A 72,089-nucleotide genomic window follows, 5' to 3' on the forward strand; every position below is an offset into this window, starting at 1 on the left:
CCCAAGTGATCTTGGAAACCTTGGAAAGTCAATGTTGGGATAATATTTGAAAAGGTTAGATGGGATAACCTGGGTAAATATAGGCAACCTACTCTAACAAAATAATGGAACGACTGATAGGAGACTCAATCAATAAATAGTGGCATTATAATTAATGTCAATCAACATGGTTTCATGGAAAATAGGTCATCAGACACACAAAATTCTCTGATGAGATTGCAGACTTGGTTGATAGTATATTTAGACTTCTGTATGCAGTTTGACTTAGTACTAATTAAAACATTAGCACTATGCAAATTCAATATGGCACATAATAAATGGATTTAAACTGGCTAACAGCCTTTATCACATATTGGCTAATGGGGATTCATCAAGTGGAGATGTTTCTAGCAAGGTTTTGCAGGGGTCCAATGCTATTCAATAATCTTACTGGAAAAAAAAAATCACTGCTGAAAGTTTGCAGATGACACAGTGATTAATGGGATACTAAATAATGAGAAGGACAGATCTTTTGTACCACTTATCTGGATCACTGGCAAGATGGTTGAGTTTTAATACAACCGAACATAAGTATGTCTAGGAACAAAAAAATGTAGTCCATATATACAGGATGGTGCACTTTATCCTGAAAAGCTGTGACTGTCAATCTATGGGGTCATAGTAGATAATTAGCTGACCATGAGTTCCCAATGAAATGCTGTGGTAAAAAGGGCTAACACAATCCTTGGATGTTGTAGCACTCTGTACCTCAAAGCAGCACCCTGGAACCCCATGTTCGCCCTGGCATATAATTATGATATATTTCATACAAAGCATGCCATGTAAGATATCATATGAAAAGTCATGATCTACTGAAACCCACTGATCTGTCCAAATACGTATATCCATTAGTGTGTATGAAGTTATGAAATTTTGCAGTATGGTTGTTACTGAAATATTTTCCAAGTTTGAGAATCTCTGTTGCTAGTTCCCCACTGACAACAAGGGTGGTGATCCACCTCAGTAGGATGTTAAGCAATCATCAATCAGCAGGGTAGTTGTAAACAAGGGATTTACAATTCTGTAAGTAAAGCACCACACACTGGGGGATTGCTCAACTCGGTTACTCAGCAAAGCTCAGCAGGACATATCTGGGCTAGTGTTTTCCAGGCACATGCACTGAGGATATAAAATAGGGGACAGTGGCATCATGCGTTTGCCTTTCTTCTTCCCCACCTGTGCTGGAAGCAACAAGGATGCTAGGAAAACAAAGACTTGAACTGAGGAGACTGGTCCCAGGCTTAAAGGGGAAGCCTGTGTATTAAGAACTGTAACCTACCTACAAAATCCAGTAAGGTAAGAAAAATTGCTTGATCTAAATACGGCCTAGTCTAATAAGGTTTAAAATTAGACTGCATGCTTACCTTTTATTTTCTTTGGTGACTATCTCTAGCCTTTTGTGCCTACCACTTATAAGCACTTTAAATCTATCTTTCTGTAGTTAATAAATCTGTTTTATATCTTACCAAAAACAGTGTGGTCTGGTTGAAGTGCTTGGGAAATCTCAGCTCAGTTTACAAAGGCTCATGTGTGTCCTCTCCACATCGAGGGAGGGATGGACTGGGTAATTAACTTACCAGGTTTCTGACGAAGACAGACGGTACAGTTCTAGGTTGCAAGGCTAGGGGCTTGGGAGATTTGTGAGTGCCTTTCTCTGTATGATTTGTGAGTGGCTCATGGAGCATTCACACAATTTAGCTGGGTGTGGGGCTCCACATGCTGTTGTACTGAGTGATAACAGTGCCGGAGGGGTTTGCTGCTTTTCACTAGCAAAGTGCTGGAGAGTGAAGGGGGTACAGGGCATCCCAGTTCCAGGTTGTACCCCGGGGATCCCATCACAAATGTATAAACACTGTGCCAGGGTACAGAGGTGATATTACCTCAAAATATGGCATTTTTGAGACCTCTACAGGAATTCTGTGCCTTGTTCTAGGGTCCACATGTTGCAAAATTGAAGAGAACACAGAGAAGAGTTGAAAGAATGATTCAAATTCTGGAAAATATCTTACCATGAGAGATTTAAGGAGATCAATCTATTTAGCTTATCAAAGGGAACACTAATGTGAGATTTGATAATGGTCTAAATACATATCTGTTAGCAGACAGCTCTTTAATCTATCAAAGGCATAACAAGATCCAATAGCTGAAAGTTGAAGCTAAAAAGAGTTCAAACTGGAAACAATGCTTTTTTAAAAAAAACAAAAAAAAAGAAACAAGAAGAGTAATTAACCATTGGAACAGCTTACCAAGGGATGTGTTAGATGCTCCATCACTTGAAGTTGTTAAATCAGGATTGGAAATCTTTCTTTAAAATATGCTTTAGTTCAATCAAAATATTGAGCCAAAGGCAGGAATTAGTGGGTGAAATTCAATAACCTATGTTATGTAGGGGTTCAGACTAGATGATCAGAATGGTCCCATCTGGCCTGAATCTATTAATCAAAATCATCTGAACCAGACATACAAAAGATCTATTAAAAGTCATCTTGTCCATCCCAGAGCCAATATCCTGCAGTATCCTTCAAAGAGAGAGCTTCTGGCATAAGACATAGCAATTCAATAGAGATCTATCTGAATGTTTAGGAACATCTTCCCTTAATATTTTGATTCTATCAAGTGATATTTAGTAAAGTTATTTTGTGCAAGAATAATTGAAGATTACAATTGGTGACCTGGTTCAGAAACAGTAATTTGTATTTATATACTACCTTGCAACTGGAGATCTCAGAAAGACTCACAGCAACTCTGTGATAGATAAATATTACCCCCATTTTAGAGAAGAGGGAATCAAAGCAAAGAGAGGTTAAGGGATGTGCCCACAACCTCACAGGAAGCTCTGCAGCAGAGCAAGGAATATAAATTTCTTCACTCTTAATCCTTCTTTGTCTAAACCTAAACCCTTTCCCTCAAAACTGTTTTAAGGTTTGGATCAGTTCAGCTGAACACCCCACCACCACCACCCGTCTCTACTGTGTTCCTGTAAAAATATTCCCTCCTGAGACCCAGCACATACATTCTCCCTCCCTGAGAACTCCAACAAACCCTTCCCCTAAGGCACTTGCAAACTAGTCTCTGAGCTCATAGACTTTAAGGTCAGAAGGGACCTTCATGATCATCTAGTCTGACCTCCTACACATTGCAAGCCACAGGACCTCACCCACCCACTGTAGCTAGACAGGGTTTCTCAAAAGTCTTTTCATCGTGACCCCCTTCTGACAACAAAAATTACTACACAACCGTGGGAAGGGGGACTTAAACCTGAACCCCCCGGGGAGGGGGGGAGCCAAAGCCAAGCCCTGCTGAAGCTTGAGGGCTTCGACTTTGGCTTCATCCCCAAGCCCCAGCAGGTGTAATGCCAGCCCTGGCAACCCAATTAAAACGGGGCTGTGACCCATTTTGGGGTCCCAACCCACAGTTTGAGAACCGCTGAGCTAGTACATTCAATGATCTCACTGTGGAGTCCAGCATATCCCTTTAGATATCCCTCCAGCATATCCCAGCATAGTCTTTGCTTTAGAGGTATATACTATCTGTTAACCCAGGCCAGATTAATCTCTTGCTAATTCTGGTGCTTTCCTGTCAGAAAATAGCAATGTACTCAGGCACAGAAGCTAACACCATGCACAACAGAAACCTGAGATGGGCTGAGCCCTATGATGGGAATATCAAAGGTAGTAAAGTCATAGCTTGCTCAAGGTGCAGGGTGGTCATAGGGATGTGAAAGTGTGAAAAAAAATTACTTGAACTCTGGAGGTTAGGCACGGAGAGTGATTCAGTGCCTGTCACAAATTGTAGGGAGTAGATGATGTACTAGCTGGAGGAGACAGATTTATGACCAGGGAAGAGAAAAAGAGAAGGCTCTCTGTGCAGAGAGTGCGGGGAGGGAGAAGAGAAGGTTTAGATAAACATTCAAATGTTGGGGTGCTCACCTGACCTCCTCCAATCATCCCTTACACTTTGAAATTCACCAGCCTCTACCCCAATGTAGTATCTTTGCAAAGTCATGTTTCAACTTATAAATGGTACATTTACATTTTCCAGTCTCCTATAAGGGTACAATGCTTGGGGCCTGGAAATTGAGACCAATGCAGGGCTTGTTTTTGTGGCAAAGTTTCAAAAATTCTATAAAACAGATCTACTGATCTTTTAATTAAAATGATAGTACTATCGACCACACAGAGTAAAACTAATTGTCTGCAGTTCCTCTAAGGGAACCTGCTTCTCTAACTGACTAATAACTGCTTTATATTCATTTGAGTTGGAAAGTCTGTAGGCATGGCCAATCTGCTGCCTATAGAATTTTGGTGGACTGGCAGGGAGAACAAAAAGAAATGAAATCGTAACAGCAGTTTCTTCACTGCAGTACCAAAAGGATGTAAAAATTATCACAAGTGACAGGGTTGATGTCATGTACCTTAACACTAAGCACAGAATTACTCAGTCTGCTAAACAATTAAGTCTGTGACAAGATCCAACATGAGATATCCACCAATCACTAAAGGCAGTTTTGAGCTTTGGGTCTATGCCATCAACCAATCAAACAGCAATGAACTGCTCTGGAGTGAAGAAGAGATAGGGCTTCTAAAGAGTTTCTTTAAATACATATTTTATAAATGTAATTACTTTTAATAAGAGTCCTGCTACCACCCTCCTCCCTTTTTACCATTTTAGCTGTCAGTTGCTGCTTTTCTAAGAGGGTTTCAAATTATATTCAAAATATAATGGTGACATTTCAAATTTTTCAACATTAGCTCTCTCTGTGCACTCGCATGCTCTACCCCCGTCCAAGTACTGATCTGACTTCTCATATACACTTCCTCTTGGTCTGACAGAATTATTTTTGACTCCCTATTTGTCCACTTTAGTTGCACAACATACAAAGCCAGCAATTTGTCTTTTCCCCCTCTCTGTATATATTTGTCTCCACTTGACAGGCTCCTTTTGCTTTCAAACTAGAGGTACTGTAATGGAGGCAAAACACCGAAATTACAGTTAAGATATTTTTAGAAACACAAAATACTTGGGAGAACTAGGCTTTAATACTGGTATTATGACTGAAGTTAGGAATTATGGTTATTAGAAGCTTTACAGTTTATGCTTGCCATAAATCTAATTGCCTATTACATTATTCCCTCTTTCAGCAATACTGTTGCTATATTTACTACAGACATCTATGATGACAGACAGTACCTTTGAGGAGAGCCAGATAAACAAAATATTTTACATACTCAAGCTTCTCAGTGTCTAATGGATTCATATCATGGAGAGAAAAAGGCTTCATTAGAGGCAATGCACCAGGTGCTTGAAAGCAGATTTACCACAGAGATTTGGTTTGAGTTATCTGCTACAGTTTAATGGGAATGCTGGTGTTCAACTCATGGAATCCTGAGCACAAAAACAGACAACTACAAAATACTGGGAGCTTGACAACTCTGGACACAAACCTTTGCCTGGCAACAATGATATTGTCTGGAATAAAACATTCTATAAACTCGTAAGGACACTATCTCAGAGAGGCCTGTGCAAAGGTCATTATTATTGCAAGATGTTTGCCACTTGGCACAGCTTCAACAATGTTCTGTTTTGTCATAAGGAAGCAGGGGATCAAGCCCCTGGGTGAATGGCTGCATACAGAGGTAATTATCCAGGCATTAGAACCTGAGGGCCAAAACAAACTCTTCCAATTTACTGCACATCAAAATATTTGATGCAATTCTAGTGGTGTGCAGTAAGTAACTTGATTGTCATTGAAAGTACAGTGCAGTAACAATGGACAAAACGACAAAGTACTGTTACCGATTTGAATAACCCATTCATCAACAATTAATAAATCTTGGACCTTGTCTGACGTGGCAAAGCGATGAAACAAGAGGAAACTCTCTTTTTGTACTAGTGCCGTTAAATAAGAGGTGTTTAGCACAGAGGGATTGGCTTATGATGCGTTGTCTGTGATACTCCAAATATCAAGGGTCAAACACTGTACTTTTGTAGATGTGTTGTGCATGGGAGATTCTTGTAGGGATGAAGATTTAAATTAATTCTCACCCTCTCTTGGTCCAAGAATATGGAGCTTCACACTTCCACAGCATCAGGTCACAGTAGCCAGATTACAGTTTACTCTGCCCTCCTATATCTGGGTGTTTGTCTCCTGGATGCACATAGTTCTGTTTTGCAAGTGTTTGTAGAATCAATACTACCTACGTTTGTTAATTGGTCTTGAATTTCATTTCCTCCATATACTACTGCTAATAGTATTAAAATGTGAAGATATAGTGGAAAAGGTGTAATTATAGGTAATCAATTGGCCAGTGTCTGCTCTTGAATTCACATGCATGCACACAGATACACACATTCCCAAGCACAGAGTTGAGCCCCAAATTCTTATCCAGTCACTGGTATTATGAAATAAAATGACAAGCAACATAGCATCACCAAGTTAGTTCTTGGGGGATTAGGGGTGGTAAGAGGGAGAATAAGACATATTCCTTGAATGATACCTGTATTCCCAATTCTTGTATATTTGTCCTGAATATTATGACTTTTGGTGTTTTTCTTAAAAGTCCCAGGCTCTGGAATTTTATGAGAACCTTAGTTTATTATTAATTATAATTATGATAAGTTTCTAGTCCTCCTGGTTGTGGAGGAAAACTTGAAAACGTGACCCAAGTGCAACCTAAGATGCAAGACAAAGAGCAAAGAAAAGGAACTCCAAAATATATCTTCTTTGAAAATGTCATCATTTGAAGACAGTCTCATGTTTTTGAAGGCCTGACCCTTGACATTTAAACTCTGGGGGTTAGCAATACCATACTAGGACTTCTGCTCAATTCTGCTGTCTCAGAACCTTTGAGTATTCAAGCATTTTACACAGCTTTGAAACTGGTCTACACAATTTGGTCAACAGAAGTGTTCAACATCAAATACATACTCAGTCAAATCTGACACTGAGCATATATGTTTGATCCACTGGTGTCTTGGGTAACCATTTTAAAGTTTGGATACCAACATCAGATACTTCATGAATAATCCATAAACTGCTCTATGTACTTGTGACTTTAGAATACTGAATGGGCTTGAAAGATAATGTGGCTAGTTCATGAATGCTTCATAAAGCCAAATTTACCAACCTGTATATTCTGCAAATCCTATTTGACCAGCTCTACTTCCAATTATTTAGCAAAAGCATGTTCTTCCATTAGTGTCTTTGGGGGAGCAGGAGAAATAGTGACTCAAATATGAGAGGTCACAAAAAATACAGTTGCAAAGTTTCTTCAATAATTCTAAGCTGCTTGCTCCAAGGCTCTGATACCTACTCCAGTGAAGTTAACAGACCCCCACTGACATCAGTGAACTTTGTGTCAGGCCCCTAGTACAGACACACCAGCAGTGGTGAGACTGCTCAATATATTCGCAAAAAGAAAAGGAGGACTTGTGGCACCTTAGAGACTAACCAATTTATTTGAGCATAAGCTTTCGTGAGCTCATCTGTAAGAAAAGGAGGACTTGTGGCACCTTAGAGACTAACCAATTTATTTGAGCATAAGCTTTCGTGAGCTCATCTGTAGCTCACGAACGCTTATGCTCAAATAAATTGGTTAGTCTCTAAGGTGCCACAAGTACTCCTTTTCTTTTTGCGAATACAGACTAACACGGCTGTTACTCTGAAACCTGCTCAATATATTGTGAGGTCAAATCAACTGGAATTTTGTTGCTGTCACTGAACTAAACTGATATACTGTTAATTTTTTTTAAAACAGTTAACTCCTTTACAATCCCCATCTTTATAGTTGAATCAAATCATCACTAGAATACACCCAAATTCATATAACAGCAAACTTCCCAAATCAGACAGGTAGGGAGCATAGAAGCAAAATGTCTACTTTACAGAGACAGGCTCTAATTGGCTGTTTCAAGCTGCAGCACCCAGAAAGGTGTGATATTCTTCTTTCCTGATTTAGAACACATCAGATGACAGCAACCACAATCTGATTCCTAAAACTCAAGGTCTACGCACCAGTATAAGCGAGAAGCATGTACATCAGGGGCAGTGAAAAATGACTTTTGGTTTGGAAAATAATGTGTGATCCATATAACCAAGTGGTAATCAGTAACAGCTAATTCCACTTTAAATTAAATCCTACCAACTGGCAAAATACCCACTAGAGCTACATTAAAAGTCTTCTAAGCATCCATCTATCCAATTTTTTTAAGCATCATTACAATAGTAGAGAGAAATTCTGCTCAAAGCTCCACAGAGCAGATCTCAGCTCTGTTACTGTGATCGCCCTATAAGTGCGGAACTCTGGGAGATTATTAGAGTCAAGATCTGTCATTCAGAGCTGAAAATAGAATTTTGCTCTAAGTATGGTGTGCTGTGTGTTATATTACATTCCTTGCAAACAAATTGTACTGAGCGCAGTAAAAAATAATTTTTCCTAATCTTGTAGGATTCCAGAAACAGAAGGATAGATAGCAGGCCAAAAGCATGAATTATGCATACAATACCAGCAAACTCTTACCCCAATATATAGCTGCAGCAGGTTTTGCATGGAAAAAGAAATGAGGAAGAAACAGATATTGAACAATTTTCTCCATAACTGGTTCTTACTCACTCTAAATGTAAAATTTTATTTAGCTGATTTCATAGGGAAACATCATCATTAAAGTAGCACATTTACATGGGTCTCTTTGAAAAGATTTAATGCAAACAAAGCCTGAAATAATTGAAGAAAAAACATCCTCTAACTGTTCTCAGAAGAGCTTAGCACGGAGGGGGATGGCAGGAAAGAATTACTTTATTATATTGATTTTCTTGGGAAAATCAAAGTGGGATAAGCCAAATAGACCAATTCTCTTTTGCAAAACTCGATGGAAGCATACTGAATGGCATTGCATTTACATGTCAGAAACTGTTTGTAGTCATCCTGTTGTAACTGCAAAACCTACACATCATTACTCCACTAGAACAGCTAATCCACGAGGATATCTTGATTCATTACTGCACATTCCTATTTTTAAAATTGATCAAGGTATAAAGTGTATAAGTTTTATATTTAAAAATGTAAACAAGCAAATCATTAACCTGAAACAAGAGAGTAATATAAACCAGACATGCAATAACAGATATGTTGAATAGCAACAAATGTAATTGGCCAGCAGTTTTCTAAAAGCTAAAACGTATCTTGGTTCACAAAATGAAAAATGTTTTCACACGTAAGCAGACAGTTCTCTTCACCGTGTTAAGTCTTGATTATTGTTTATTTCTGAATAATCTATTAGCCTTTCATATAATTTGTACATTATTGTTTCTTGAGCAGTGAATTGAAACAATCAAATACATTTTCAAACCAAATATCTGAAAAATCAGTTCCTTCTGATCTCATTAGGATTTAGGATTGAGTAGTCTCATTCATTTGAAGTTGTAGCATTTGGTGGTCTGGAACTCAACTTCATATCTGTCTGTAAAGGCACCTTGTAGACCTAGCATGATACAAGTGATAGATTATGATAATATTTATGTGAATGAGGGCTGCAGGACTTAGCTCTGAATTACTGGCTAAGTCCTGAATTTAGGGTACTGTATTTTCTTTGCTATATCATAATTGATGAACAAACAAACTCTTGTGGTTATAGGGCTGGACTGGAAATCAGGAGATTCAGGTTTAATTCCTGACTCTGCCACAGACTTCCTGTGGGACCCTGGGCATTTCACTTAATATTTCTGTAAATCAGCTTCTCACATATGAAATGTAGATACAGTAATACCACTTCCTTTCTCCCACTGCTTATTGCCTCATCTGTTGAGGCTGCAAATTCTTCAGAGTGAGGATGTCTCTTACTTTAGAACTTAGAGGCCACATTCCGCTAGGCACAGTGCATACATACAGTAATACAAATAGTTAACAATAAACGAAAGTGACCAAGGGTCCAATCATGCATTTCTGAAGGCAATTGCAAAACTCTCACTGACTTTGATTGGAGTAGGAGCTGGCAGTAAAGGAGTGTAAGGTTTGCAAGGAAATCTTTCCTCTCTCCTCTAGGTGATGGTGTCACCAACTGTGGCAGAAAAAGCTAAGAACTCTGAACTGAAAGTCTTAGCAGATCAGAAGCTTTTCAGCATACTTTCAAATTCAGATTAAGAGCTTGATCCTGTACTTCTAACTGCTAAATAAGCTATGAGGCTTTGAAGACTCAAACATTTTTCTTTCTTTACCCACTTGTCCCAATAGTCAAAGAGCTGCTTTAGAAGAGCTGATCAGAAATGATCACCTATATAATCCTCTCTACTACTGGATCAGATGATCTATAAATCAGTGCTTTCCTTTATGGCAGTGGTCCCCAACCTTTCTTGTGGGAATAGCATATTGCTATATATATAGCATATACTGTGGCGGGCGCCTGACAGCCCACTGCCGAAATGCCGCAGAGAAACGGCAACACTTCTTGGCGGCATTTCGGCGACGGGGTATCCTGCAGGCACACAAAAATTCCCCGGCGGGTGCCATGGCATCCACAGGCACCGCATTGGGGACGCCTGCTTTGTGGCCTTTATTAGTAATATCAAATATTCCTCACATCTCCAATAAATGCAATTTATGAAAATAAGAATCAATGGTCTATCTATCCCAGTGCCAGATGCTTCACAGGAAATGAACAGAACTGGGCAATTTTGAGTGATTCATAACTTGTCATATGGTACACCTGGAGCATGGGGTTGCATCCCTGACTATCCTGGCTAATAGCCATTGATGGTCCTATCCTCCATGAGCTTATCTAATTCTTTCCCCCCCCCCCCCCCCAAATCATACTTTTGGTCTTCACGACATCCCATGGCAACAAGTTCCATAGATTGACTGTGTGTTGTGTGAAGCAGTACTTCCTTTTGTTTGTTTTAACCTGGTGCCTAGTAATTTCATTGGGTGACCCCTAGTTCTTGGGTTATGTGAAGGGGTAAATAACACTTCCCTATTCACTTTCTCTGCACCATTCCTGATTTTAGAGACCTCGATCATACTCCCCCTTAGTCATCTCTTTTCTAAGCTGAACAGTCCCTGTCTTTTTAAACTCTTCTCAGATGGAAGCTGTTCCATACCCCTCATTTTTGTTCTCCCTCTATGTGCCTTTTCCAATTCCAATATGTCTTTTATGAGATGGGGCAACCAAAACTGCATGTAGTATTCAAGAGGTGGTATACCTTCTTTTCCTACTTCTAGCAAAGAGCAGGATAATCAAAGACTTGAATAGACCAAGCTGAAAATGATCTAAAACAATAAGATGATCCACTTTTTACAGCATCCTTCACAAAATTCAGAGGGATGTTTTTAAATAATGCTTTGATTAATATTATAGAGAAAAAATTACATTTTGATGAGAAACCTTTTGTTTAACTATTTATAAATAGCCATTTACTGACCTATTTTTGATACATCAAAAATCAAAATATCTTTACTCCCCTTCAAAACAGAAACAGAAAAATTGTGATAATGCAATGACAAAGGCCAACTCATAGTGTTGGGCCCCTGTGCAAGCCCATCACCCACTTACACCAAGTCATTCACCATTAGGGCCCTAGGGTTTTTTCCCCCCATTGTAGCAAGCTTCTATCGGAAAGGACACATTTTGACCTGATCTCATTAGAAGCCCTCACTCACTCACACTCACATTCTCTGGTCCCAGTAGTAAGTGAGATTACATAAAATAGGTTCAGGAACCCAATCTTGTGGCCACTAAAAATTCCACTGCAAAACTCCAAATCATTTCAGTGACAGCAAAAAGAAACCACAGATCCATCCTTCCGGGACCAGGATCTTAGGATCAGTCCTGAAGAAATCAAAACTTTGGCAAACATAGCATATTTATCAATTCCTTTTTCTATTTATAATGAGAAACAGCTTCTCTTTCCTGCTGATTCCTCACTCCGACTCTTTCAGCTAGGTCATTTTCAACTTCAGTCCAGTTCTCTCCTCATCACTTCCCATTTCTCTCCCTCCTCTCTAACTCCCCACCCCCTTGATATTTTTTCTCCACTGAAAAGATCATGGGAACAACTTGCTCTTAACTGAAAACACAAAAGCAATCAGTTTTATTTTGCAAGGTTGTGCTTTTTAGTTTGGTCTTGTTTTTTTGTATATAGACACCAACCATGAAACTCTGATATTTTAATAACTGAACAGTAAATATAAGAAGATTCTAAGTGCATTTGTAACATCTGTCAGGATTGAACCTGGAACCTCTGGAACTTAGTGCATGAGCCTTCACTGCATGAGCTAAAAGCCAACTCCTTCTTAGCTAAGGCTGTAGAGCAGACTCATTTAAAACACAAACACACATTCTCTCTTTCTCTCCTCTCCTCTCCCCCCCTCATACCCAAAAAGTATGTGGGTTACACATTCATGACTTGTCAACTTCAAAATGGCTCCAAATTAGATTTCTTGTTCTTTCTGCAGCACAGAAACTATATAAATACACCAAAACATGTAAGAATTCAGAGGATACTACTTACCTTAGAAGTTAACCCCAGATACTCACAGATGAGAGTTTCATAGTGCTCAGCGAGTCCTTCTTCACATCTTTGTCAACTAGTAATAAGAAACCAGCAAAAATCAGATGACTGAATATTCAAAATACCCAAACCAGTTGGGATCAAAACAAAAGAACCAACAAGGCTTTTTGTCTGCATAAAGAACATTTGAAATTTCCTCTTCTAAGATACATTACTACATAAAATGTGACAAAATTTAGGCCTCATCTACATTGGGAATTTCTCCCTATACCAACAATTAGCAGCCAGTTACTGACATAACTGCAAACCCCACCTGAGGATAAAGAAAGCAGCAGTTTGTAGCAGTGGCGCTCACTCAATTCCTGCTTGAAATCATATTAAACTCCATCCGTGCAAAGTGCTGCTTTTCTTGTCTACACTGGTTGGCAAGGATGCTATTTCATCAGAGGCTGGGGCACAACCTAGACAAGACCACAGAGACAGACTCAGATCTCAGTCAGGAGTAAATCCAGAGATGTTAGATGATGGAAAACAAGTGTAAAGAAAGGAAAAATCAAGCCCCTCTATTCAGCAGGACACATATGGAGTTGTACTTCTTTTACAATTATCGGCACTTAAATATGATGCAATTTTCCATTTACACATCATTTTATTTGTACACTCTAAAGGTTGTTTATTGATTTTAAAGACATCTTGTACAAAATATACTGTGTAAGAGTCAGAGTATTTTGCATACCTATACTTTGGAACCAGTCTCATCAACACAGCATAAGGTAATGCAGAGGAAGCCACTTTCAATAAGCCTCCACCTATAGCAAAGTTCCCAGTTGTTTCAATGCATTTTAATCCTTCTTGCAGCAAAGCTTGACTACACTATTGTATGTAGGTTTCACTGTGCTAATCCTCTTGGAATGTAGAATTTATCACCTTCCCCACAGCGTTAAAAGCTGCATTACAAGGTAATAATCACTTCCGCTTCCTTCTCTGCTCAGGACAGAAGAGGAAGGGGGAGCAGTACTAAGGAGAAAGCACTGGTTCCTACTCTTCCTCCAGCTGCTCCGAGCAAAGATTGGAGACCAAAGCCCTGAGAGGATTGGAGGATGTGAAGAGATGCTCTGTCACCACTTCCAGAATGAAAAGGAGAGGCAGAGGCCCTTACCAGACAGCCCCTCTCCAGTTACAGGGGAACTCTGTACATAGTGCCCATTCTGAAGCCTCAATTTCTAATGAGTTTGACTGGAATAAGGACTTGAGAAGTAGTCTCTGTGACAACAAGGGTCTGATATGAATGAATAACCAACTGGGTGGGGGTGGGAGGCAGACCAATAAATACTCCTGTCTGGGAGCACACACACTAATCTTCTGAGAGGAACTTAGCCTTTTCCATTCCCTGAGGAGGGTAATGAGCTCTGCCTGCTCCAACGGACATTCAGAAGCACAGCTGACTTCCTCATCCCAATCAAGCTAGCACAGGGGGAAAGCAGTTGTGCCTCTAATTATTGCTGGTGATTTAGGGCCAAATCCACAAAGGATTAAGGCACTACTGTGATCTACAAAACCCCTGCCTAGCTGCCTCCTAGCCCTGTAGCTACCTAAACTCACTGGGTGCCTATATTTCTCTGTAAAGTTTCCCTAGGCACCTACATTTTTGGCTCTGATGCTGGTGCCTCGGGCAAGTCTCCAGGTGTCTATTTCCTGCCTAAGCCCCAGTGCAATCCTCAAGCCAGAAAACGGAAGATAGGCAGAGGAATACCTGTGGGACCTAATCCTATAGGCATCCTCAGAGCATGCCTGACTAACTCCACATAAACTTTTGCCCAGGAGTTAGGTTACTCATCTAGGATGTGGGAGATCTCTGTTCAGTCAGCCCCCTGCATCCCCCATTGGGAGGAGAAGGTATGTGAACAGGGGTTCCCCAGTTCTCAGGTGAGTGCCCTAACTACCAGGCTAGTCTGATGTGGCTTTCTCAAGCTCCTTTTTTAAAGCTGTTCCACATTCCATATATATAGGGATAGAGACAGAGAATTAGTCTAGTGGTTAGGGAGCTCACCTCAAGCTGGGAGAGTGCTGTTTAAATTCCTTCATCTCATCCAACTTGGTCCTGTAAGATGCTGAATGCCTAGCTCCAAGAAGGGACTGAGTGTCTTCAGAGCCCAGTGAAGACAGATGCTCAATGCCTCACAGAATAGGGTCCCTTTGTTGAAAATTTCATGTTGTCTTGCAATATTTTGGCACTCCCACTCCTGGCTACAGCTAGGAAGTACAGAGGCTTATGAATATTGAACTTCTTAAAGAAGTCAACTAAACTATTTGAAGTCTTAACAGAAAAAAAAAGTGTTTGGCTTGTGCTGAGTGAAAACTGGGAGTGTTGGGGGTGAAGTGCTCTGGATTGATTTGCTTATTACTAATTCACCCAGCAGGGGCAGAGGGATCAAACACAGAACACCTGGCATTTTAACAACTTGATATAAACACATTCTTCTGGCCGGCGTTTGGTGAAGCCTGAGTAGAAGTACCCATGCTGGGTCTTAGTACTGAAAATGGGGCTATTTGGCTCATGTATACAGGAAAAAAACTATGTTCAAGTCACAGGGTTAGGTGTAACAGCTGCTATCTGTTTAGAGAAACTGTGTTTTTAATCTCACTCTGCTAACAACTGTTTTATTTACATTGACAATACCGGAAAAAAAAAAAAAAGTGTGGGTGTGAGAGAGAGAAACCCACTGGTCCAGACTATTATACTGTCAGTCACAATTACCAGCTTGGCAATTTATTTCCTGCAAAAGCCCAACTTGTTTTCTGCTTTCCTTTAGCTAACAGAAGGAGGAGTTTGCCACTCTTGGAAATCAGGATTGCAAATAATCCAACCCTGGAGTTAGTAGGTATCTACCATACCATTTTTAATCTCCTCACATTTCAGAGTATTCTTGGCCCTCCCAGTTCCTCCCCTTACATCTGGACTCTCCTTAACTGTTCCAGTGGATGCTGTCCTATTGTTGAGCCACTACAGACCAGCAGTTCTCAAACTGTGCATCGCAAAAAGCCACAGCCAGGAACCCCAGTGCAGCTGAAGCCCAGAGCCCCATCCCCCGAGTGGGGCTGAAACCTGGAGCCCTGTGCCCCATGCCCAGCGGGGCTGAAGCTCCCTGCCTGAGTGGGGTTGAAGCTCTGAGGCCCTGAAGGTAGGAGGTTGCAATTTTTTTTAATGGGGGTCATGATTTTTTTTTATGTCTAAATGGGGTCACTAGCACAAAGAGTTTGAGAAACATTGCTAGACTGTACAGTGAAGGGCAACTGGATGTTTTTCTCTTTCGTAATATTGTCCTGAGACCATAATTAGAACCGAACATCCATAATGATTGTATCTGCAGTGCTGGCCCCGAGGGAATTCTCTGCAGCTGATCCTGGGGCTTTTAGAGCCGTATTACACGGTGCTGGCCCCTTTTGTCAGGGTAAAGGCACCATGGTAGAGGTGAGAATTTCACCCCAGGTGTTCTAAATAAAATGAGTATGTACTTTTTCTCATTAGAAGCCTTTTAAATGGCTCCTTTTTAAAAGTGTTCCCGTAGCTAACCAACAAAACCTCATTACAGCGTATATTTGAAACTTAGATTCTGATATTTGATTGTGCAACTTTCACTTTTCAGGTCCAGGAATGATAAAATAATATTTAAATTGCCATTATTTGAAAACTATACAGTGATCTCCATCCATGAAGGTGACAGAGAAGAGGGAAAAAAGCTGACACTGTATTTTGGGAGGTTCCCATCACTGACCAATATTTTCAGTGACCGAGCCAAAGAACATTTCTTGCACACAGTGCACTCTGACAACTGCTCTCCCGCATGTGTACAAAGAAACGGGTGCTGTGATACGTGTAGGCCGTCTCTTTTGTTTGACAGACTCGCTCACCAGCAATTTCAGCGATACAGTACTAGAGGAATATGATCTGGGTGTCCAGCCATGTTTGGTTTTGGCTGTATGGCATATTCATTTACTTTATTAAGCTGGTGCCTCTATCCTAGTTATTGAAACACTGCATTTTCATGTACCTACACGAAAGAAGAAAGATATAAATACTTTTTCAAAAACTAAGAACAACCCAAATGTAAGTTCTTCATTTAACCCCCTTCCTTCTCCCCCCCCCCCCCCAAAAAAAAACCCCCAAACAAAACAAAACCCCACTTACACTGCAATTAAATACCTGTAGCTGGCCTGGGTTGGCTGGCTCAAGTCAGCTGACTTTGGCTCAGGCTGTGGAGTTGTAAAACTGCTGTGTAGACCTAAAACTGCTGTGTAGACATTCAAGTCCCTGTGAATTTTGCTGTTCTCAAAGCTTAGTATGTGTATGTTGCAATCTGATGATGCTTTTTGCAATTGCAATATTGTTACTGTCAGAAACAATCTGTTTACTTTGCATATTTCCACATTTTTCCGAGCTGCCTGGATTTGATCTTCTGCAATTGGAATGGAGATTTACTAATTTATTTTATTTTGCAAGATGAAAGGCCTTGCAAAGGGTGTGGAAAGGTCCCACCATTCAGAATCTGGCAAAATTCAGATTTGGGGCATAATCATTTTAATGAGAATTCAGATTCAGCTGTCCCTACCTGCTGAATCTGGGTCCCAAGGGCAAGATAACCCAATATCCTTAGGATCCAGGCTCCATAGGAAACAAGAGCCTCAGAAATAGTTGCATCAGAGCAGGAGTGAAACATGCTTCTTTCAGCCTACTATAGGCAAATAATGCAGAGCAAAGACCAGTCAGTACATCTGGGATTGAATGGATGAGACATTACTACAGAGTACCCAATATATGAATTCATTAGCAGGGATTACTGATGTAATAAACTGGCATCTGGGGACTTTTGAAGGGCTGTGAGCACAGTCTGAGGCAATAACTGATACAGGTTACAGCTTAACCCCTTCACTGCTGACATCTGTGCAGTGGCGATGCATATCTTACATTCATCTTTGTGTGCCAAGGATGAAACCCAGTGTAACGGCTGCACACTTGCTCAGCGCAGGCAGGCATCATTTGCTTAAAATATAGAAGTCATAGTAGGATCCAGGAAAACCTAGACACAATTGTAAACAGCAATTTAGTCACATACAAATACATCACATTCATGGAGTGTGCGTGTTTCCTGTTGGCAATATACTCTAGCCTAAGAGCTGTCAGGTGCACAGAGTCCCATGCTCTATGCCTAGCAGTGATGAAAAGTAGGCAGTCTAATAGAGTTTCCTCCATTATCTCTATTAAGTCATCCTTGTTCTTTGGGAAGATTAGCTACTCAGTTGCACGCCTCACCCTATCACTGAAGTAGCCAGCTAGGCAGAGGCAGCTGATTGGCTGATGCCAATGGTGATCCCTCTGGTCCATTAAAAGGATGCAGTGGGTAGTGTGCTAGACATGGTGGTGGCTGACTCAGACGGAAAGGGTGTAGCTAGTGCTGTAGCCAAACTGATTTTCACTTCCAGGAAAAATTCTAATCCCCAATGGGGACAAAAATCCTAAACCTTGAAATTGTTTATGGAAGTGAAATTCCATAATATTTTGTTTTGGAAACACCAAAATGTTCCCACAGTGGGAATATTTTGGTGTTTCCAAATCAAATATCCTTCTTGGGGTTCCAGAGCCTGGGAGCCCACTTGCTACTACTCTGGTCCTACCCGACTGCTCTTGCCAATATATGTGCATGTGTGTCACCCATATCCCTGTTGTGCCTTGGGTTTTTTAACGTTTGGCACTGTGTTTCCGGGTCTGTGATGTGTAGAGCAACCAATGATCACCTTGCTCACTGGGGTGTGACTTTGATGGGTTCGGAGGCAAAAGGCTGTCCCCTCATGTGTGTGGGAAGGCAGGAGGGGGACATGAAGATCACCAAGCAGGAGTGGTTGGGGCAATACTGCATTTGCTCTTTTACTCCTCCCCCGCACTCTTCCACAGTGTGTGTGAATAGGGCAGGAGGAGGGTGCTGCTCCTTTTTGGTTCCTTTCCCACCTCAGGTGGCAGGCTAGCCCAAGGTAACAGAGCTTGACTTGCCTACTGCTGCTGCTGCCCTCAGACAGTGGCGCAATGAGGGACTGGCTGATTGGCTCTTGCCTGCCAGGAGAGGTTGAGGGGGGTGAATTCTGCCTGTGTTTATTGCTGGGATTGGCCATTTTGAACTCTTTTGCTTTCTGCTGGCAAGTCACCAGCCCCAGCCTTACCTAATGAGCCAGATGTCTTACAATTCTGGGAGCTAGGAGGATCACCAGACTTTCCTTCTAGACCCAAACAATGTTCCCAGCTGGTGAATCTGGCAAACTTCTGGGTGGCTTTTTTTTAACCTTCCATCCAACACTCTGGGGGTCCAGTTTGGAGGATTTAAATTACATTGTCACAACTTAAGTGGGTTTCAATGCAGTTGATGGGTTTAAAAATGGTACAAGGTGAGGTCCCTGCACCTCAGTGGACTGCTTGGACATGGCCAAGAGCACAACATTGCAGGGTGAGAGATTTGCCTCCCTGTCTTGTGGAGCACATGGCTCATCTCATTTCATCTCTCCTGTCTCCTGTGTGGAAAAGGGGAATGGGCTGGGACTTTGCTTTCCAGCCAGGGTCCCTGGGCGGGCTTGAGGGTGTAGAGGGAGCATTGCCCATATAGCTGCCTTCAGGTTTGCAGAACCCAGAGCTATTGGTTTCTAATTGAAATCTGCACCGGAAAAGCCCTGCCAGGTAGTTGACGGAAATGGTTCCTATTGGTTAAGGGTTTTAATAAAGATGCAACCTCCATGTTTAACCCTACTATTGCATACATGTCTCACTGTTTCCATGTCCACATCAAGGCAAGGCTGGTGCCTGAGTGGCTTAATCTGTGCTTGCTGGCTCAGTTGTGCCACTGACATGACAAAGTCATGAAGTACCCAGATGAGTGTCTGGGGGCCTCTGAGCACTTTTGAAAATCCCATTTGGGCAGCCAGATCCTTAACAAAAGTCCGAGCCCCACTCTTCTTGGCGTTTTCTCTCAGAGTTAGAGCACACGCATTTAAGTTTTTGAAAATTTTATCATGTCTAAGGCGGAAGGTCAAGCCTGAGTAACTATCCTTTAGTAAACTTGTCCCCATACAGAGTCATAGTGTGTTCCATAAACAATTTCTGTAAAAAGTTACATTGGCTCCACAAAGACATATGTATCAAACACAAATAATTTACCAGTTTGAAACTAATGGTGTACCGTAAAAAAGAAAAAGTATTTCTGAGTTAGCAGCATGTGAAAAATTCACTTTTAGAGGGTTCTCCACACTGAGTTCTAATAAATAGATTTTTGTTATAAGGACATGCAAATGAGATGTACTGTTAGAAATAGTACTTGGACAGACACTATGCATCAGCCCTTTTAGCAAAATACTATTCAAAAAGTTTTTTTCCAAAAATATAAATATATTGTGTATATCATCAACTTTTGAGACATTCAAGCCTGATATCTTTGTCATTTAAAGAAATTATATTATTTCATGTCATGGTTTGAGACAGAAACAAGAGCCCCAAGTGAATAAACCTCCTAGGTGTCCGTGTTGCTCTTATGCACTTCTTCAAAGGGCAAGTTCAAAGGTTTTTCAAAGAGCAAGTTCCTTTTAACTGATGCAACACATTGCTAATTAAAGCCTGTTACCGTAGCCAGCATGTATATATACCTTCCTCTTGCAGAACATTTGTAAATCTCTTTCACATTACAGGGAATTATACAAGTGCATCAAGAGAAGAATAAGTCCCTTGGGACCTTGACATTGGAAGTGCCTCAGAATTGGTGCCAATACACAATGCCTGGTTTGATTCTATTAAAAATCATTTTACTGTAGCTGTTAGAACATTAATAGTGAGCTTCATGGAATATAATTCTCCCAGAGGTGGTTTGCATTATCTAGCCAGTACTGTATATGTGACAAAAATGAATTACAACTTCCATTAAAGAGTGTGGTGAAAGGACTTAATTGTGTGTGTGTGTGTGTGTGTGTGTGTGTGTGTGTGTGTGTGTGTATATATATACACACACACACACATTGCAAGTTAATATATACAAGATAGAGAAAGCAATATATTGGGGCAGAGTTTAAGTGTAGCTGGCCTGTCCAGAACCTGGCATTTAGGCAGATCAGTTGGTTTTCAGCTCCACATGCTAGGAGTTAGCTGCATTCCAAGGAAAGTGTAATTTATATTAATTTGATCCTGTGGAATATTAGTTAAAGATATGAAAAGGAGGCTAATGCTAGTGTTTTCCAACCTTAACTACAGCAATCTGCTATTGGCATGACTGCTACAACACAGCATTTTACAAACTATGGGCCAGATCCCAAGCTGGTGTAAATTAACATAGCTCCGTTGAAGTCAGTTTAAATCAACTGAGGATCTGCCCATTGTCTGCTCACTTAAAATGTCATTCATTTATATTTTCAACACTCCAGGAAGTTAAATACTTCTAGCTGCCATTTTACAGATGGTTAAATGACTTGCTCAAGGTCGCATTGCAAGTCATTGTAAGAGCTTCAATTAGAACTCAGGACTTCCTTACTTCCAGTCATATGCTTGTTACTCTAGATCATGCTGCCTCCCATGAAAGCAGATATGCTGAATTCATAAACTGAAATCTGAATTCAGTTTCACCCATGCTTCCTTGAAGAAGCCCATGGGAGTTAAGGACATGAAGCATTTCACAAAACTGAGTCCTTAATAAGCTAAATCGTCCAAAAATGGCAAGTAAAACTGGCCAAAAAGTTTTCTAACAGAACTGAAATTTTGGTGTGAAAATGTCAATTTATGCAGAAAGTGTTTGGGTTCTTGTTGAAACCCCATAAATTCTTTCAACAACCATAAAAATAAAAATTATATTTTGAAAACTGAAAAAAATCAAGTTTTCAGCGTTTCTGAAAATTTCTGTGAAAAAACTAGGTGAATATGAACTGTTTTTGTCTCCATTTGTCATGGAAAATAAAGTACATTTCCCAACCAGCTCTAGTGATGAATAAGTCAGCTTGGTTGACTGGTTTGCATTTCAGAAGTGAAATAAAGCAAGTAGGGCTGTATTTGAAAAGCAGAAAGGGAGTGCTATAGATTTTTGCTGGTCAAACAGACAAGGCATAATCTGTGTGATAGTATTTTTGGATAAGTCTAAGGATTTGTAGTGGCAAATTTTAATCACATATTCTCTAATCCATTAATCATGTGCTCCTGATAAGGAAGTCACTAGCGTATCTAGAAAATCCCTGACTTCAGGAACAGTTAAGAGCACTCACCACTTTGCTGGATGTACTTCACTGCTTGCAGGATGGGACCCACACGTCTTGACCTGCCTGAAAGAATTATGAAAGCAAAGCAATTCCAGAGTGCTGGATTCTGTTTTCACTTTTTTCCCCAAGGCTTTCAGAGTTTCTGATCTAAGATTCTTAAATATATGATATAGTTTGCTTTATTTACTTCCAAACTGATTTAAATTCCAAGTGAGTATTTCCTATTTTTAGATGTCAATAATAATAAACTAAGTAGATGCAGCTTTTCAAAATATAATCTAATGAAAGTAAAATTAGCCAACAAAGTCAATTTGGGACTTATTTTCATATATTTTGGACTTAAAATAGTCTAAAATCAAGCTTACAAAGTACCTTGGGTCCCTAGAAAGCGCACGTATTCACAACTGTTTGCTTAATTTAAGCTTTTTATATGTTTTGCATCTAAATAAGCCTTATCAAACATTTCTTGCTCCACTGGCAATTTTCTGACCTCCTAGTTGAAGATCTGAGCCCCTGACTTTGGCTCATGGATGAGTAATCACAGCAGGTCCACAACAGAACTTATCCTAGAACTACAAATATATCATCTGCAGCATTGTAAATCAAAGCCTCAAAGAGCATCATTTAGCCTGCAGCTAAAATTGCTTGTTTATCAGATGGTGCCTAGTTTAGCATGGAGCAGTTCCTTGTAAATCTCAGGGACCTTTTACAGCATATACTTAAGCAAGCATATTGGCTCCTGGGAGACTTTCTGAGAGCTTTAATGACTGCAGACTGCTAAAAGATCCAGGCCTTGGTTTAGTTAAAGTGGTTACTTGTATAGTTTGGCTCCATTTTGTAAACTCACAAAGATAAGGTGTCTGCTTTATCTAAAGCAAGAACAAGCATTAGTTTCTGAGGAAATCTTTATATCCTAAGTGTTAATGTTCTTGTGGCTTTTGGTATTTTGACCTTTGTCTGTTCACTTTTGATTTACTGTGGGAGCACAGTCTTCTCCCCCTAAGCCCTTCTTATGTTTTATAGCTACTTTGAAAAGCACAATGAAATACTTTCAGCTTAAAGGCTAAAAGCTATACCATTTTTGATTCATAAATATGTGCTATGCAAAATTAAAACCCTCCAATAATAAAGAAGCACAAAGACCACCCATTTTATTAATCCTGTGAAGGTAAACTGTGACCACAACCACCCAATAGGACTATTAATGACCCTCTCTCAATACCCCATTCCTAGTCCCAGCCTCCCTGTTCAAGTCAGCACTTTGTTCCTGTGTGACAGAAAAGTTTATGGATTCTGGCCTCACGGTTGTAGTAGCAATGGGAAATTGTTCACAAAATTCCTATTGGTTTAAAAGTGTAAGCACTTCCTAGAGTCATGAACAGTGTACTGACAGAAACTACCACCAAGGACACTAGTGCCTGATAACTACTTTCTGATAAAAGAAAAGGAATACCTGTGGCACCTTAGAGACTAACAAATTTATCTGAGCATAAGCTTTCGTGAGCTACAGCTCACTTCATTGGAAGCATGATACTCCCATAGAGAATGTAATTCACTAATTATAGAGCTCATGATCGACATCTCTCTTTTTGATATGAGTCAATTACAGTTCACCTCAATATAATCACCCGCTGTACGACAACATCTTTTATCAGCATACAGGGGTACAACGAGAACAAAGTATTTTAATAGGTTTATTGGAGCAAAATCTGCTCTAAATTAAACTGAGGCAACTCTGTGAATACCGCTCCCAGTTATACCAGAATGGAAACCTCATTTATTTCAGGGGGGTAACTGCAGTGTAAATGAGAGCAGAATTTGGCCCATTGTTTATAGGCAGTGGAGGTAACATTTCCAAATCCCATCTAAATCTGTTAGATTTGCATAACTTAATGCTTTAAACCTTCCCCACTTTTGCAGATTTAGGGAGAAAGTGCTTTTTTCTATGTTAAGGGCAAAGAGATCTGTCATTTTCTGTGGGTTTTACATTTCTTAAACCAAGAATTCTACCTTGTCTATTAAATACAGCTCCTGCTGGCACCAATCCAAGGCCTTACACTCAAGCCAAGGACTCCTGAGGATAAGCACACACTGCTTGTCGTGAAGCTAAAAATATGTTCACCTGTTGCATATTTTCCAAACAGAAACAAGCCCCATAATACACAGTAAACAAAAAATTAAATAACTTTTAAGCTTAATGGAAATTGCTATATTTTAAAGCTACTCTTTTCCAGTTAGAGTGGGCTAAATACTCAAAGAGATTCACCGGCACATTGTGCCTAAAACTGATGAGGGCACACTTAATGGGGATACAATTGCACTTGTTTGCACTATTACTTTTTTTAAAAAAGAGCATTGAAAGCTCAAATCCCTTCTTCTTAAGCAAAGCCCAAGTCAAGGGGATTTGTACAGGAGATGTCTGCTAAGGCTAGGTAAAGAAATCTTTCTTGTCCACATCTTGAGCTGTTGTTCAGTCACTGCTATTGCCCAGGATCTATTATAGTCTCTGAGGTTTCTAAGCCCTGCAAATGCTCTGCCCCACCTCAAAACCTCACTTTCATACTGTCATGGAACACAACTCATCACTATTGACGGTCCATTGTGGATCCAGATGTTCTGTTAAAGATGTCAAGGTTTGAACACGGAGCCCTGTATTTCTCTCAGAAGATGCTTCGCACTGTATTTCAGAGGTAGCATGCATATAGTCAGTTACGGCAGTTGCCAGAACTTTTTATTTTTATTGAAAAACAATGTGAAAATCTAAGTAAAACATGAATAATTATTATAGGAATTAAATCTACTTCCAAACAGCTTTAGCTTTTTTTAAACAAACACTTGTATTTTACTTATTAGACCAGTGTCTTTTCTTTTACCAGTACTATCCATAGCAGTGGTGGACAATCTGCGGCCCATCAGGGTAATCTGATTGCAGGCCGTGAGACATTTTGTTGATGTTGACCATCCGCAGGCACCGCTCCCTGCAGCTCCCAGTGACTGCGGTTCTCTGTTCCTGGCCAATGGGAGCTGTGGGAAGCGGCAGCCAGCACATCCCTGTGGCCCCTATGCCTGCAGGCGGCACTTCCCACAGCTCCTGTTGGCTGGGAACAGAGAACCGTGGCCACTGGGAGCTGTGGGGGGCGGTGCCTGTGGACGGTCAACGTCAGCAAAATGTCTCGCAGCCTGCAGTCAGATTACCCTGATGAGCCACATGCGGCCCGCAGGCCGCAAGTTGCCCACCACTGATCCATGGTTACCCTCTTGGGTGCTTAAATGTAATCTGCCATTTGCATAAAAGGACAAAGGTTGCCATGATAACAGAAGCATGTGTTTTATGAGTACAAACTGCTACTTACACTTGGCATATTATAGCCCTGTATATATTAAAAGCACCATACATATATTAAGTAATCCTCACAACACCTCTATGAGGTAGGGTCAGCGTTATCATCTGACAGCTGGGGAAAATGGAGACAGAACGGCAAAATGAACTGCCCAAGGTCACCCAGGGTAGGACGGACAGCGCTGCAGCAGCACAGCTGTGCCCCAATAACGCTTAGTGAAGATGGTACCTACACCAACAGGACAGCTTCTCCCATCGGCGTAGATACTCCACCTCCTCGAGAGGCAGCAGCTATGTCGACGGGAGATTTTCCACACCCCTGAGAGACGTAGTTGTACTGATAGGTTTGTAGTGTAGACCAGGCAGATGTCTACACTGCACACTAAGCCGGGGTTTGTGGTACCCAGGCTTGTGGACGTAGTGTTTCCAGGCCTGTGCTGGAGCTTCCAACTGTATTGTAAACCTGGATTTACAATTGCTGGATCTGGGTTTCGCAGCTGTGCTAATGCATCCATACTGCACTATGCAGACCTTCTATCTCAGGTCTGTGGCTTGAGCTGCGTTCACACTGCAAAATGACAAGGCTAGGACTTAAGCCACAGTGAGAGTTGGGCTCTGACACACACACCCCCACCCCCCGCCCCAGCCAGCAGGTCCTGGGGCCAACGTCCTGAGTGACTGCTGAGCTGAGTCAGACTGATATATGGATGGAAGGGGAGCTTGGGCTCAAACCTGAGTCAGAGCCTGGGCTTAATGTGCAGTGTAGACATATCCACAATGAATTAGTGGCAGAGTCAGGATTAAATCTCAGAACTTCCTGTCTTCAAACCCTGTGCTCTTTCAGCCTTACAAACTATTACATATTTTTCTGAGTAAAATGTATGTACAGTGCCACACCAATAAGGTTTTAGATTAATTTTCATTATTTCAAACATACCTTTCAGAAAAACAATGACAATATATTAAATGGAAGAAAAGCACATTCAACACAAATACTGCAACAACAAAGAAATCACACTCAGGAAAAGGTGACTAAAAGAAAAAACATGCAGGATTAAATTAAATGAAATACATCAGTTGTGAAGGGCTATTCTTTTTAGACAGCATGGAATAGACTGGTTGGATTGGGTAAAAGGTGGAGTAAGTCAAAGAACCTTGTATCATGTTGAATATATACCATAATTTCAGTCAGTCTTGAAAGCAAAGAACTGCAAAAGGAGAACACTCCATTTAATGTAGAGTGTCTCCAGCTATTGATCCTAATCTACACTGAACTCAAGGGAAAAAATCCATACCAAAAGCATGCTGAGGTTTGAGCCATCTATGCATCCATCCTTCAGCAATCACCTGCTCTTTTAAAGTCACTCCAAGCCTTTCTTCAATGATGTCCTCATGCCAGGCCATCAGATTTACCAATGTCTGACCCTACTGTCACAGGCTCTCTCTCTACATTTAAGCTGCCATGTTAATGATAAAATCTTTATTAAATGCAACATGAAATATAATATCTTAACAAATCCAGCCCCTACAATAGGAATTTGTGATTCAAAGATAACAGTCAGAAAAAAAGAATCACAGATAGCCCACAAACAGATCATCAATGCCTATAAACAAAAGCCACAGATAAAATTCTGACCCCATAGAAGTCAGTGGCAAAACTCCCTTTGACTTTAACAGGGCCAGGATTTTACCCAAAGACCTCAAAATAATCATGCCAGCTCACAGCCCCCAAATGTATGTGCCCATTTTTTTAAAGAACTATTGGCTTCTAAATGGGCTAAAATTACTACAAATTACAGAGCTATGTTTTGAAATGTATTAAAATAAAGACGTCTGCAACTATATATGTTTATTGTATCCTATTGTACTCTATTAAGAACTAGGCAAAGGCCCCAGACAAATTCAAATTAGAAACAAGGCACCAATTTTTAACAGTGACGGTGATTAACCACTGGAACAGGCAAGTAGTGGATTCTCCATTTCTTGATGTCTTCAGACCAAGATTCGATGCCTTTCTGGAAGATGTGCTTTCGTAAAATGTAATCACTGGGCTCAATAGCGCGTAACTGGGTGAAATTCTATGGCCTGTGTTATACAGGCCAGCACTAGGTGATCTAATGGTCCCTTCTGGCCTTAAGAAAAAAAAATGTATGAATCACAAAGCTCATTGTAACAGAGTGGCTTGCTCTTAAGGGGTGAATGGCCTATAGCTAGCCAGCCCTGATTAAGAAGGGGCCACATGTGGGCTGGATCAGGTAGTTCCACTATAAGAGTGGCAGGCAGCTATAATGAAGAAGAAGCTGGAGAGAGAGAGAAGATGCAGTGTAGGGGAGTCGTGAGTTAGAAAAGGTGAAAACGGTGTGGTTATATGTGCAGTTTTTCTCCTCTTGTGAGAAGTGATTATTCTCTTCTGTCTCATCACAATGAGAAATCCGGCTCTGAATACTGTGAGACTTGGCCTCAGCATGATTTCTTCAAGTCAGAGTGCTCTATAGTCTAGGGACCTCTGCAAGGGGCTCTCAGCCTCCATATGCTGACAGCTTCATCCTGGGTCTTGACAGTTCCATTGTCCCTGATGAATATAGCTCTCTTGATGGGATGCGTGTGCAGAGGCAGTCTGTGAGATTCCCTGGCCACAATCAGTTTAGTCATGTAGGCTGATGCCAGGGCCTTGAACTGGATCTGGAATCAAACAAGGAGCCTATGAGGTTCATGGGGTGCACTTTAGCAATGTAGCATGCCAGTGTAGCACAGCCAGGCCCCTTCCATCCATCTCAGATAGAGTAAGTCACTATACTTCAACCAGGAGCTGATAAAGGCATGCATCATAGTTGCCCGATTGCCCTCTGATAGGAATTGATGGAGATTCTTGGCTAGCCAGAGATGATCAAATCAATTTCTCCTCCTATTGTTCTTTGAGCATCCCTACAGATTCCCACGCTTGAAGTGTTGGTGGTGCAACTCTGACAGTGGAACACTTCACAGCAGTGTTGTTGGAGCAATCTCACATACCCCCTCTGGTCCTATAAAAGGGGATGTGGTGTTTTGGCTGCCTCAGTTCTTTCTAACTATGGTTGCAGACAGACTGGAACCTGTCTGGATCAAGCCTAGATCCACTTCTTCAATTAGCAGTGATATAGCTACTTTTAGATGTTCTTAGTTAGAAGTTTAGTTCTTTCTTTCTTTCATTTTATTCAGATTATTTTATTTGTTGAGGCTCCTTTAGATTCTGCACCCTGATACGGTCTCATGGGTCCTATGATACATCTGGAGGAAGGGCCAGACTTAGGGAAAAATCGCAGCCTGGGTGAACTTTTAGCACCCTTTCTTTGAGTCCAGACGCATGGGGGTTGGGCAGACACGGGGAGGGAAGGCAGCTCCACCCATGCAATGACAGCTCCCACTGTGGCTGGGAAGCAAAGGGAGCAGGAAACAGCGGGAGGGGTGGTGCAGAGCTTCCTGCAGCCAGGGGATGTGGGAACCACCTATTCTTAAGGTTGCTTGACACTTCCCATTATAAGACCATGTTTTCAGGTGCTTATAAACTTGACAAACTTGAACTGTTTAGCTGATATTTTCTGAGAATGAGGCTAGCAAAATAATACATTGTTTTGCTCCTGTCAAAAAGCTCTCGAGCAGTCTCCACTTTTTTGTTGTTGTTTTGTTTTTGGAATAGCATGCAGTACAGGCTTAGACCCACACATTAAACAATTAAGAGAAAACAAAATTTTGAATAGCTTCTCAATAAGAGAACACTATCCATCCTGTGCACTGACTGGGGTAGAGGTCCCTGTGGAAAAAATAATATGTGACCATGTAATTAAAAAGACTATCATAATGAAAACACACAAAGGTGCCACATTAAGATTGCACTGGCATAGGCAACCTTAATTCTGGTATTCCCTAACTTTTGAGTGTTTCGCTCTTCAATTTTAATAAGAGTGAGAAAGAGTGTGTCAGTGAGAAAGAGAGGAGAGAAGATAGATCTATCCTATGTGGGACAAAAAGGAGAATTTTTGAAGAGGATAACCAGTTGCACATTCCAACTCCCTGGGATCTGAAGAACAGGAATATTTCTGGAGTGTTTCCTTACCCATTTCTGCTGGTGTTTGAGAGTGAGTCAGTACTTGTGAGAATAGTTTTCTAGGGAACATGTTAAATTACATTATTAATTCATATTGGAGAGTTTGCAGTGCTCTGTGTGGATACTTTGGTTTGCCGTAATACCATGTAACACAGTGTTGCTCGTCTTCAAATAGCTATTCATGCTGCAAGGGAACTCTAGTTTATATGTGGGTGTGTATGTTTCACAATGTTCTCATTCTGAGACGTTCTACAAAGTAGAGAAACTTGGGGGGGGACGGGACTCAGATAATCCAAGAGGATTTAAAAATAGTGTCTTATATGCCTGTTACTCCTCTTCACTAGAGCCACCCATGCTCTTTGTTTTTGTGGACTTGTCCCATTAGAGCTGGTGTTTCCTTTCTAAAATGTCATTTAAGCAGTGACATCCCTAGATATCCATCCTGCTTTCATCAATTGTCTAATGTGCCTCAGATAGTGCGAGTGACACAGAATGTATTTTCAGGATCAATGTAAAACAAACCATAAGACTGCAGCCCACCCTACCTTCCTGCTGACTCTCTGCTGTTGCCCCTGGTGGCACTAATGGATGCTTAGCGAGACAGACGTTGCCTGAAACCTGAAAATAATGCAGGTTGAAAAACTTTGAAGTATACACCCTTTTACTTTCCTTACTGGCATGTTTTGTGCCATCCCAGTACCCTCTTACTCCTTAGAAGAAACACTGTGAATATTAGGAGTCTCAGTCAATATTATTGCCTCCTTCTCTCTGCTAGACTCAGTGACTGACTCCTCAGTCTAAGACAACCAGATTCTTTGCCCTCCTCCGTGTCTTGAAAGAAATGTAGAGAGGCACAGATATTGTCACAGCCAAGAACTCCACATATAGCGCTTGGTAATCATTTACTGTTTGGCTCCTGTTCAACAAGATCTGCTTAGTTTGTCTGGCTGTGGAGGAGGGAGGGGAAGATCCAGTGGCCTTTGTTTCTGTACAACAGCACTAGTCATTGTCTCAGAATGGCGGTGTCGCAGACACAGTGTATTTCAGAGGGTGTATATTTGATGGATTATACCCAGTGAAACTAGCTAAAACAGCAGCCACCGCTCCCTTCATGTTGCTGAACGTGAAGTGGCATAGTCAATCTCACCACGTTAGACAAGAATTTTGTGGCAGTGCACTGACGTGACAAACCTTTGCTAAAATGGAGAGAATGCTAACCTGTCAGAGGAAAGGGGTTACGAAGATTTCATGATTTGGAGATAGGCCTCCAAAATTTGGGTTGTCCCCTGAGGATACCCAAGTACAGACAAAAAATCAATCATTCATTCATTCAGGGATGGTATTATTTATTTTAATGCCCCAAAAGTGCTAGATGCTCTGCAGACAAATATGGAGACCAGATGTCTGCTTCCTAAAGATCTTATAAATAAAAATGTGCTTCCTACAGCCTGTCAGCAGACAGAAGTGACATACGAGTACTCCCTGGCTTTAAATTAACTAGCCCGACTTGTTTACCACCCTGTTCCCTAATTTGTGTTTGGTGCTGATGTTCACTATATTCCTTTTAAAAGCATCAGATATAATATCTTTAAAGTCTCTCCATCAATTAAGTTATATCTGAATTAGAGGTTGCTCTAATTTTGCATAGATTTCTTAAGTCCAGACCTATAAAATACTCTTGTTATGAAACATTTGGGTGATGATCATTAAAAATATTATTTTCTGGACGTGAAATCCCAGCTCCATTCAAAACAATGGCAGAACTCTCATTGATGTTAGTCAGGATTTCAGAGTTCCATTACTAAAAATATACTTACAAATTATCCTTCTCCAGCAGGCATCAAGATACCCAGCCCTCCCCCACTCCTCCTGCCATTTACAAATATTTCATTGTGTCCAGTAGTTAGGTCAGTGTAAATTTCCCAGCTTCTCTAAATGTGAAATGTAGTGCCACGCCGGGCCCTTTCCTAGATGGCTGTAGCAGGGTCCCCACATGGCCAGGGCTTCCTCTGTAGTGCCCTGCTAACAATTCCTCTCCTCTTCAGGACTCTAATATTACACACTCACCAAATAAACAGCCTCCAGGTCCTTCTGGAGACTTTTTCATTTCCCTAATACACCAAACCAAAATTGACAACATCCTAACGGTTACCCTGCTGGTCTTGAGTTCTGTCCTCAGAGGTGTCTCTTCCACAGCTTACAGCCAGGCCTCCTGCCACCAGCAGCCTCAGCAACTCTCATGACCCCCTTGACTAGCAGCTTCCTTTTCATTGCAGCTTCCTGCTGCTCTCATAGTGAAACTGTGGCAGCTGTGGCTCTTTCATAATCAGGGCTGGCTCACCCTAGACCTTCCAGCCCTTACAAGTAATCCCTCCTTACACTCCCCCCCTAAAACATCACCCACCCCAGGGCAAGTTCTACTTGAGGAGATACTTCCCACTCACCCACCCACAATTTACCAAATGTCACTGGCTATATGAATGCAAGAATGGGGTTTTCAGAGACTCCAGCTCCTTTCCTTTAGGGTTGCCTGATGTTCCTCAACTAACTGCTCCCATGTTCCCTGAGAAGGAGCTTGAGCTATCCACACTTCCCTTGTTTCCTCAAGACTAGGGTGACCAGATGTCCTGTTTTTAAAGGGACAGTCCCCATTTTTGGGGACTTTTTCTTATATAGGTGCCTACTACCCCCCACCCCCATCCCATTTTTTCCACAGTCGCTATCTGGTACCCCTACTCAAGACCCACCTTTTAGGTGCCCATCACCTCCCCATAGGACATTGTTTGGGTCCCAACAGCAACCCCTGGAGCACAGTTTGGGTTCCACTGTCCCCTGATCCGGCACTTGCTTTCCAGGACTGCTCTCTGCCAGGGACCTAACACTAAAACTTCTACTTTGTCTGTCTCACAACTTCCCTCCCTGAGTGATCTGGCTTTCTGGTCTAAACTCTCTCCTGTATCTATAGAGTGGGCCAGAACCCCTTACTCTTCCTGCCTCTTTTCAGATACATGGAGTTCATAAAGTCTACTAACAATAGGGTGACCTGATGTCCTGATTTTATAGGGACAGTCCCAATATTTCGGGCTTTTTCTTATAAAGGTGCCTATTACCCCCCACCCCCTTCCTGATTTTTCACACTTGCTATCTGGTCACCCTAACTAACAAACTATACATGACACCAACATTTGCCTGGTGAACATGTCCCATTTTTGGCAAGATTCGTTCCCTATCTTGTACTCCTCAACCAATGTCCCACTTCCCTGTGGTTCCAGTCTTCAAAAGAGCAAGTACTCCACTTATGACCTTCCATCCCAATGTCAAGCTGTCTGGGTGGCTCACGAGCCTAGGTACCAACTTCAGGACAGGCTGTTACAAACCAGGGCACAAACCGCAAATGTGTTGTGAGTTCTATATTTAGATTTCACCAACCAATCATCAAGTGTGAACTCTAGCACTATAACAGCCTTAACTTGGAGTCACAGACAGTCTCCCTGGGAACTCCAGTCTATCTTATCACCCAGGCAAGACTGCCTTTGTGATATATGGTCCCTTACACCAAAAATCACAACAATATTCAGTTTACTCTCAGTCTTGAAGGACTGGCCACTTACCGCAAGTCAACTGCGCTCTAGATCCTACACCAAAGACAATGCTTTTAGCGAATCCTATAATAAACGATCTAAAGATTTATTAACTTCGTAAATAAGTCTCATTTCTTTTTCTAAGTTAAAGCAGGTAAACGTACACACACAAATGAGTTACAATGTTAGGTTCCAGAAGGTGGTAAAAGCTTCTATAATAAGCAAGCTCCATAAGTCCTTTCGGGCTAACCCAAGCCAAGCACTTGGGATCCTTTGCTTATGCTTAGCCATCCCAAAGTCTATGCAGCACAGAGAACCAGTTCTTCATCAGGGATTTTTATTCCCTTCCCCCAGAATTCAAGCTGATTGGATAAGTCCACCTGCACATCTCCTCTTCATGGGTGTGGGGAGGAGTAATCAACAGTCTTTTGTCCTCTGATGTTCCAAAATGGCTCTTTTGGTTTTAATGGGCCTTCTTGGTGAGCAGGACCTAATACCTTCTGTAAGAAGTCAGCATTTTACATTAATTAATGCTCCTTTCCTGTTTGATGACTTACACAATTAGAGGTTTACAATGCAAACACGTAATACAACCTTATAACATGGAGTATAGAAGATATAACTGAGATCAATGCATGCAGCAATTAATGCATGCAGCAACTTACAAGCATTTCACAAAGTCTAAACACTCAATACATTTGTATAACTCTAATATCTATGTTAACAATGCTAACACACAGGTGAGCCAGGCTGGTTTCCAGCTCTGCATTTGTCAGTGTTCCGTGAGGCCTAAGGGCCTTGGCATGAGCTGGCACCTGATCTGTCAGCATCACATGAGAAACATACCTTGTAGGGGCTCCTCTTCCTCCACAGAGGGGATAGGCTCTTAGAAGGCGACCCCAGGCTACCCATGTGGCTGAAATAATACTCTGTAAAGTCATATTCCATGACAGGTGGTTCCTCTGAATGCGTTCTGCTTTCCTACAACAAAAACACACTACTGGGGGTCTCTCTACCATTCTTTATGGAGTTTTTGTTTTTTTGTTTTTTTACCAATCGGCCAGGATAGATGAGCTGTTGATCATTCTTCTGAGGCTAGTCTTAACTTCCTGGACTAGTCTTAATTTCTTCCCTCTGTGGGCTTTTCCTGGTTGGGGTATCCCTGCTACTGGCCTTCCCCTAAAATTGGGTGGTCCTGATCTGGCCCATTGCTCCAACAGCTCGGCTCCCTCTGCTTCCAAGCAGGCCTCTGCCTTCCCCGCCATTCTGCTGATGCCAGCCAAAACTGCTCTAACTGTGTTTGAGCTCCCACAGGCAGGATTTACAAGAATTGTTCTAGAACAATGAAGTCCATGACTTCCCCCAGAGAGTTCATCTCCGGACTCAGACCCCATTCAGCCAGGTTCCACAACCTCTGGGCTAGCACGTGGGACCATGCACCCTGCGGAAATGGCTCCATGCAGAATTTATGTAGGTATGCTTCTGGCATCAGTCCTAATCTGTCTAAAATGGCTGCTTTCAATTTGGAGTATGACTCTGAGTTTTGCCTGTGAGTTACTCAAAGCTCCATAAGCAGCTTGAGCCTCACCAGTGAAAAATGGCACCGCCCTGGCTGCCCAAGTGGCATCTTCCTGACCCACAACATGGGTGACCTGCTCAAAGGTGCAGAAAAAGGCATCAATGTCATCCTCAGGGCCCCCATTTTGCTCAAGCCAGGCCTGCCCTGCCCTGTATTAGTTCTGTAAAAGTCTCTAGTTACTGCAGAAACTGCTCCTTTTGTTGGCATTGAGACCCCTGCCACTGCTGCTGACTGGCAAACTGTATCTCTCTGCTACTTCTATTGCCTTTGCAAAAGTTATAGGAGTAGGACCTGACTTGGTTGTTGCAGTTCTGTGAGCAAGTGGACAATGTCATCCATTCCTCTTTTAATGGTATCCCTTCAGTTTCCACTTCCCTCCTCGACGGGATGAAGTCATGAAATCCATATAGCTGGCCTCCTCCCATGCACCCCCGTGTGCCTCTGAGGTTCCCTGCTAACAATTTGGTCCCTCCTCAGAACTCTCCCATTACATTCACACCAAACAAACATTCTCATAGGCTCTTCTGTCCAGTCTTCAGGTCCTTCTGGACAGGCTTTTCTTCCTTTTCATTTCCTAATACAGCAAATCAAAATTTAAAACAACAAGGCAACAGTTACCTTGCCTGTCTTTAGTTCTGTCCTCAGAGGTATATCTCTTCCACAGCTTACCGCCAGGCCTCCTGCCTCTGGCTGTCTCAGCAAGTCGGGAAAGGACTGTCAAGTAGTTCCTCCTTTGAAGTTTCATTCTGGATTTTTTTTAAATGGCCCTTTATTTCCTATGTTAGTGTCTAGATCATATGGTGATTCGGGCCTCATAATTTACTAGTCATAAGAAAAAATGGCAAATGTCATATCCCTTTATCATGATCCTTCTCATACATTTTCCTAAGCAATGATTATCTGGCAACTTTATAAAACCGTGCAGTGAAGAGCAATGCATGAAATGAAGTAAAGCAAGCTGGAAGGGGTTGCAAGTGCTTTGGAGGATAGAACTATAATTTAAAATGAACTGGACAAATGGTCTGAAGTAAATAGGATGAAATTCAATAAGGACAAATGCAAAGTACTCCACTTAGGAAGGAACGATCAGTTGCACTCATACAAAATGCGAAATGACTGCCTAGGAAGGAGTACTGCAGAAAGATCTGGGGGTCATAGTAGACGCAAGCTAAATATGAGTCAACAATGTAACACTGTTGCAAAAAAAGCAAACATCATCTGGGATGTATTAGTGGGAGTGCTGTAAGCAAGACACGAGAAGTAATTCTTCCGCGCTACTCTGCGCTGATCAAGCCTCAACTGGAGTATTGTGTCTAGTTTCAGGAAAGATGTGGACAAACTGGAGAGAGTCCAGAGAAAAGCAACAAAAATGATTAAAGGTCTAGAAAACACGACCTATGAAGGAAGATTTAAAGAATTGGGTTTGTTTAGTCTAGAAAAGAGAAAACTGAGAGGGGGACATGATAACAGTTTTCAAATACATAAAAGGTTGTTACAAGGAGAAGAGAGAAGAATTGTTCTTCTTAACCGCTGAGGATAGGACAAGAAGCAGTGGGCTTAAATTGCAGCAAGAGAGGTTTAGGTTGGACATTAGGAAAAACTTCCTGTGAGGGTGGTTAAGCACTGAAATAAATTGCCTAGGGAAGTTGTGGAATCTCCATCATTGGATATTTTTAACAGCAGGTTAAACAAACACCTGTCAGGAATGGTCTAGATAATACTTAGTCCTGCCATGAGTGCAGGAAACTGGACTAGATGACCTCTTGAGGTCCGTTCCAGTCCCATGATTCTATGCCATGCTCATATCAGAGATACGTGGACCAGTGATCAGACTGTAGTTTGAGTAAAATTTTCAAAACTATCCAAGTGAAAGTCAAATGGGACTGAGGCCCCTAAGTCGCTTAATCACTTTTGAAATTTCTACTCTACGTGTTATTAAACCACCTGGACAATTGTTCAGTTTGCTAAATCTGCCATTACAACATAAGTGTTAAATGGTGGTTTGATTTTTGTTTGTTGTTAACTCTACAGTCAATCTACTGTTGGGAGTTTCAGCAGCAGTTTGTAGTGTAGTTTACTCCCAAGCAGGGGTCCAACCAGAATTTTCCTAAGGAGGGGACGCCAGTCATGAGGCAGAGAAACAGGTGGTGTGTGGAATGCCTTGCGGGTACAGCCCAGCTTGGCATATGGCTCGCAGAGAGCAAAGCCAGCCATAGACAGGTTTGGGTGGCTGCAAGGAGGGAAGGAAGTACTGGGACATGCCAAGCCCATGCTTTGCGTGCCAGGGCGGGTGCAGCTCTATGAGTCCCCATCACCCTTGCTGTCAGACAGCAGGATGTGGGCAGTCCTGCCTTGTGGTTGGTGCAGGAGTCAATAGCCAGGAATAGGAGCCTATGGTCAGAGCCTGAGGCCAGACCCAAGAACCAGAGCTGGAGTCAGGGATCAGAGCCAAGGGTCAGCACTGGGTTATTTGGAGTGAGACAAGGCAGGGGCAGACCTGGGTCTGAGGCAGGAATAGGGTGGGAGCAGGACTGGGAACAAGCAGGCATAGGAGCTCTTGCAGCTGTGGGCAAATGCTTTGAGCCACTCAACTACTACTGCTGGGCTTAAGAGCTGGTCTGCTGCCTCTTTTTACCAGTCAGGCCATGTAGCCAATCAGGCAGCCTACTACTGGCCAGCTGATCTCGTTAGGTGGCCCAAAGACTGGCTCTGCTGCAGGCCCTGGTTCCTAACACTTGCTTCTCATGGAAAGTCTTGGCATCTGGGTGGCAACCACCCCACCGCCCGTCCCTGTGCTGTCCTGCCTGAGACCTCAGGCTCAGGGAAGTGCCTCCCCTTCAGTCTACAGCGCTGGGGCCCCAGCAAAGGCTCCCCCAGTAGGCAGGGATGCAGGCACCCCAGCTTATTACTTCCTGTGAAGGAGGCAAGCCCCCGACCGTAGGTCTGCCCCGAGCTGCTGTCTCAGGCATGGCCAGGAGGGGAGGCAGTGACTGCTGGGTCTCTGCTCAGTGCCAGCTGCGGGGGGGCCTGATGACAAAATCATTGGTAACCATTCACATCCTGCTTTCTACATTGATTGTCATGGGTTGCTGGCCTCTTTTAGGGGAATCTGGGTCCAGGCTACCTGTGACCAGCTAATTTAAGAAGCCCATGCAGGGCAGTTAATTGAGCAACAAGCACCTGAGCCATGATGGCCTTTTATCAGACTCAGTTACAGGGAGGTGCTGATAAAGAGACAAGCTCACATAAACGACAGGTGCTCCCACAACTGAGACCCACAGGCCCCAAGGAGGATGGCTGAGTCCAAAGGGAGAGACTATTCTCACCACGACCCATTGAAATCCACTTGCCAAATACTAACACCCTAATCCAATGTGAACTAGTTACTTGGGAAGTTAACAATGATCTCCTGGGGGTGTCTATTGCCACTTATTCAGTATCTGCAACAAGTGCCATGCTGGGAAAAGTGCAACATGTAATAAAAGAACAAATGGATGCATGAAAACAACTTTCCTAAGCTTTTCTCAGACCAGTTGAATTAATTGCATTGTCCCAGCTTTCACATGAATCTCAGAGTGGTGGGCTAGTAGCTTCTAGTTTTTCCAGACAAAAACACTACTGGAATTAGAGGAATCTTCCAGTTCTTCTGGACATTCATCCTGACATAATTCTACTGGCCTCATCACTCCAGAAGTAAATTTGATGCACTGTGCTTTAAAGAACTGTGGTGTGAGTAGAGGGCCCAAGCTGGACATCAGGCCAGCTGGGAGGATGCAAGAACAAGTAGTTCACCTAGAGTATCACCTTCCTAGGATGTTTGCTGTGGCAGAATGCCACTCTGAAGAGGCCTTTGTGTGAGGGTCCTCAGATGTGGGCTTTGCACAGAATATTTTTGATATAGGAAGATAGATGTGTGTGGCAAAATACCTTGTTCGCCTCAGTAGGCTCAGTCCTTTTTAGCCTTGGAGACTCAGGTTTGGGGCAAGATGAATCCTTATAGGTGGCACAGGGTCCTACTACTCCTCTCCTCTCCTCTGTCAGTCCCTTGTGCTTGTTTTCCTTCCCTTCTGGGGAGCGAGTACTGCCTCCCTACTGGGAAGGTTTGGTGTCTTGCTACAAACAGCCTACTGGCAGCTTCCCTGCTCCTCACTCTCCCTCTCCTACCACCCAGGGGAGGGTTTAAAAAGGTCCCAAGTAGTTAGAGTCAGCTGAACCTAATTGGTTCCCTAGGAACCCCTTTTCCAGCTGAACCTTATTGCCCCCTGGTTCTCTCTCCTCAGTGGATAGGGAGAGGCCTTTTCAGCACCTGGGACTAATTACTTCCCCCCCCCCACCTTTTGTATCTGTTTGTCCTGGGTTTACCATAGTGTTTACATTCAGGCACTTCTTTAACCAACCCGCTGAGTACTGTTTTAAATACATGCCATACCTTATCTCTAGTACCTTCTTTAAGCATGCGGTACCCTCTTTCTCATTACCATGTCTTTGTACTGTTAAGGATAGAGGAGCCCTGCTGATTATATCCAGTTACTCCATTTGCAGAACAAAACATGTACCACTCTCTTGGTTTAGACTAAACTGAAAACCTGAGAGCATGAGAGAGAAAGCTCACAGCACAGTTCAGAAGCAGTTTTTCTTCTCGTCCTTAATGTTATGATTTATTATTTGTATTGCAGTACACCCAAAGGCCTCGATCCCATTGTTCTAGCCACTGTACAAACATACTCCCTGTCCCCCAAGAGCTGATTACCCAACTCAGCCCAGGAGCTGTAAGCTCCTGGCGGTCACAAACAGGTTTCAAGGTGTCATGACCAACCTGTCCTTCCCATTTTGCTAAATGGGAGCAAGGGTGCTAGATCCTGGTCAGATCGGGGGTGGGATTGCAAGGGTCCTGGTATGCAAAAGGTTGAGAATCACTGATCTAATTTAAGACAAGATGCAACAATCTGAGTGTAAAGAAAAGTAGGATGGAAGGAGGACAAGTAAGTGTCTTCACTCTTTTTGCCTCTGTTCCTTATATGTATGGATTTTCTCTCTTCTTTGTCCTATGGAAGTTTTCTATAATGAGAGCTCATGTTTGATGAGAATCCATGCAGAAACTGGAGATCAATTTCTATAGGTGCTGGACATTTCCCTATATTTTTAAGGATACTCCAGGAGTACTGTCCTGTGAGGTATTCATGAAGGTCAGGTGTTTCAGTTTCAGCAGCTTTCTAGTAATTATTTTAAATACAATGTGTAGTTTTTGACATACAGGAGCATACAGCTTTAAAAATGGGAAAGTGGAAATGGTCCTGTAATCTCATCTGGTGCACTGCTCTCTATTTAATTGCACAGCAGTTCAGGGCAGGTCAGCAAGATGTGTGGGAACAAGTGAGCTATTTTGGTTTTCCTTGACACAGCATAAGACTTTTCTGAAACACTGACTAATGTAATTTCCCAGAGTTGTCAGGATTTTACTCTTTGTGCTGCTGTATCTGTTCAGAAATATTGATTTTAGCAGCAAGGAATTCCTCTTAATAAAGTTTCTTTCATCCCACATTCAAAGATGAGGTTTTAAGTTGGCAAAATGATTAAAAGTAAAAACAATTGCTGAGCGAGATACTTTACTTTTTGGAACAATTCTTTCTACAATACTTGATCCCCATTTCCCTGCATTAATGATGACCCATTTCCCTGCATTTTGTTGACTAGTGCTGCATTCTGAAAATCGTGTTGCCTGTAAAAATGAGATACATATTAACTATGTTTACAGTGACTGCATATATAGTTCAACATTGTAAATCTAATTCAATTTTAAAATACTATTTCCATTATATGTAGTCTAGGCTAAATTCTTATTAACATTAGAAAATATATATAACTGCAACTGATTCAGAAGGAATCAAATCAACGGTTCTAATCTATTTAGGAAGGATCAAGAAGGCAAAAGTGCAGGGGCGGTGGCACTTTGGCATTACCTGCATCCAAGTCACCGATAACTCGGAAGAAAATTACCTTAAATGTTCATGGATCAATGTTCTAACAGTAAAGGATTAGATTAGCTGTTTTCTGCTACAGACCACCAAATCACACTCAGGAACAGGATGTCCAGCTCCTTATGTATCTACCTACAATGGGTAGGGGGGAAAAGCTGTGATCTTGGAGGACTTCAATTTGAGTGACCTGTGCTGGAGGTCTCATGCTGCCAGTACTAAAACATCTTTGGAATGTCTAAATATTAGAGATGTCAATTTTCTTGCTCAGCGTGTTGCAGCCATCATGGAGGAATTCTATATTAGACCTCGTCTTGACTGATAAAAAGGAACTGATCACAGAACTAAACATTAATGGTAACTTCGGTACAAGTGATCATGACTTGATCACATTTATAATGTGTAACCAGAATAAAGTCCAGACCAGTTCCCCCCCACACACACACACGTTGTCCTTTAAAAGGACTAATTTCACAAAGCTGAAAACAATTATGAGCCAAACAAGCTGGGAGGAAGAATTTAATTAGAAAAGTGTGAATGATAATTGGGAATTGCTTAAGAACACTTTACTAGATGTCCCCAAAGCCGCAATCCCACAATCGAGGAAGGCCATATTGGTTAAAAAAAAACAAGCTGGTTTAGAGAAGAAGTGAAGACAGCTATAAAAAATAAATAAAAATATGTAACAAATGGATGAAAGATGAAGTTGATAGTAATGAATTATAAAGAAGAAGATAGATAGTGTAGAAAATTGATAGGGGAAGGAAAGAGACAAGGAGAAATCTATGACCCACAAAGTTAAGGACAGTAAGAAAAAGGTTGGTAAGGATATTAGTGGGGGGGAAAAAGAATCCTAACAATGGTATTGGTCTATTACTAGATGAAAATGGTAGAATTATCAATAATAATACAGAAAAAGCAAAAGTAAGTTCAATAAAAATTTCTGTTTTGTATTTGGGAAAAAACATATGATGAGGTCAGATCATAGGATAACACTGTTTCCATACCACTAGAATCTCAGGAGGATGTTAAACAGCAGCTACTAAAGTTAGATGTTTTTAAGTTAGCAGGTCCGGATAGTTTGCATCCAAAAGTTTTACAAGAGCTTACTGAGGAGCTTGCTGGATCAGAAATGTTGATTTTCAATAAGTCTTGGAGCACCAGGGAAGTTCCATAAGACTGGAAGAAAGCTACCATTGTGCCAATATATAAAAAAGGTAAACAGGCTGACACAGGTAATTACAGGCCTGTCAGTCTGACATTGATCCCAGGCAAGGTAATGGAGATGGTTCTCAATTCATAAAGAATTAAAGGAATTAATGCCACTCAACATGCATTTGTGGAAAATAGATCTTGTCAAACTTACTTGATTTTTTTTTATGAGATTACAAGTTTTGTTGATTAAGTATATTACATCAACACTATGTCCTTTAACTTCTGTAAGGAATTTGACTTGGTACTACATGATATTTTGATTAAAAGCTAAAAAAGATATAAAATTAACATGTCTCACGTATAACAGATTAAAAAGTTTAAAATTAATACGTTTTAAAATGTAATTGTAAACAGGGAATCATTGTCAAACTGGTGTGTTGCTAGTGGGATCCTGAAGGGATCCGTTCTTAAGCCTATGTAATTTAACATCTTTATCTATGACCTGGAAGAAAACATAAAATCATCACTGATAAAGTTTGTTGATGACATACAAATCAGGGAAGTGATAAATTATTAAAAGAACAGATCACTGATACAGCTCAATTTGGATTGCTTGGTAAGCTGGACGCAAGCAAACAGTATGTTATTTCGAATGGCTATATGTAAATGTATATGTCTAGGAACAAAAAAATGAAGGCTATACTTACACAATGAGGGTCTCTATCCCAGGAAGCAGTGACTATGAAAAAAAGGTGGGGGTCATGCAGATAATCAGCTGAACATGAGCTCCCAGTGTGATGCTGTGGCCAAAAGGGCTAATGCGATTCTTGGATGCATAAACAGGGGAATCTTCACGTGGTAGAGAGGTTACTGTACTTGTATATTGGCACTTCTGCTGGAATACTATGTACAATCCTGGTGCCCACCATTCAAGAAGGATGTTGATAAATTGGACAGGGTTCAGAGAAGAGCCTCAACAACAATTAAAGGATTACAAAATATGCTTATAGTTAGGTTTGGCAGATTTTTTAATACTTTTGATGGATAATATTGATGTTTATTTTAAGCATTTTTTTTTATTTTTATCAACTTATATTTTCAGTTGCAGAAAGTTTGGGGGGGGGCGGAGTCAGACAATTATTTAATGATAGACATTGAGAGTCAGAAAGTGAAAGCTTTATAAACTGTTGAAATGCACATAGTCAACATCACATATCAAAGTATACAAAGTAAATATCCTTAAATCAATAAATCATACCTGCTTTTACTATTCATTTGCTAGTCCATTTGTAACAAGCCTAATTCAATAGTCTAAATCACTGAATTTTGACTCTAAATGTTCTCAAGCAGCATTTTTCTTACTTTGCCTGTCTGTAACTTTTGATTATTATCAATTAAATTTTTTTTAGTTTGTGTGTGTGGTAGAATTGATGTTTACTGATATTTACCAACAAAATCTAATCCTTCCAAGCCTACTTATTGTGATTGACCCAAGAGGTCAATCTATTCAACTTAAAAAGAGAAGGTTAAGGGGTGACTTGATTACAGTTTATAAGTACCTACATAGGGAACAAATATTTAATAATGGGTTTTTCAATCTAGCAGGCAAAGATATAACATGACCCAATGGCCAGAAATTGAAGCTAGACAAATTCAGACTAGAAATAAGGCACAAATTTTTAAACAGTGAGAGTAATTAACCATTGGAGCAATTTACCAAAAGTTGTGGTGGATTCTTCATCACTGACCAGTTTTCAATCAAGATTGGATGTTGTTCTAAAAGATCTGCTCTAAGAATCTATGGCCTGTGTTACACAGGAGGCAGGGGTGAAAGTAAGTCTAGGGACTTTCCAGTATGGGGCTGGGCTGGGGCCAGCTCTGGCCCTCTGAAGGGGTGGGGCCTCGGGTGGAAGGGGCTGGACTGGGGGAGGTCAGAGCCAGCCCCGGCCCACCCTGTACTGGCAAGTGCCTCCTTCCCCCTTCCCGGGGTGACAGCAGCAGCCGGGGGCTCTGGCAGCGGTTTAAAGGGCCCTGGGCGGTAGTGGTGGCTGGAGCCCTAGGCCCTTTAAATTGTCCCCAGAGCCCCAACCCTCTGGCAGCAGGCTCCAGGATGGGGCTCTGGCCACCACTACCACCCCGGGCCCTTTAAATTGTCCCCAGAGCCTGCCAGAGCCATGGGGAAGCGGCGGTGGGGCTCCGGGGACGATTTAAAGGGCCTAGGGCTCGGCCGCCACTACTGCCCCGGGCCCTTTAAATCGCCGCTCCAGCCCCCCGCCGCAACCCCAGGGCTCTGGCAGCGGGGCTCTGGCAGCAGTTTAAAGGGCCGGGGGCTCCAGCCGCTGCTGGGAGCCACAGGCCCTTTAAATTGCGCCTGAGGAAGCGAATCTACCCCGGGACGGCGAACCGGCTCTTGCCAGTATGCTGTATCAGGGCTTACTTTCACCTCTGACAGGAGGTCAGACTAGATGATCACAAGGGTCTGTTCTGGCCTTAAAAATCTATGCATCTGTGTGAATAGCTTTTATTTTAAGGGGGTGTTATTTTTCTTTTCTTTTTTAAGCAAGAATACAGATATTTTATGCCTTCAAATGTACAGTGTTTTTTTATATATATAATTGTACTCATTGTTTCTGCTACTGCCAGTATTGCTTCCTACAAGATATTGGAAGAAATGAGATATACATATCATGCTGGTATCATAAATGAAATGAAAATAAATGCTGCTCATCACTTTACCGTCTGCCAATTTTTCTATCTCATTCTGCTGCTCCTCAGCGTAATATATTGTTAGAGTTAGTTCTGCCTATAAGGGAATCATGCGTGTTGACAAAAACCTCCAGCTTAAAAATGGCTGTGTATATTAAATTCCCCACATATATGCACGTCAGCTAAAAATGGGACATTTGTTCAATGTACCACAAGTGTTTTTCTGTAATGAATTAATACTACGAGAAATTAGTCAGCATCACCTTTCTATTAGCATTATAACCGATTTTAAAATGACAACTAAAATTTTACTTTAACATTTTTACTGGGGGGGGGAGGGGGGAGTTTTTAAAGTGATGAAACATTCAACTATTTAGACAGCCCAAAAGTATCCTTGATTGTAAATAGTGAATTTTTAATCTATTTCCTTGGACTTCTTATTTTGTGTTTAAGTTATATACAAAAATAATACAAAACTCTGGTTTTGGTGAGATTATGAAATACCTTAGAGGACATGGAATGTGACTTTTAGCTGGAGGCAGAACGAACAGTCCACTCTTTCGCTTGACCTCTGTATATCTGGAGGATATGGTAAACATATTGAAACTTTGTTGTGTTCTACAGTGAGGGAATGAAGTGCATCGATTGCTTGTGATTATTAGCTAGAGTGGGATAAGCCTTCTCCTTATTATGCAGATTAGTGAAGCTCTCAGTTCCAACATATTGTACAGATGCAGGAGAGCAGCTGCTCTTACAGATGGTAAATACACAGCTCCATTAGTATGTATCTATTGTCTGCTCTTGGTTTGCTTAGAGGATGGCAGGACTGAGTAAAGAGGAATTGTTATACAGTGAAATGTAAAGGAGAACACATACTCTTAAAAATCCTTACCCAAGAGACTATTTACGCAGCAGGGTGGACAGCAATCAAATTAGAAATGTACCCTAAATAAGGGCTTTCGTATGTTACAATTAAGCTTGGGTAGTTTTTTTAAACAGATTAACCATTAAAATCAAGGAGTATAATTCAAATTTCACAACAAACTGCTGTTAAACAGTCAGATTAAAAGAGAAATCCTATGAGGTTCATTGAGGATTTTGTACTATATTCAGCTCTTTTGGGACCATCTTTTACAAATTAAATAAACAAACCCTAGTTTATTTTATGTAATCTTACAACAGTGTACAATATGGAATTATATTTCATTTATTAAATTTTTCACCGCAAGAATATAGCATTTTCATGCAATTGCTGAATTAATGAGAGCTGAAGCAGCTAAGTTTAAGTTAGTATGGACAGCATTGATTGTGCATGCATGTCAATTATTCTTTGAGAAAATGCTAAACGGAACATTAGTTAACTGTGTGGCAATTTTTAATGTTGTGTACAATGCTTGCGGAAACAGCTACAGGCTGATTATGGAAAGCAAAGGGCAGTAACTTGGGACATCATTTGTGTCTAGAAGCATGATGTTATGAGATATCTTAAAATTTAGTTAACAGTTTACCTTTGTAGTTTCTAGTCAAGAGGGGATTTTCTGGGTTTTTGGAGGGAAAGGGTAAAACCCACATTTATGGTGTCATTCTAGTCTGAAAGTCCCGATATCTAAAAATAAGAACTTATAGCCAAAAATTTTGGGGAAGAATACGCATTTGGGAGCGTAACGGGGTATACTGGCCCTTTAAGACTAGAGGGGGCCAGAAGACCCCGTTCCAAGGGCAGTGGAATAAAGAAAGGCCTTGGAAACAGCCTTGTAGCAGGAAGACAGGAAGCAATCCCAGGAAATTAGTAGCTGGATGGGAAAGGTACAGTATCCTGGTCTGAAGGGCCCAGGACCAGGAGCTCTGTAGTGTAGGGTTGGTTAGAGCTCCCCTCTCTCACAGCCAATTCGGGGTGGAAGCTCTCCGAAGGAGCGCAGTATATATGCTGCCTTTTCCCTGAGGACCGAAAGACAAAACCAGAAGACTGAAGAATGAGGGGGGATTTGATAGCTGCTTTCAACTAACTGAAGGGGGGTTCCAAAGAGGATGGATCTAGACTGTTCTCAGTGGTAGCTGATGACAGAACAAGGAGTAATGGTCTCAAGTTGCAGTGGGGGAGGTTTAGGTTGGATATTAGGAAAAACCTCTTCACTAAGAGGGTGGTGAAACACTGGAATGCGTTACCTAGGGAGGTGGTGGAATCTCCTTCCTTAGATATTTTTAAGGTCAGGCTTGACAAGGCCCTGGCTGGGATGATTTAGTTGGGGATTGGTCCTGCTTTGAGCAGGGGGTTGGACTAGACCTCCTGAGGTCCCTTCCAACCCTGATATTCTATGATTGTATGACTGAGCTTCTGCAGGGAAGTACGGGATTGGTGGCTCCATGAATAGCAGTCTCGGACAGTATAAGAGCTCAGTACGTGGCAGAAGACCTGGAGAGGAGTATGAACTAATGTGTTGCTATGATGGACTTTACAGGTGGAGCATTAAGGACAATTTCGAACTGTTTTCAGTTACTAAGTCAGCCCCAGGCAGTGGCTGGTGGTGATCCTGAGAAACACTGTGCGTTGTTCCTTATGAATTCCAAAGAGGGGGAGCAAAGGTAGGGCAGGGCAGAGGCACCTCTGACTATGAGGGGGTGCACAGTAAGTGGTAACCCCATTTCAGGGAGAATAAAGAAACGTGAGTCACCCATGTTCACTTCAAATAGACTTTTACCATCTTGGACTGGGTTTGGAAGGTGAGACAATGCTTAAATGTCCATATGTTTGGGAACAAGAAGACACTCTGTTTAACTTAAATTGACAAGCCAAGTCATCAGAAAAATGTCTGAAAATTTACCACACATATTAATATGTAATATTTTCATGCTCTGCAATGAAAGCTTTATGCTCACCAGGTGATTTATTTAATTATTATTTTGTACTATCTACACATGGTCAGGACCAAGATTCCTTTTCAGCATGCTCCCCTGCAAAAGAAATGCAAGAAGATGGAACAAAAAGTGAGGAAAGTAAAGCAGCCCCAGTTTAAATTACCCCTGTTCTCCTCCACACAGTATTGTCAATGGGTGGTAATTGCTCCATGGGGCACAATGTGTATATTCAAGGGGGTGTATCAATAAACTGAAAAGATGACTTACTCTTTTGGGGATATGGATTTCTTATGTACTCAACCTAACAACTCACTGAAACACAGATATTTTCCCAGATATTCGCAGGTCATGCTTTTACATACCTGGACCACCCTGTATCCTGCTTGGCTTTGAATATCAATGGCATAATAATTACACCTAATAGTCCAACCAACATCTCTTCAGGACAAAAAAGAGAGGGTCTTCCCTCTCTCTCTTAGGGAATGAGCAACCTCCTAGGTAAGTTTTTATTCTGCTTCTGTCACTGTAGTATCTATTGGGAGGAGTTACTGGGTTTGTTTTGACTGTAAGGTTTTAAATAAATAAATAAAATAATGACGGCATTTAGCTCTAAAAGTGATGAAATTAATAGCCATTCTATCTTCTTGTGGTAAAGAGTTCCACAGTCTTGATCTAACTTCTGAGAAGCAGTGAAGACGTTACTCACTGATGAGCCTGTAAATTTGATCTGAGAGGAAAAACACCTGCACTACTTCAAGTAATTTCTGTTAATCCCTGCAGCTTTTGGAGGTGGAACAGAAGTATTTGGTGATCAACCACTCAGCCAGCATTGTAGAGGGAACCAGCTGGACAAATATCCCATGTCCATGGACAAGAAGTTGTACATCCACTCAACAAGTGCTATCTGTGTCCTGCGCACGGGCCTGCCACCTGACGAGGATCCAGAATGCTGGCCATTGACAGGAGGTGCTGAAGATTTCTCATTGGTTACTTCTGAATCAGCTTGCTTAGAAAAGTGGGGTTAGACACTGAGTGGTACTTTCTGAGGATTTTAGCACTGACTGATGGCTTCCTTAGTATGGGTGTAATACTAAACTTGTTGCAAGCTTTGGGTTTGAGGGTAGTTTTCCCTCTTCCAAGAAGGTGGTTTACTTCTCTGTTGGGAATCCCAAATATTTTTAACTCTTTTACTAGCTAGGAATGGCAGGGATTACAGTAGCAGGTGCTAACCGTAACTGCCATTAATGCTTCCAGAACTAGTATTTTGGTGTGGATGAGTCAAATTCTTGGAGGGAGGGTATTGTGTTTTTAGCTCTCTCTTCAGGTTGCTGTTCCTGTCCCAAGAGGCCATCTTTTTGAAATAAGGTGAGAGTTCTTTGCAGCTTGAAGTGCTGGTTTCTAGGGTTGAGTGGGGAGAAGCTTGAGTTTACAGTCTGGAAGAGATCTGCAGTGTGTGACTTTGCTACTTCTATGGTAGAAGAGTGGTAGAATCTCTTTCCATCCTTCATGGAAGTGGCATAGGTTTTTCAATAATTCCTTGTGCCAGAGTCTCTCTGTATAATCTAAATGTTTGCCATCTTGGAATCTTTTTTCCTTATGCTGTTTCTGTCACAGATAATCCAAGAACCATGGAGGTGCGTGTGGGCAGCCACGTGACGGGGCATTTTGATGCCAGACACCCAGCACAAAAACACCTCCCTTGCACTTCACTGATCACATCTATCTCCATGACCACAGCTTCACTAATGATTCTACACTCTGGCCTCCTGATTAGAGAGAGGTTTCTTTGAGGAAGTTTTGGGATTTGGCTGCTTACATGAGCTCTTTGGGGGAAGTCAGCCACAGTTCTTACCATGTGACAAGGAAAGTTCTCATTTCCACCGAAAGGAGGAAGTTATCAAACCAGCGAGGAGGTCTTTGTACTCCTTATGCCCACATATCATCCAAAGATAAAGGCTCAAGGTATGGCCTGTTGTTTCATCTGTGCATCCAGAGACTGAACGTGAGAAATCTTAAGGTAGTTTTGTGCTTTTCTGTGAGACCGGTTTTCAGTGCCTGGATACTGAAGTCTTCCCAGACAATGAGCTTTGTGAACTTCATCACCATGTCAGACAGTGTCTCAATCAGCCCCACAGGGAAACCAAGGTGTCTGGGGGGGTCTATAGATTAGCAGTACATTCAAATTAGCCTGGTCTCTGGTGTCTCAGATTATGGGGACACACTTGAAGGATTTTGCTTTGAGTGAGTACCTCCTGGTTTTGACTCCAGATGGGACTAAAATTGCTAATCCACCTCCAGATTTGTCCACTGCTTCTGAGTCTATGGTGTACAGAGCAGCCTGAGTGAAACTACAGAAACTAAACAAGAGTTGTAAAGTGGGACTGTGATATCAGAGGTAATTCTGCTCATCTCAGAACTGATTTAGTTCATTTGCATAATGCATCCTTACTGGTTGTTCTGGGTGCCACTCACACTTTAGTAATAACTTGTATTCCACAGTTACCATCAAATATCAGTCTTTCTCAATGCATACTCTGGAAAATCAACATCATCTTTATGTAGAAGTTGAAGGAAATAACAGAATAGGGAACTTCCATCTTTTGTTTGGCTTATAAGTAACAACGTTTTCTAAATACTGTAATACTTTGGCCATCATTAAGATTGGCAAGCCATGCCTATTGGCTCTGTTAACACAGTGAAGTTGCACATGTTTTCAAACTAAGTAGGATAAGTGGTATTCCTGAGAGTGGCTACCCTGCATAAACATTCATCTTCACACTAACTTTCAGAATGACCAACACAAATGGATCAAGAAAAGCAACAAAATAGTGGCAACAAATGTGAGTTAATAAGCAATCAGGAAGGAAATCTATGATGAAAAGTATGCCAAGTGCATTTAGCTGCAACGTTCTCGTGCATGCTATCTTTGTACCATGTGAGATGAAAACACTGGAACTGAAAAACTGGAAGGTAAACAGGGAACTACTATTTATACTTTTCTCATAATACATGAACAAGGAGGCATTCAGTTAAATGAAAGTGCAACAAATTTTAAACTGATTAAAGGAATTTTTTTTCCACAGTTCATAACAAATATATGGAACTCATTGCCACTAGAAATCACTGAGGTCAGGAGCTTAACAGTATTCAAAACATGGATAACACATTACTATGAATAATAAGAGCAGAGTTCCACTGGACGGGATTTTAAAAAAAATTTAGAAGAGAATAAACCAATTTACTTTAGGTTATAAACCAACCCCTTAATGATGGGTGTTAGGAAGAAACTTTGCCTACATTGATTACTCTATAGCTGACCTATACTGAGTTTTTTGCACTTTCCTCTGAAATATCTGGAACTCACAACTATCAGAGACATAAAGCTAGTGGCATAAATAGACCACTGGTCTGATGTGGGATAAAGCACTTATACCTAACCAGTAAGTCTTCTAGAAAGTATCTTCACCACTGTTTTACATAGATGATAACTTTGCTTGGATGTTTGGATCATGAAGGAGAAGACATGTTTCAAAAAAGTGTCATATTTCTGACATTTCATCCTTGCAGTGGATCACTGCTCTTCATGTCAGTGTTGTATCTTTCAACTTTGTTTCAATTATCCATGTCCCTTAAATAAAGATGGTAGCATCATGCAGATGTGAAACATACTGTGGTTTTGTTTGTTTGTTTTCTGGGGAAGAAATCCTATAGTGAGTCATTTACCTTCATATACTTCCAATTTAGTTCAATAGTCTTTTATTTGCTTCTCTTCTTTCTTACTTAACATTTTATCTTTCAATCTCTCCTTGCCCATTATTCCATTTTAGTCTGTGCTTTTCTTGTGGACAGTAGTTGAAGGGGTGGGTTCTTATCACAGTTTATGCGCATAAATTCCAGTACAACGCGGTGAGACTACACCCTAACTTTGAAACACAGAGCATTCCCCTTTTAATATTTCTATATTTGGTAATTTTACTTTATAGCAATAAAAAAGCAGATTACTCAAATGTTAGCAGAACAGCCACTTCCCCAAGACTAAACTGTATTATCTGCAAGTCTCAAAAGCCATTTGCTGGCTTCATTGTACATTTTAAATTATTGCCATTTTACTTGATGTACTGTCATTGTTCAGATAATTTAACTTAAAATCTAACCTGCTTTGAAACTTGTCCATTAGCGTAAGCTTTGATTTTAAGATTCCATATCTAAGCTTCTACAAATTTAGGGAGGTGAAGCTGGATCTGGGCGCATCCTGGTTGAGCCCATGCTAGAGTTAGCAGAGATGCCAGCACATCTGTTCTGAATTCAAATTTCCAAAATTCAGGTGGGTTGGATCTGGGGTTTTGGTTCAACCCATCTCTAGTCCTGCCATCTATTGTCTCTTCTTAAACATAGCTGGTAAGCTCCATGGGGCAGAGATCATTTTTGTTGTATGTTTGTACAGTGCCTACCACAGTGGGGTCCTGGTCCATGACTAGGGTCCCAAGTGCTAGGGCAATACAAATAATGGACAACAAGAAGCAGATCCATGTCCATGGGCTATTTTCTGTCACGGGGCCATGCGCAGGTTTATTCAGTGTCTAACAGCTGGAGGCACCACGCCTAAAATACCAACCCCTCCCCCTTGACTTCACTGACATTTTTGCCTGCTTGTGATTATTATTTATTATATTATGGTAGTGCCCAAGGGCCCTATACAAACAGAACAGTAGACAGTCCCTGCCCAGAAATCTTACAATCTACCTAGACAAGACAGAGGGAGTGGGGGAAGGAGTAGAATACACCATCAGAGTGAACAATGTGATGACAAAGTCCATTCCACGTTTGGAGGGGGAGATAAACAAAATGGGAAGAAGACTGAAGACAGAGGGGACACTGAAGGGAAGGGGGTGAGTGGGACAAAGCACATATAGAGTTGAGCTCACATGTGGAGGCTGTGAGGAAGGGAAGGAGGGAAGAGAAACAGAGCAAGCAGCCAATCAGCACAAGTCAGATAAAAGTCCTGGCAAAACTGTAGAAAGCTCTCTGAATGCTTTGGCTGCTTCTGCAGCTGCTCCCACTGGTTGGAGTCCCTGGCTGGTTCTTCTCTGTGGTTTTCCCCAGAGACCACATTTGGGAGGGAAGAAGGACTGGGAGGGGAGAGAAGGCACCACCTGGGTTTTAGTGCCCCAAAGTGGGAGCTGGCTTCCTGGCACAGCTCTGGATAGGGTGGAGGGAATGTTCGTGGGTCGGAGGGGGAGTTGATCCAGGCTGAGCATCATTTTCCTCCTTGTCCCCCCAGTGCAGCAGTTCCTGCATCTACCACCTGAGCTACAAGATTGGGTTCTAAATGACTTGGCTTATTCTATTAGTTCTAACTCCATTGTGTTACCATTGTATTATGCTTGTTTCGACATAAAAGGTAACACTAAGTAGTATCTGGAATACGGTATTGCATTCAACTAGAGATATGTACAAACCACCAAGCCTGGAACCAGATCCAAAATTTCCTGAAGACTGGGAGTGTGCGCACAGTTTTGGTTCAGTTCAAAGAGAGGAGCCATATGCAAAGTTCAGATCCAGATATTTACTTCCTCAAAGTTTGGGGTCACCTATAGGATCAAGGTTCTACAATATTTTTATAAAAAGAAAAGGAGGACTTGTGGCACCTTAGAGACTAACAAATTTATTTCAGCATAAGCTTTCGTCAGCTACAGCTCACTTCATCAGGATTCCAGTGGTGTGAAGTAGTTTATAAAGTCTCATTAGCAGAATGTATTTTTCCAAAGCAACTCTTCATATACAATTTCATTCCTAACACTACAAATTTAACATGGAAGGTATTTTACTTCATGTTGTCCTCTTTCCTGAGAGGCAACACAAAAAGTGCCTCCAACTTTCATATGTACACAATTCAGTTATCTTAAAATACATTGCCACAAACGATATCCAGTAAGCTAGGTTATATTATCATGTACAGCATGGTTTTGTTTTTTCCCCCCACAACACCAGTATACATGTATGATTTAGAATGAAATACCAAATCAAGCATCTATCTTGAACACAACAAAAGCGTTTCTCAAACATGTTACAACACAAAAGCTATTTCAGAAAACTCTTATACGTTGTACACCCTGAGTAAGGCTAACTTTTAGATAAGTTTTGCAGACAGATGGTAAACAAACTTCCAATCCTCCAATATGAATTATACAGAATCTGTTCATCTTTAAACACAGTTTACTCACTGTGTTTAATTTTCAAAACACTTACTTGGTTGCTAAAATATAATATGGAGCAGTGAAATGTTCAGATAGGAAGGAGTATGCATGAACAACTGTGTGTTCTGGAGTTAAAAGTCTGCATGGCTCTACTTGCTATAACTCTGCCATTAAACAGACAATGAAATCAACTGCTGGATAAAGTGAATCTATTAATATGTCTGGATATAGCCTTTCTAAACACTTCAGAGGATTTCTTCACTGATATGCTTTTTTTACCATTTTTATAATCTCATACATCATTTCTTAGAACTGTTTGCTTGGTTTGTTACTTTAGGGACATATTAAAAACCTAACTAAACCAATATGCATGTTTGCAAGAATATTTTTCACAATCTCTAATACTGTATGAAGTCACCTAGAATCAGCTTTCCAGGACTTCGCTAATGCTAGAATTATCCCCACAACAGACTCTATGACCATGAAGGATCTAGGACCAGCTTTCTATGTACAGAATATAATAATGATATAATAATACAGCAAATTTTGATGGGATTATTGGACCAGTTCCTACAAGGTAAACATAATTTATGACAAAAAAATCACCTTAAAAGACCTCCGATTACTTCATGCAATTGAATTTGTGCAGGTGGACCATTGTGTCTGCCTAGAACACAATTAACTTCAATCTGCTCAGATTCAGTTACAGGACTGGTCCTATGTACGTACAGCACAAATGAAAGTCAGCTATGTCTAGAGAATAAGATAGCAGCCAACTAGCCCACAGCATAACAGAACAGAAAAGAGCAGAACAGCGTAGGTTGGGATGTTTTTGGCCAATACCACACCCTAATTTATGAAAAATACCATGTGACTGTTTAAATAATGCATTATTTTTATTGATTTAAAATGTATTTTAATTATAAATGTTACATACGTACATAAATGCACTCACACAAACAGTATTATTTATCATCTTATCCTTGCCATGTGATATACAATGTCCACATAGAGCACATCAGACCTCATCTACTAAGGTGTCATTGAAAAAATGCTCACATAGTAAAGTGCATGGAAGACTATCTACTTCGGAAGGATGAAGGACTTAGTTGGATGTTGCTGGAATTAAAACTTATGGTTCTAAGAAGTGTAATTGTTTCACACCTGGTGCTTAAGCACTTGGCATTTGCAAACCTAACACATGCACGGGGAAGTCTACTGGACCTAGAACAGGCCTTCATACTTCGGAACCAATCAGAACAGGCCTTCATAAGATGTAGAACAATCTGAAGTGAAGACTTTATACGAGCTGAAGCTGTTGGATGTAGAACCTACTTTATACATAACAAAAAGCTTCTCAGCATGGCCATTTCATTCTGAAATTGTCTCTTCAATAAATGAAGCCACCAAAACAAACTTTCATTGAGGGGAAGCCACACAATAGAGATTTCCTTCTTTCCCAATTGAGGGTGGCTGGAGGCAAGGGCTGGCTGCGGGCAGATGGTGCAAGGGGTGGCTGGAGGCAGGGGCTGGCTGCGGGCAGGGTGGTGGGTGCTCACAGGGAGAGCGGCTCGGAGCAGCCCGAGCAGCAGGACACAGCCCAGGCCCAGCAGAGCAGCCAGGGACCCACCGGGCAGCAGCGGGAGCCCCAGGGCCAAGGGTCTGGTGAGCAGCAGCAGCAGCAGCAGCAACAGGGCTAGTGTCCAGGGCCAGGCGGTAGCACACGTGGCTCCTGCAGCGCAGCGCTCCCGGCGGCCAGAGGAGGAATCACATCACTTCCCAGCTGGAGCCCATCAAAAAACCCTCAGTGCCCCCTGCAGGGAAGTGGGTTAACAACCAGTTCTAAAACTGCTTCAAAGTTTAACAACCGGTTCGTGCGAACCGGCTCCAGCTCACCACTGCCCTCACCCACTTACTTGAAACTAAATTAGAATTGGGTTTTATTCTAGTTTGTATTAATTGGGTTGAGTTTTCTGAATGTAGACCCACCTAAAACAGATTTTATTATGACCCCAAATAACTCCAAAAAGTATTTCTATGATGCATGTACTAACTATCATGGCTCTTGCAGTGGCTAATATTTTATACTTCAGAGGAAGGTCAAAACCTCACCTACCTACTATAGTACTTGGATGGTGTTCCAAGAAGGAGGAGTGGCTAGGCAGAAACAGGCTCCAGCTAATGAAGAGAGGGAAGAGCATCTTCGAAAGTAGGCTGGCTACCCTCGTGAGGAGCGCTTTAAACTAGGTTCACCGGGGGAAGAAGACAAAAGCCCAAGGTAAGTGGGGACGTGGGATACCGGGAGTAAGCACAAGCAGGAGAGCGCAAGAGGGGAGGGCTCCTGCCTCATACTAAGAAAGCAAGTTATCTCAAGTGCCTCTACACAAATACAAGAAGCCTGGGAAACAAGCAGGGAGAACTGGAAGTCCTGGCACAGTCAAGGAATTATGATGTGATTGGAATAACAGAGACTTGGTGGGATAACTCACATGACTGGAGTACTGTCATGGATGGATATAAACTGTTCAAGAAGGACAGGCAGGGCAGAAAAGGTGGGGGAATCGCACTGTATGTAAGAGAGCAGTATGACTGCTCAGAGCTCTGGTATGAAACTGCAGAAAAACCTGAGTGTCTCTGGATTAAGTTTAGAAGCGTGAGCAACAAGGGTGATGTCGTGGTGGGAGTCTGCTATAGACCACCGGACCAGGGGGATGAGGTGGACGAGGCTTTCTTCTGGCAACTAACAGAAGTTACTAGATCGCAGGCCCTGGTTCTCATGGGAGACTTCAATCACCCTGATATCTTCTGGGAGAGCAATACAGCAGTGCACAGACAATCCAGCAAGTTTTTGGAAAGTGTAGGGGACAATTTCCTGGTGCAAGTGCTAGAGGAACCAACTAGGGGCAGAGCTCTTCTTGACTGCTCACAAACCGGGAAGAATTAGTAGGGGAAGCAAAAGTGGATGGGAACCTGGGAGGCAGTGACCATGAGATGGTCAAGTTCAGGATCCTGACACAGGCAAGAAAGGAGAGCAGCAGAATACGGACCCTGGACTTCAGAAAAGCAGACTTTGACAACCTCAGGGAACTAATGGGCAGGATCCCCTGGGAGAATAACATGAAGGGGAAAGGAGTCTAGAAGAGCTGGCTGTATTTTAAAGAATCCTCATTGAGATTACAGGGACAAACCATCCCGATGTGTAGAAAGAATAGTAAATATGGCAGGTGACCAGCTTGGCTTCACAGTGAAATCCTTGCTGATCTTCAACACAAAAAAGCAGCTTACAAGAAGTGGAAGATTGGACAAATGACCAGGGAAGAGTATAAAAATATTGCTCGGACATACAGGAGTGAAATCAGGAAGGCCAAATCACACTCTTAACATCTCTTGCTAGCTGCTAGGTAACAAGAACGGTTTCTTCAAGTATGTTACAACAAGAAGGAAGTCAAGGAAAGTGTGGGCCCCTTACTGAATGAGGGAGGCAACCTAGTGACAGAGAATGTGGAAAAAGCTAATGTACTCAATGCTTTTTTTGCCTCTGTCTTCACGAGCAAGGTCAGCTCCCAGACTACTGCACTGGGCAGCACAGCATGGGGAGGAGGTGACCAGCCCTCTGTGGACAAAGAAGTGGTTCGGGACTATTTAGAAAAGCTGGATGAGCACAAGTCCATGGGGCTGGATGCGCTGCATCCGAGAGTGCTAAAGGAGTTGGCGGATGTAATTGCAGAGCCATTGGCCATTATCTTTGAAAACTCATGGCGATCGGGGAGGTCCCAGACTACTGGAAAAAGGCTAATGTAGTGTCCATCTTTAAAAAAGAGAAGGAGGATCCTGGGAACTACAGGCCAGTCAGCCTCACCTCGGTCCCTGGAAAAATCGTGGAGCAGGTCCTCAAGGAATCAATTTTGAAGCACTTAGAGGAGAGGAAAGTGATCAGGAACAGTCAGCCTGGATTCACCAAGGGAAAGTCATGCCCGACTAATCTAATTGCCTTCTATGATGAGATAACTGGCTCTGCGGATGAGGGGAAAGCAGTGGACGTGTTGTTCCTTGACTTTAGCAAAGCTTTTGACACTGTCTCCCACAGTATTCTTGCCAGCAAGTTAAAGTAGTATGGGCTGGGTGAATGGACTATAAGGTGGATAGAAAGCTGGCTAGATTGTCAAGCTCAACGGGTAGTGATCCACGGCTCCATGTCTAGTTGGCAGCTGGTATCAAGTGCAGTGCCCCAAGGGTCAGTCCTGGGGCTGGTTTTGTTCAATATCTTCATTAATGATCTGGAGATGGTGTGGATTGCACCCTCAGCAAGTTTGCAGATGACACTAAACTGGGAGGAGAGGTAGATACGCTGGAGGGTAGGGATAGGATACAGAGGGACCTAGACAAATTAGAGGATTGGGCCAAAAGAAATCTGATGAGGTTCAACAAGGACAAGTGCAGAGTCCTGCACTTAGGACAGAAGAATCCCATGTACCGCTACAGACTAGGGACCGAATGGCTAGGCAGCACTTCTGCAGAAAAGGACCTAGGGGTTACAGTGGACGAGGGAAGCTGGATATGAGTCAACAGTGTGCCCTTGTTGCCAAGAAGACCAATGGCATTTTGGGATGTATAAGTAGGGGCATTGCCAGCAGATCGAGGGACGTGATCGATCCCCTCTATTCGACATTGGTGAGGCCTGATCTGGAGTACTGTGTCCAGTTTTGGGCCCCACACTACAAGAAGGATGTGGAAAAATTGGAAAGCATCCAGCAGAGGGCAACAAAAATGATTAGGGGACTGGAACACAAGATTTATGAGAAGAGGCTGAGGGAACTGGGATTGTTTAGTCTGCGGAAGAGAAGAATGAGGGGGGATTTGATAGCTGCTTTCAACTACCTGAAAGGGGATTCCAAAGAGGATGGATCTAGACTGTTTTCAGTGGTAGCAGATGACAGAACAAGGAGTAATGGTCTCAAGTTGCAGTTGGGGAGGTTTAGGTTGGATGTTAGGAAAAACTTTTTCACAAGGAGGGTGGTGAAACACTGGAATGTGTTACCTCGGGAGGTGGTGGAATCTCCTTCCTTAGAAGTTTTTAAAGTCAGGCTTGACAAAGCCCTGGCTGGGATGATTTAGTTGGGGATTGGTCCTGCTTTGAGCTGAGGTCCCTTCCAACCCTGATATTCTATGATTCTATATTTACCCAATTTTGCAGAGCTGATATGCAAAATAAATGCATAAAGCTATTCAAGGTTGTATGAAGGTAAAAATCCTCCTTACTGATACTTAAGGTCCTGAAATATCTGCTCTAGATCATTTGCTATTTAAAAATAATTTCTTATGGTCATATGTGGTGAAGAGTTCTGTTCAAGAATTTCCCATTAAAGGATGTATATCAAAGGCATTTTCCCAGAGTTGATATGGAAGAAAAACAAGGCAGCCTTGGAACAGAGATCTGAACACTCTAGCTAGGTAACTGACTCTGGAACAGGAGTTAAATGAATATTTTGAGAATTTCAAGGGAATTTGAATAGAACACTAGGTCAAATTCTGCCTTCGGTTACTCTGACATAAATCTGGAGTGTCTCTGTTAGAATGTGACGTTTCTATAGTGGTACATGCAACGTCATGGTTTGTTTTCCAGAACAAATGTCTTCTTTCCTGAGTAGATTTTAGACTTCTACCGGTAACTTCTCTGATGGGGTGAGTGAAATAATGTATGCAAAATAAATGAGAAATTGGAAAGGTTAGTCAGGGCACCTAAGCTGTAAGAGGCTTTTTTTTTGTTTGTGTGTTCGTTGTTTTTTCCCCTCCAGGTCATGTTTAAATCTCTAGATATCAAGAATGCTTGGAAAGTTCCCACAACATCCAATAACTAACAACAACTGAGCTGGAAATAGAAGCTCTTATAGACTTACAAAATACCTTGTGTAAAATACATGAATTTGTCAGACAAGTCTTGCTTAAATAAATAGAACTTTTAAAACTGTAAGACAAGAAAACGTATTTTTCCTCCTCTCAGCAGATAGGCATTTACTGACTTTATCTAAAGAAGAAAGTAGGTTTATAGCTTGAATTTAAGTAGACAATCTTCTACCTCTTTGTTTTAAAAAAGAAAGGAATTCCACTGAAGCAAACATCATAACGCAAGTGCAATGAAAAACATTTATCCCACGCAAATAGTTCCTCCTTTGCTCTGAGCATTGCACCAAACAGCCAAACTTGAATAAATTCAGCAAAGTTTGCATTTAAATGGCAACACTTGTCATAATTCATCTAACTGACAGTCACAGCTGAAAGGAAACACAAATGTGTAAACGTGATGAATATAAGTGCTGTGAAGTAGGCCTTGCATCTTTGACTCTTTACTCAATATTTATCGAGCTCAACAGAAAGACCTCAGCTTGGGAAGCTCTCTTAGCTCCATCATCAGTAAAGCCCCAAAATGAGAGATTTTGTTTCAGGTATCACCACTGTGTTTAAAATTTTGGATCATCAAATTTTAGCTAATCCTAGGCATGATGCTTTAAAATGAGAAGCACCTCCTGAGAGATGTACGAGTTTTTTCATGCTGGCTATGGAAGCTGAAAGTACTCCACTCCTCTTTGGGCTCAGTAGGAATAGATCAACGGTTCTACCAGTAAAACATCTTGCTTAGTTTTTCTTAAGGTATAATCCATAGCTACTACAGCCTGTAATGTTCAACAATTTTCCTATAATTTATATTTTTTATGTTCATCAGTCTGAAACTGAAGATCTACCACAGTTTCAGCCATTCTTGTTTTCATATATATGGAAATATAAATGAAAGATGGAAGTTCTGACTTAAAGGGAAATAACTGTATTACAACAGTATTGGGAGAAGAGTCTATCCATAAAATAAGAGTGTAAGTATCCACTAAATATATTTACAGTAGCATATTTGTCACTGAAATATGACTTCAAAAATTTTATTCTGTAGAAAATCAGTTATTTTTAAGAGAGGAAAGTGGTGTGGTTAAGGCACTGGATTCAGACTCTAGAAGATCTGGGTTTAGTACCCTGCTCTGCCAAAGACTTCCCATGTGACCTAATCTAGCTCTTCCTCAGTGTCCCATTTGTGTAACAAAACAATAACTCCTTTGTCTGTCTTGTCTGCTTAGACAGTAAATTCTTCAGAACAAGGATTATCCCTGTATCTGTACAATGAGACTCTGATCTCCATTGGGGTCTTTACGTACTACTGTAATTCAAATAAATAAAATAATAAATAGTGGATTATTGAAGAACCAGTCATAACTAATAGAGGTATTGGACAGTTTTCTCTCTCCTTTGCTGCTACTATTATACTACACTAGTCATGTTAAGTACATTTTGTAAAGTCTGTTATTCAACATAGTTTTTGGCATGGGGAGAGTGCCCATGAAACAGTGTTTGCTAAATGTTAGAAATTAGGAGCATAGTACAATGCATTGATGGCCTTTTGAACTGCGGAAACTCTGAAAGGTCACAGATTCCAGGGCAACCTGCGAGTGGAGCTATAGAACAATGGGGATGGACGAAAGGATAAATCATGTAAATATTCTGGCCACACATATTCTACTGCTTCTTATGTTTTATCTGTCCCTACAGCCCACACTGAGGATACACAGCTCATAGGAGTTACTACAGACCTAGGGCTTGTTTAACCCTTCCCAACCCCTCAAACACTCTCTCTTTCCCTCATTCGCCCTCTCAGATGGTGAGAAGCAGCTTCTAGTAAAAACTACTCTGATAGTAAAACATACCTTGGTTGGGCAGAACCTTGTTTTCCTCCCCCATCAATGATCTGTGTGAAGAGAGACTCCATCCCTACTGTCAGTCTTCAGTCATGGGAAGCCTGATCCCTGCAAGTCTGGACTCCTGCCAGGAACATATTTTCTTTCCCAGTAGGCAAAAGTGTGAGATGATATTCTTCAGGCCACATAATCATTTATCTCATATTCAGAAGGGTGCTGCCAGATCGTGAGAGACTGCTTGGCCCCATACCTTTCAAATACATCCCTGTCAGTCAAATATAATAACTAGTTGTGGAATGCCAAAAGTAAGCACTGCACAGACATTAAAGGCATAGTTCCTGTCCCAAGCAGTTTCAATATACGTTAGACTTTATTAGCTAGAATATGCAGTCGCATATAGATTCCAGGAGCCCAAGCAGCTTGATCAAGCTACATAGGCCTGGTTGTGACCTTGCTTATATTGGTGTAAATGAAAAGTAACTTCAGTGAATTTGATTGAGTTACACCATGTAAAACTGCGATGGGTGATGCCCAATGACTCTACACCTGGGAAAGGATAAGAGGTCGCATATATAACATATCATTATGTGGCCTTTAATAAGGGACATCTTCCCCATCTGAATCAGGAGCAGCTTCTACATACTGTGACAGGGTTGGGCCAGATGGCTACGGGAGAGTAATAGAAGGCAGATATATAAGCCCCAGGCTAAGTAGGTCCCTTTTCCCTGGGTAAGGTAACAGGGAAGGTTCCAGAACAATCAGGAACCTTCTGGAGACAATTAAGACAGGCTGATTAGAACACCTGCAGCCAATCAAGAAGCTGCTAGAATCAATTAAGGCAGACTAATCAGGGCACCTGGGTTTTAAAAAGGAGCTCTCACTTCAGTTTGTGGTGTGCGTGTGAGGAGCTGGGAGCAAGAGGCACTAGGAGCTGAGAGTGAGAACGTGGACTGTTGGAGGACTGAGGTGTACAAGCATCATCAGACACCAGGAGGAAGGTCCTATGGTGAGGATAAAGAAGGTGTTGGGAGGAGGCCATGGGGAAGTAGCCCAGGGAGTTGTAGCTGTCACACAGCTGTTCCAGGAGGCACTCTAGAAACGGGCCCGGGTTCCCCCCAAATCCTCCCAACTCCTGGTCAGACACAGGAGGGGTCGACCTGGACTGTGAATTCAGAAAAACGGCCAAGCAGAGGGCTGCCGTGAAGCTCCAAGGCGAGCAAATCCGCCAATAAACACAAGACCCACCAAGGTAGAGCAGGAACTTTGTCACAATACACATAGTCTGAGAGACCTGCAGTACTTCCATGGGCCAGCAGACTCACCGATGCGACTTTGGGGCTTCACAATAAAGCTCCACATCTGTCTGCATAGGCTGATGTACCCTCAGTCATGATGAAGTTCCCATTCATGTCACAATGATATCCACGGGTACTGCATGAGTGCTCTGACAGTTGCCTTAGAAATACCTACAATAAAGGAGCAATTCAAAGTCAGAATTTGGCTCTTACTAACCCTGCATCTAATCTACCAGAACAAATGATCAAATCATTTTATATGTTGTGCAGAAAAAATGTATCATGTTTTTCTCATGATATAACATGCGACACTGGTATACCCCACATGACACTAACAGGACTTAGTTTTAAAAAGAAAATTCAAAACATTTTAGCTGAAGGACAGGGTCATGATTTATCTGCCGACCTGGTAAAAACTATTTACAACACAGTCCACTGTAACCATCCTGATCTTATCTCTACCAAGGGATTCGACTTGTCAGAACTTTTTAATGTGGAAAAACAATGTAACTAGGGATCTTAAAGGTTTATGTAAAAAGCATGAAAACAAATGTACATACACATGCTGCATCTATTTTGTCTTGTGTTCTGTTTTCACAGATCTTTTCCAGGACGGTTTCACTTCCTTGTATATTTTCAAATAAAGAAAACATTCTAAACATCCAGAAAACAAATCATACACATCAGTGGACTAAGGAAACTCCTTCTTTGTCTTCCTCCTACATACAAACAGGCAAACGCACACATTCTGGCACCTGGCAACCTACAATATGGTTGCAGTAATATATGTGTGAGTACATCAATGTCCTCTTGGTTCGAAGAACAAAAAGGAACAGTTTATCTCTAGGATAATATGTTTGATCCATGTATTACCACCTTAAGTACAATAATTTCATTATGACTTTCTTTCAAAGCTCCTACTAATGTGATTTCTTCTAATGTGAAAGTTACACAAGTTATTAAACACCTCACCTGCAGTGCCCATATTAAAACCTGCAGTTTAACTCTTGAATTGATATGAAGCCCAATTTCAAGGGCACCAGGCACTAGGGTATTGTAAGTGCCTTTAAATGACCAAGATGAATTGCTGATTTTACAAATATCCCTCAAAAACCAGGAATTCTATTTGAATTACTAACATAACAGATGTTTGCTAGGATCTGCCATGCTGTCTGCATACACAGTTATGCTAATTTGGCAACGTTTCTCTTCAAGTTAGCTCTGAGTCATTAAAGCACGCAGCTAGTAGGTCCGTCTGTCTAACTAATAATTGCCCATTATTGATATTAATTAACATTTTTTGCACCTTCCTCAGTTTTGACCTGGTATCTGTTGGTAGTCTAATCACAGTGGCCTATTAAAAGTCAAAATACGGGGGCCTATATCAGTCATGAGCCATTTATCAAAAAGCAAACAAGGCCAATTAAACAGGCAGCCAGACAGTTGTCTTGATTTGCCACTGACTGTTTCTTGATCACCATTATAAATTGCTAATCGGGCAGAAAGTGCTAAGCAGTGCATCTGCAGGGGGTGGATATTGCTCACTCCCCGCCTGGTGACAGGTCAGAGAGGCTAGTGATGGCCGTATTGATGTGAACTGCCCATCAGTTGGTAGTTATTGTTAAAGTTCATGATGCTACAGCTGATCCCTTCCTGCTGAGAGTCAATCAAATTAATTAGCACTGGAAATTCTTCTGTATTATTTTAAAGCAGAAATACAGAAGGAACACTCTGTAATTTGGTTCCAGAGGCAATGGGAATAAAATCTTCGTGTATTACAGAGTGGGGGGGAAAAATCAAATATTGCTTCTTCCATTATTTTATAATAAGGGCTGCAGCTAAAGGTTTTTATTGCCACAGATCAAGAGATCATAATAGAAACATATTGACAGATTTTTTTTTCCTGCAATACTCCAAGGAACTGGCTGTAGCAGGAAAATATATCAAAACCTTATCATCAGAGCTGAGATCTTCTGTGAAAAATCAATAAAGAGTTATACATGGTTTGAGTTTAAACAGTTCTCTGTAGTCATTTAAACATAGCGCATCTGTGCAGCTTTTTACCTCTGGAGACTGGTGTAGCCTAGCAACTGCAAGGCTTAAACCGATTAACTACAAATGAAGTACTGTATGCCTATCAAAGCAATTGTTCATGGTTGCCTTTGTTGTAGAGACTGAGCTAATTGAACATGATACAGTATGAAGATAATTAACACCCATGAGTTTGTTAATTGCCTGTTAGCATTACAACACAGCCTCTTGGTTTCTTTTAAACTTGCTCTTTTGTAGCTTCTTACTTCCTTAAAAGGGTGCAGGACCTATTTAGCTGGCAATGATATCTTATAGTTTATTAACCCTTTTCAAAGGAAGAATGTGGTAATGAAGCATATTGCAAACTCTTGTCAAACACAAGCTCCCATATAGTCCGTGCAATTTATGGCGAACAGAAATTTGTTTTACATAGGCTGTACAAACTATGTTTATTTTCAGGGCTAATTTATTTCAAGCAATTTAGCCACTATAATTGCTTTTAAAAAATCTTTTGTGAGTCACTTTTATGACTCAGCTGCTCTGCCTTCTAAAGTGAGCGATAAATGTCTTTTAGGGTTGGAATATTAATTGAAGGCAGCATCTGGTCAGCAGCTGACCTACTATACTTGTCTTCTTTGTTGACTGCTCAGTTAAAACTAGCAGTTTATTTGCTTTATTTACCAGCTTCTCTTTCCATTCTGGGAGTCCAGATAAACTCAATTTTGTCTATGCCAGAATGTAATACTAATGGTAAATATGGAGAAAGAGAGAGAGATCAATTTGTCACAATCTACTAATCTGAAATAGTTTTAATCTGAGCAATTTCTTTTAAATTAGTTATTGAGTCTCAGAGAATATTTCTCTATTATTTGTATCTGTAGAATCTGTGAAGAATGCATATGAAAGCTCATAAGAACAATGCAATGTCTGAAGGTATAATTGTATAGGACATTTCTCTATAAAATGGAGTCAGCGCTTAAAAGGCAAAGCAAAATATAAGCAGAATAGCCAAGAACAATTAGCATTTGGTTGCCATAGGCAAGTCTCTGATGTTTAAGCTCTACTTGTCCCACACTGAATGGAAATACCTTGGCTGTGTCACACTTGTTTAAAATAGATTTTTCTTAAATGATCTTGGGTTTCTTAACTGTTACTGTGTCATAGTTAATACTTGCAGAAAAGCCATTCCCTTGAGGAACACTACTAGTGCCCAATTACAAGTTCCATCATCAATCATAAGTATTATTTATTCAGCAAAATGAATTGCTAATTAATAACTGATGAGCATTATGGCCTTGAAGACTGTAACACTATTAATTATGGTTGGCAATTGGGATTCTGCCCATGAAGGACTACTGGGTGCATTTTCACAACAATTAGTGTACAGAGGTTACAAGGGAGAAGAAAAAAATTAATCTGTATGGCTTTTAGAAAGTAATGTAGTTTCTGTGCAGAATAAACAGTAACACATTCTTACCATACTGCACTGTTCTTGTTTTGTTCAGTTTTGGTTTTTAATCTAGAGTGACAAGGAGGCAAATACTATGTATACAGCATGTCAACTGGAAGATTTGGCATTGTGTCCTAAAATGAGTGTTCCTGCTGAAACTATACATGGAAGCAATGTGGTAACAGTATGTTTGATGTAACACTGCTGCCTTGTGTTTAGTATCCCATGGCTGCTTGGCTGATGCAGTATGCTGTGATTAGTGGACTGACATGCAACTTTAGACCTCTAACAACTGCTAACTGATAAATGTTTTCAGAGTGGTTAACATTAGCATTATTTTTCAAATCTGTGAATGTGAGCTTTAGGTGAGAGAAGGAGAATACAGTTCACAGTAAGCCCAGGTCCAGGTCTTTCAGTAACTCGTGATGATACTAAATTGTCCCTACAGAATCATAATTTACCCTCAGCCCTTCCCTCCCTCTAGCCTTTGTTTACTGTCATCTCTTGCTGTGTTATGTCTAATTTTGATTATAAACTCCTCCGGGCAGTGACTGGTTTTTTCATTTGTCTGTAAAGTGCCAACCACATCTATCTATGAAGCTGTAAAAAAATACCAGAGAACCTGAAAGACTAAAACAAAAAGTCAACTCCTGCCAAGGAGCCTGTAGGCCAGGAAAACTCTTCCAAAGGCACAAGCCAAAAAGAGCGGCTAGGACTTAAAAATGGTCTTTGTTGGTCATTATTGACTATTTCTATGATGGTAACACCCAGAGATACAAATCAAGAGGAGGGCCGCATTATGCCAGGAGGTGTATAGACATGTATGAAAACCCGATTCCCTGCTCTGATGAGCACTTTTGAATTGATTGTTGCACCCCTGCTCTGAGCAGAGATGACACTTAGGTGGAGCCTCGTAACAACAATATTATTTGCATTTGAGTTTCACTAAAAGTATTTTAAAAAAAAAAGCTAGGCAAACAAAGACCCGGGGGGGGGGGAGGAGAGGAGTTGTGGCACTTTGGTAACTAATGCCTTCCTAAAAAGGCTCACTTTGTAGGCCATTTCAGCCTAGTATAACTGCAGCTTCTTACACCAGGGCTGAATTTGGCCCTATCAGTTTGGTGTTAATATAATAATTGCTCAAATACCACTTGAACTAACAGATATCCTTTTTTACCTCCGCGTAAGAGGGAAAGTTCATTACAATCTTAAAGCTGGTAATAAGAAAAAGAGTACTTGTGGCACCTTAAAGACTAACCAATTTATCTGAGCATGAGCTTTCATGAGCTACAGCTCACTTCATCGGATGCATAATGTGTGTTCACAATGATTAAAAGTGACCAGTTCAGTAGGCAATCTGAACGTATTGGATGGTTTTTAAATAGCAAAACACAAGGGCTGTCTCTCATATCTATCAAAATTCCTTATTGTTACTGGAAGCTTTATATGAACTTAGGTTTAGGTGCTGAATTTCTGATGTGAGATGAAAAAAGTAGAAAATGTATTTATTTGCTGCACAGTCATGTTAGTGACGACACCGATCTCCACAAAGAGACTCTCATTTGGGAAGAATTGTCTTCCGTGGGTGGTTTCTGGCTATATGAACTCTTATCTGGAGACCAGAGAGACTTGTTTACCTTTTTTTAAAAATACAACAGCTCTACTGATTTCCACATTGGATCTTGTCTGTGTACAAGACAGATATACTATGGAGTTAAATAAGCTATAATCAATGTTACTAGAAAATGACAAAATGATTTTCCTAGAGATTGTAAGGACTTTGCCTTTAAGAAACATTGCAGAAAATAGCACTCATTTGTAGAAAATATCTCTTGGGCTCTAACAATTTATTTCCGATTTTAACAGGCTAGCTCTCTTTTACAAAATATCTATAAATGCCTCTTTGGCAATTGTTCGATTAGTCCTACCAACTCAGCTTTGATCCATTTTTGCTCATGTTGAATCCACTCCTGAGTTTCTTCCTTTTATTCTGGGCAGATGCAAAGTGAAGAAGTAAAGATGGAATAAATCCACAGTTTGTAATTGATTTGTACATAAATGTGGCATCTTTTAAGTTACTCAAATGCCTCAAAGCCAACTCCAAAAACAGACAGATTTTGACACCCTCCTCCCCCCCAGTTCCTTCTGAAGTAAAATAGCTATAAATTTGACATTTTGTGGCATGTCGTGGCTTTGCTTTTTTTCTTTTTAATCAATCTGTAAACTATCGGGTTGTACCATATGACTGGAAAATTGCGAACATAGTTCCTATTTTTAAGAAAGGTAAAAAAAACAATCCGGGTAACTACAGGCCTGTTAGTTTGATATCTGTAGTATGCAAGATCTTGGAAAAAATTTTGAAGGAGAAAGTAGTTAAGGACATTGAGGTCAATGGTAATTGGGACAAAATACAACATGGCTTTTCAAAAGGTAAATCATGTCAAACCAACCTGATCTCTTTCTTTGAGAAGATAACAGATTTTTTAGACAAAGGGAACGCAGTGGATCTAATTTACCTCGATTTCAGTAAGGCATTTGATACGGTTCCACATGGAGAATTATTAGCTAAATTGGACAAGATGTGGATCAATATGAAAATTGAAAGGTGGATAAGGAACTGGTTAAAGGGGAGACTACAGTGGGTCACACTGAAAAGAGAACTGTCAGGCTGGAAGGAGGTTACTAGTGGAGTTCCTCAGGAATCAGTTTGGGGACCAATTTTATTTAATCTTTTTATTACTGACCTTGGCACAAAAAGCGGAAATGTGCTAATAAAGTTTGCGGATGACACAAAGCTGGGAGGTATTGCCAATACAGGGAAGGACCAGGATATCATACAGGAAGATCTGGATGACCTTGTAAACTGAAGTAATAGTAATAGGATGAAATTTAATAGTGAAAAGTGCAAGGTCATGCATTTAGGGATTAATAACAAGAATTTCTGTTATAAACTGGGGACGCATCAATTAGAAGTAACGGAGGAGGAGAAGGACCTCGGAGTATTGGTTGATCACAGGATGACTATAAGCCGCCAATGTGATATGGCCATTAAAAAAATCTAATGTGGTCTTGGGATGCATCAGGCGAGGTATTTCCAGTAGACATAAGGAGGTGTTAGTACCGTTATACAAGGCACTGGTGAGACCTCACCTGGAATATTGTGTGCAGCTCTGGTCTCTCATGTTTAAGAAGGATGAATTCAAACTGGAACAGGTACAGAGAAGGGCTACTAGGATGATCTGATGAATGGAAAACCTGTCTTATGAAAGGAGACTCAAAGAGCTTGGCTTGTTTAGCCTAACCAAAAGAAGGCTGAGAGGAGATATGATTGCTATCTTTAAATATATCAGAGGGATAAATACCATGGAGGGAAAAGAATTATTTAAGCGCAGTACCAATGTGGACACAAGAACAAATGGATATAAATTGACCATCAGGAAGTTTAGACTTGAAATTAGACAAAGGTTTCTAATCATCAGAGGAGTGAAGTTCTGGAACAGCCTTCCAAGGGAAGCAGTGGGGGCAAAAGACATATCTGGCTTCTAGACTAAGCTCAGTAAGTTTATGGAGGAGATGATATGATGGGATAGCCTAATTTTGCAATTAATTGATCTTCAATTATTAGCAGTAGATATCCCATCACAGGCCATTAAGCATGTTAGGTGGGGTGGGAACTGAGTTACTACAGAGAATTCTTTCCTGGATGTCTGGCTGGTGAGTCTTGCCCGAATGCTCAGGATTTAGCTGATCGCATACTTGGGGTTGGGAAGGAATTTTCCCCCAGGACAGATTGGCAGAGGCCCTGGGGGGTTTTCGCCTTCCTCTTCAGTGTGGGGCTCGGGTCAGTTGCTGAAGGATTCTCTGCACCTTGAAGTCTTTAAACTACAATTTGAGGACTTCAATAGCTCAGACATAAGTTAGGGGTTTGTTACAGGAGTGAGTAGGTGAGATTCTGAGGCCTGCATTGTGCAGGAGGTCAGACTAGACGGTAAGGTCCCTTCTATCCTTAATGTCTAGGATTCTATTCTATTCTATAAAAAAACCCCAACATTGCTAAGAACAAATACTGGACAGTCAGCTGTTCAATATCAGTCTAGAAAGGTCTGGCTGGGAGACTCCATCTTGTCTCTGTGTGTGTGGTAAAACAAACACAAGTGAAAGAGAAGCCAGACCTGAGAGTTTTGTTCTTTTGAGATAAATCCTTGTAAAGATGAGTGTGAAACTTGCAAAACACTGATGATAAACCATGATAGCACTGATTCTGGCAGAGTATATCCGCTATGATAGAACACATGCAAGGAAAGCACCCTGAGGTGCACTAAGACATACAACAAAAAGTTAACTCAGACTAATTTTTAGGTGCTACATCAATCTAAAGCATCGTCATCCTTTCAGCAAATTATGACTGTGTGTGCTGCCAAGAAAAGTACAGGAAACTGGAACCCTCCAGAGTCACTGAGGAACTACAAAACTCTGGCTGAGATGATGGCAGTTATATTCCATTTGGAGGACTAAGGATTTCTCTGGTTAAAGATTTCAAATTCCTGTAAGAGGTTAACACTGTTTGCCTGGTAGTAAGTGATGATCCTGCTGGAAAAGGTTAAGTGTGTCTGTCCTGACTTGTCATTGCAGGTTGCTTGTTACCCCACCTGAAAATAAAGGAGAGAGGACCTAGGGTGTGGGCTGGGCTATCCTCAGAGAGGAAGCCTGGGCACACCCAAGCCTAGGGAGAAGGCTTGTGTTGGATTTTTAATTTAATTTCATTAACTTTTGCGAATAAAGCCAAACCCCAGGCATAATCTGCATACGGAATTGCAAAACAAGATATTTTTCATGAAATTATTGTATCTAACTGCAAATTTTAAAGCAGCTGAAATTTAGATTTTGCTTCTTTGTCATTCCTGGGTAGTATGGTATGTGATCTAATCAAGCATTCACAGACAAATATCTATTTGATCAAATAGTAAAGAGTACCCCTCCCTACTTAGAAGTCAACATAAAAAGGCATGAACAGCTAAACTGCCTACCTGTTAAATCACACAGATGTTCAGTTCCATCAGTGTAATATTTGGTCTTCAGAGATGTGATGATCTCCTGAGAATTCTTTTAAGAAGTTTCCAGTGAAGTTAATGGGACCCTCACAAGGGAAAAGAAACTGGAAAATTGTTTTCTATAAGATAGCAGCAGCAGCAGCTATTTGATACATATAATGCAAGCGATCCTCACCTTCCCTGTATGACTAGCAAATATATTTCACAGTGAATTTTCATTCCCTTCTTAAATCAACTCTTTTCTTACCAAATCTCTCTTCATTTTAAACTATCTAGAGCAATACAATTGTTTGAATTCCACAATATATCTACTTAGCACTGTTTGTGATAAAAGTCTGAATTTGACATAATTTGTAATATATTATATAGAGCCAGATAATTTTGGAACACTAATCTAATATAGAATCTCAAAAATAATTCTTGCCAAAAAAGGAACAAATGGTAAAATATATTTACAAAAGACTGTTTTCACATTTTAACTTGCAAGGTGATTCAGATTTTTTGTGTAAGATCATTTTGATTTAATTAAAGCTAACGCTTAAAACAACATGCTTTACTTCAGGGACATGAGAGGGAAAAAGGGAGTATATCTTCAAATGTGAGATACTGCAAAATATGATTCAAGGTATACATTTCTGAGAGGGAATTAGGGTGTGAATAGATCTTTAAAAACAATTGCAGATGGTGAAAACCCTTTGTTGAATAGTGGTAGTAAACAAATGGAGAGAAATTAGTAGGATATAAGGAAGGCAACATGGATTGCTGTGCTTACTTGTAATTACTTTATTGTAAAAGAATATCCTTTTCCTAGAAGGAATATAGGAGAAAACATGCAGAATGATTTAGGGACTTAGAAGACTTAACTCCACAAAAGCAGCTGCCAAAATTGAAATACTTTTTAGGGGAGGAAATCTCATTGAGAAATACAAAATTCTGAAGGGAATAGAAGTGAGATTCTACAAGACTATTTGAGATAACGTCAAATACAAGAACAAAGGAGCATAAACTAAAGTTAAGGAAGGGTCAGACCCTGAAGGAATTTAGGCAGAATTTCTTCAGACAGGGAGTACTGAGTATATAGAATTAAAGACAAAGGGTGGCAATAGGAAAAATTATTGTAAATAGTTATAAAAAGGAGTTGGCCAAGTACAAAACACCAAAAAGCATTGTGAAGTATGATTGCTAACTCCACAGAAGAGAGAGACTTAAGTGGGTCACCTTTCTTTTCCAGTCTTCTCAATT

This window comes from Eretmochelys imbricata, chromosome 11 (assembly GCF_965152235.1).
Source record: "Eretmochelys imbricata isolate rEreImb1 chromosome 11, rEreImb1.hap1, whole genome shotgun sequence".
NCBI classification, from domain to species: domain Eukaryota; kingdom Metazoa; phylum Chordata; order Testudines; family Cheloniidae; genus Eretmochelys; species Eretmochelys imbricata.